The sequence below is a fragment of the Vicia villosa genome, linkage group LG4 (genome assembly GCF_029867415.1).
Source record: "Vicia villosa cultivar HV-30 ecotype Madison, WI linkage group LG4, Vvil1.0, whole genome shotgun sequence".
Taxonomy (NCBI): Eukaryota; Viridiplantae; Streptophyta; class Magnoliopsida; order Fabales; family Fabaceae; genus Vicia; species Vicia villosa.
In genome coordinates this window covers 53,661,553-53,733,641 of record NC_081183.1, presented here as the reverse complement: position 1 = coordinate 53,733,641, position 72,089 = coordinate 53,661,553, and the positions used below count along the sequence as shown (strand labels likewise).

The 72,089-nt window shown below is 38.4% G+C and overlaps 3 protein-coding genes across 3 annotated transcripts; 1 reads left to right on the top strand and 2 right to left on the bottom strand.

Moving 5' to 3' along the window:
• Positions 1-27,909: 27,909 nt before the first annotated feature.
• On the bottom strand, positions 27,910-29,234 carry LOC131597214 (uncharacterized). The gene is made up of 2 exons (XM_058869924.1): positions 28,980-29,234; positions 27,910-28,260 (listed from the first exon to the last, which is right to left on the bottom strand). Exons 1-2 carry the CDS (start codon positions 29,232-29,234, stop codon positions 27,910-27,912), a joined length of 606 nt encoding a protein of 201 aa, XP_058725907.1.
• Positions 29,235-29,426: 192 nt separating this feature from the next.
• Positions 29,427-29,876, bottom strand: LOC131597213 (uncharacterized). Its single transcript, XM_058869923.1, has one exon. It carries the CDS (start codon positions 29,874-29,876, stop codon positions 29,427-29,429), a length of 450 nt encoding a protein of 149 aa, XP_058725906.1.
• A 928-nt stretch (positions 29,877-30,804) lies between these two features.
• LOC131597212 (uncharacterized) lies at positions 30,805-32,733 on the top strand. The gene has a single exon (XM_058869922.1). It carries the CDS (start codon positions 30,805-30,807, stop codon positions 32,731-32,733), a length of 1,929 nt encoding a protein of 642 aa, XP_058725905.1.
• Positions 32,734-72,089: the final 39,356 nt, after the last annotated feature.

The window sequence follows — 72,089 nt, the reverse complement described above, 5'->3', positions numbered from 1 at the left end:
AACACTGTATGTGATTGAGAACAAATCTGCTGAGGATATTCGTCCACCTGAAAAAATCAAGTTAGTGACATGCAATGTTATGATGCATGTAATGTATATGTTGAGATTCTCAAACTAAATGAGAAACGTGCATGTTATGTATGCGTTTGTCATGAAACATTATATGCTATGTATGAATATGCGTATGATGTATGATTTATGCAATTTAGAGCGTATCAAACTTCTGGTTGGGAAAATAAATCCCTGCTTGCTATTTTGGAAACGAAGGTGTTGTGATTGTTGATGATTTTTGTTCAAGTATACTCGGCTGGGGAAATTCCTCACGGACCAGAGTACTCTGTTGAGGGATATTTGACTACCGCTTGAGGATGAAGGTAATTTGAAAGTTCTGATTTTGACGCCCTTTGAATGGGAATGAGAAAGATGCATAATCCTCCGATGCACTATTTGACCAAGCCTTGGTGTGGAGGATCACACTTTCTGGGGATAGTGATCTTGAACAGCCCTGCTGGGGAATAAGATTTCTCGAATCACTTTGTTGGAGAGAAAAATCTCATTGAGGAATTTGCTGAGAAATGCATCTCTGTTGGGGAGCTTTTCTTCTGATGCTGGTTTTGGGATGATGTCCAGATGATTGGGACATTACCTGAATGCTATTCCTGTTTTTCTTATAAACATCAGTCATATTCAAATGCATATGTTCATTCAAAATTATCATTGGGACGTTTACGTATTCAAAAACAGAAAAAAGTGAAAACATTGATTTTGAGCATGAGCTGCATTGATTTTGAAAGAGAGCCATAATAGGCAGATTAGTACAAGGAGACAAAAATCCTAGTAGTAGGAAATTGTCATAAAGCTTTGAGAAGTACTTATAAAGAGAAATAGCAATGTGAAAACAATCCAGTCAAGTTTCAACTCTGCTATTGCCAATCTGTCTTCGAGTATCTCATCCCTCACTTGTTGGAAGAAAATGATTGGACTGATTGGTGCTTTTGATGTGTTGAACTTTGAAGGTGAGTAGGTAGCTAAACGGGACATAGTCTTACGCTTTATTCCCTAACTTTTGCCTAGGCTGCCTTTTCAGGTTTTCAGCCTACCGGGATAATATTTATTTTTTAGTCTCTAATTTTTGCCTGGATCGCCCTTTCAGGTTTTTAATCCACCGAGACGCTCATTTTTGCCTAAATCGCCCTTTCAGGTTTTCAACTTAGCGAGCTTTTCTTTAAGCGAAATACTTTTTGACTATGTCCGCATTTACAGGGTGTGGGAAATCCTCGTCATCCATAGTGGTAAGCAACATGGCTCCGCCGGAGAATACTTTCTTGATTACAAACGGTCCCTCATAAGTGGGAGTCCACTTGCCCCTGGGGTCACCTTGTGGTAAGATGATGCGTTTGACAACCAAATCATCGGTTTGATATGCCTGACTTTTGACTTTCTTGTTGAAGGCTTTGATCATACGCTTCTGGTACAACTGACCATGACAAATAGCCGCAAGCCTCTTCTCATCAACCAAATTTATCTGGTCCAACCGAGTCTAAATCCAATCGTCTTCGTCTAGATCGGCTTCTTTCATAATCCTTAGGGAAGGAATCTGAATTTCAATTGGAAGAACTGCCTCCATACCATAGACTAAGGAGAATGGAGTTGCCCCTGTTGAAGTACGCGCTGATGTGCGATAACCATGAAGAGCAAAAGGTAACATCTCATGCCAGTCTTTGTAGGTTACTGTTATCTTTTGTATGATTTTCTTAATGTTCTTGTTGGCAGCTTCCACGGCGCCATTCATCTTTGGTCGATATGGAGAGGAATTATGATGTTTGATTTGGAACTGTGTGCAGAGTTCAGTAATCATTCTGTTGTTTAAATTTGTGCCATTGTCTGTGATGATCCTTTCAGGGATGCCATGCCGACAAATGAGATTGTGCTTGATAAATCGGGCCACCACGTTCTTGGTGACAGAAGTAAATGAAGCTGCTTCTACCCATTTGGTGAAGTAATCGATAGCGACCAGGATAAAACGATGTCCGTTGGAGGCAGTAGGCTTGATTTCTCCAATCATATCAATACCCCACATTGAAAAAGGCCAAGGGGCCGTCAGGACGTTTAATGGGACTGGAGGTACATGTACTTTGTCGGCATATATCTGGCATTTGTGACAAGTTCTGGAGTGATGATGGCAGTCTGTCTCCATGGTAGACCAATAATAACCTGCTCTTAAGATCTTTTTATCCATTGTATGTCCACTTGAATGAGTACCAAAAGCACCATCATGTATGTCTTCCATAATCTGTTCCGCTTCCGTCTTGTTCACACAACGAAGCAAATTCGAGTCATGGTTGCGTTTGTACAGGATTCCATTACTTAGAAAGAATTTGGCAGCAAATCTTCTTAGAAACTTTCTATCGTTAATGGATGCCCCTTCAGGGTATTCTTGGACTTCGAGATATCTTTTTACTTCATGGAACCATGGTTTTTCTTCCATTCCTTCGGTATCAATCTCATTGTAATAGGCTGGTTCATCCTATCTGTAAATGGGGATCATTGGCGCCTCATTGTCCCACCTGACTTTGAACATAGATGACATGGTAGCTAGAGCATCCGCTAGTTGATTTTCTTCGCGCGGGATGTGTTCAAAAGTGATTTCTTCAAAGTAAGGAATCAAACTCAGCACATATTCTTTGTATGAAATTAGATTCGGGTGCTTTGTGTCCCATTCCTCTTTGACTTGATAAATTACAAGCGCCGAGTCTCCGTAGACCTCCAGGAACTTGATTCTTAGATCAATTGCAGCTTTGAGACCCAGAATACATGCTTCATACTCGGCTATATTGTTAGTGCAGTTGAAGCATAATCTGGAAGTGAATGGTGTATGTCCTCCTGTAGGAGAAATGATCACAGCTCCGATGCCATTGCCAAGTGCATTAGAAGCTCCATCAAAAACCATAGTCCATCGGGATCCTGGCTCGGGTCCTTCCTCCGGTCCTGGTTGTTTGTAGTCAGTAACTAGCATAATGTCTTCATCTGGGAAGTCAAAGTTCAACGCTTGATAATCATCCACTGCTTGATGAGCCAGATGATCAGCTACCACACTCCCTTTGATCGCTTTTTGCGAAGTGTACTGGATGTCATACTCTGTTAAGATCATTTGCTATCTTGCTATTCTTCCAGAGAGAGCAGGTTTTTCGAACACATGTTAGAACAAGATTTGTTCTTATCAATTATCTTAGTTTTGATGATAACAATAATATGAATTTTGCTTAAGATAATATGGTACTCTAATCCAATGCAATTTCCCTTTCAGGAAATATATAAAGAGTACGCATAATTCAGCGCTCAGAAGCTTTGTCTCAAATGGTTCAGCATGCAACATCAGAACATGGTCTGGCAAGACATCAGAAGATGGTCAAAGCAGAATCAGAACATGGGTCTATGGAAGCATCAGAAGAACATGAGATCAGAAGCACTGAAGATCAGAAGATGGTATCACGCTCAGAAGCACTTCAAGGTCAGAAGATCAGAAGATGCTATGCACCAAGCTGTTTGACTCTGATGATATTCAAACGTCGTATTCACAAACATCAGATCAGAAGGAAGTACAGGTGGCAGACTACGCTGACTGACAAAAGGAACGTTAAAAGCTACTAAAGGCTACGTCAGTAGACACAGCGTGAACAAGGCTCGAGGTAGTTGACAAAAGCGTATAACATTAAATGCAAAGCTGTACGGAACACGCAAAGCATTAAATGCACTCAACGGTCATCTTCTCAACGCCTATAAATATGAAGTTCTGATGAGAAGCAAGGTTAACGATTCTGCACCAAAACAACTTATATCAAACTTGCTGAAACGCTGTTCAAATCTAAACTCAGAATCTTCATCTTCATCAAAGCTCACTACATTGCTGTTGTAATATATTAGTGAGATTAAGCTTAAACGATTAAGAGAAATATCACAGTTGTGATTATCGCTTTTAAGAAGCATTTGTAAACTCTTAGAATTGATTACATTAAGTTGTAAGGAACTAGAGTGATCGTGTGATCAGTATACTCTAGGAAGTCTTAGCAGTTGGCTGAGCAGTTTGTAACTAGAGTGATCGTGTTGATCAGAATACTCTAGGGAAGTCTTAGGAGTGAACTAAGCCTAGAGTGATCGTGTTGATCAGTAGACTCTAGAAAAGTCTTAGAGGGTATCTAAGCAGTTGTTCCTGGAGTGATCAGTGTGTGATCAGAAGACTCTGGAAGACTTAGTTGCGGACTAAGTGGAAAACCATTGTAATCCGTGCGATTAGTGGATTAAATCCTCAGTTGAGGTAAATCATCTCTGCGGGGGTGGACTGGAGTAGCTTCGTTAACAGTGAACCAGGATAAAAATAATTGTGCAATTTATTTTTATCGTCCAAGATTTAAAGTCACACTTATTCAATCCCCCCCCTTTCTAAGTGTTTTTCTATCCTTCAATTGGCATCAGAGCGCCGGTTCTAAGGTGCAAGCACTTAACCGTGTTTAGAAAAGATTCAGGAAGAGAAAAACGCTTCAGTAAAAGATGGTTGATGAAAGTGAAAAGTCTACACCTACACCTGCATCTACATCTGGCTCTGCTGAGCAATACAACGGTAACAATGGTTATACTAGACCGCCGGTATTTGATGGTGAAAACTTTGAATACTGGAAAGATAAACTGGAAAGTTACTTTCTGGGTCTAGATGGTGATCTATGGGATCTTCTGATGGATGGTTACAAACATCCAGTAAATGCCAGTGGCGCAAAGCTGTCAAGGCAAGAAATGAATGATGATCAAAAGAAGCTTTTCAGGAATCATCATAAATGCAGAACTGTTTTGCTGAATGCTATCTCTCATGCTGAGTATGAGAAGATATCTAACAGGGAAACGGCCTATGACATATATGAGTCCTTGAAAATGACTCATGAAGGAAATGCTCAAGTCAAGGAGACTAAAGCTCTAGCCTTAATCCAGAAGTATGAAGCCTTCAAGATGGAGGATGATGAAGACATTGAAAAGATGTTTTCAAGATTTCAAACTCTTACTGCTGGATTGAGAGTTCTTGATAAGGGATACACCAAGGCGGATCACGTAAAGAAGATCATCAGAAGCTTACCCAGAAGATGGGGTCCTATGGTGACTGCATTCAAGATTGCAAAGAATCTGAATGAAGTTTCTCTGGAAGAGCTTATCAGCGCCTTGAGAAGTCATGAAATAGAGCTGGACGCAAATGAGCCTCAAAAGAAAGGTAAGTCTATTGCATTAAAATCTAATATCAAGAAATGCACTAACGCTTTTCAGGCCAGAGAAGAAGATCCTGAAGAATCAGAATCTGAAGAAGAAGATGAACTGCCCCTGATCTCCAGAAGGCTAAATCAACTCTGGAAGACCAAGCAAAGGAAGTTCAGAGGCTTCAGAAGTTCAAGGAAATTTGAACGTGGAGAATCTTCTGATGAAAGAAGATTTGACAAGAAGAAGGTCATGTGCTATGAATGCAATGAGCCTGGACACTACAAGAATGAATGTCCAAATCTTCAGAAGGAAAGTCCCAAGAAAAAGTTTCATAAGAAGAAAGGTCTTATGGCAACCTGGGATGAGTCAGAAGATGATTCAGAAGATGAGCAGGCCAACTGTGCGCTGATGGCGACAGAAGATGACGGATCAGAATCTACATCAGAATCAGATTCTGAAGAGGTATTTTCTGAACTTACTAGAGATGAGTTAGTTTCCGGTCTAACTGAACTTCTGGAACTCAAGTCTCAGATTAGTCTCAAATACAAAAAGCTGAAAAAGCAATTTGAATTTGAAACAAAGAAGCTTGAGTTGGAGAATTCTGAATTAAAAGAAAAACTTTTAAAATTATCCAATAATGTCGGATCTCCTTCTGATTCAGAAAAATCCACTCCTAGTCTAAACCATATTCTGAAAGAATATGATTTAAGTTTCAGGAAGTTCTTATCTAGAAGTATTGGCAGAAGTCAGCTAGCTTCTATGATATATGCCGTATCTGGAAACAAAAGAGTTGGCATTGGTTATGAGGGTAAAATCCCATACAAACTTGAACCTGTTGATGAGATGAAAATCACATACAAGCCATTGTATGATCAGTTCAAGTATGGCCACTCTCATGATATTAGGCACACTTCACATGCACAAAGTTTTCACATAACACACACCAAGAAGCATGTAACACAACCTAGGAAATATCATGAAACTCATATTAAAAATTATCATGCTGTTCCTCCTATTGCTTATAATGTCAAACCCAAGTTCAATCAGAACTTGAGAAAATCTAACAAGAAAGGACCCAAGAAGATGTGGGTACCAAAGAAAAAGATTATTTCTTTTGCAGATTCTCTTGATAACAAAGAAGACAACATTCAACATGACATGACACCTGGACTCAAGTTGCTCTCAACACTTGAAGGGAAGAAAGATTGTCTTCCAAGTTCTGGTTCTTAAATCTGTTGAAGAAACTATGTTTGTAGGAATTCAGAAAAGAAGCTTATTAGTCTTGGAACCATCTATGATGTTTGCCTCTAAGGCTTTAATGGTTCTTTCTTGAATATTCTGAATGCTCTAAATGCTACAGAATATACAACATTGAAACATTGATTGTGGACAAATCAATAAACATCTGTTTTGATGATAAACTTGTTTCTGATGAAACAAAGAGCTTAAGAATTTCTGCAGATACAGTTTTATCTTATCAGAAGCTGCAGAACAAAGAAGTAAACCTCCAGAAGCTGTGTACATCAGAAGTAATGGATCAGAAGATCATTCAGACTTATATCAGCACACTTCAGAAGGAGTATTTCCAGAAGAGAAATTAGATCAATTCAGAAGCAGTAATCAGAATTTGAAGGCGTAAAATCTCTCTGATATTTACAGCTGTCATCTATTATCTGATGATGAACACGTATCTGTACGGTTTGTACAAAGCGTGCAATTGAAAAGACGCCGACCTAGGTAACTGTATTAAATCATTTCATTTACTGTGTTCTCTCTCCTAATGTCATTTCTCATTAAATGCATAATGATTTCTTTTTAAATCTTTTAAATAACCCGCTTCATCTTCATTCCCACTTTTTCTCTCTTTCTCTCTCTTTTGTGCATTCACCTCGTTGCATCTCTCTTCAAACCCTAGTTCTTGATTTGATCTCAAAGCATTATCATAATGAATCCATCTTCTCGTTCATCAATCTCTAAAGATAGTATCACTTCCACACAGAACCGTTTAAGCAAAAATGATGCTCCGTTGAAAACATGCTTAATACCCACGAAAGAACTGGAAGTTCTATGTGAATCGGCTGTGGACGTCAACAACCTTAAAGCAAATGGCTTTCAGTGTGATGCAAGAATCTTTGAGCAAGGATGGTCTAAATATCTTGATAGATTGGTTGGTCCAATTTATCCTGAACTTGTAAAGGAGTTTTGGGTACATGCAACAGTTACCCCAACTGCCATCATTTCATTCGTGCTAGGGCATGAAGTGACTATCACTGAGAAACTCATCAGAAAGCTGTACAATCTTGATGATGAAGAAGGTTGGTCTGAGTTTCAACCCCATACAGTTGACTGGACTTTAGTTGAAAAACAAATCTCTACGGTTGTTGGAACTGATTCTCATTTTACGGGCAACTTAAAGCCTTTTTATAAAGTATGGGCTGAGATTATTCTGGGTTCTCTTCACCATAGAAAAAAGATGCGCTGCTCCTCCTACATCAGTCCAACTCACAAGTATACTCTTTTCTGCATTGGCAAAAAGATAGAGATCAACATCTCTCATATTCTATTTGAGAATCTGAAAACCTCTATCTTTGATTCAAGAGAAGATGAAAGGGCGAAGTACCCTCATATTCCAAGAACAAACATTCCTTTCGGAAGGATGATTTCAGACATTCTGATTGAAAGCAAAGTGGTGGACTCCATCAAAAATTGTAATGCCTCGCATTTTCTTGGAGTAACTCAAGGTCCCATCTTCAATGGTGTTGATCTGTTTGGACTGGAAGTCATTAAGAATGTACCTGTTATGTGCACAAGCTTTCCGGACATTCTGTCAAGAAGAATTGCTGTTGAAGGATTCATATCTTTGTATCATAAAGAACTTGATCAAGTTGTCAAGTTTTACTTGGAAGATTGTGTGAGGAAGCAATCAGACGTTGATCCTGCATGGATCCGTGGCAGAGTACTTCCATCCAAAGATGATATTCTGAAGAAGGATAAAAAGGATCGTCAGGCAAGGCTAAAAAGAAAGGCACAAGAAGATGAGGCTGAGAGAGCCAAGAAGTTGAGGGTCACCTATGATCCTGACAAGGTGGACTCTAAAGAACGAAGAGATAAAAGGATCAGAGATTCCTTTCGCAGAACCAGATCTTCTTCTTCTTCTTCTGTACAAATCTCCAGAAATGTCTTTACTCCACCTCCTTCTGTCCCTAAACCATCTTTCCAATCACCTCCATCTGAACCAAAAGTAAACTTCACTCTACCAAATCCTTCTCCATCATCCTCCTCCTCTCCCATTCTAAACCCCACACCTTTAAGTATTCTTCCCCCAACTCCTTCTGACAAATCTCTCTCACCAATTCCCTTTACAAACACTCCATCCTCGTCTCAATCCATCATTTCTGATATTCCATCCTCATCAATCATTCTCTCAGATATCCCTTCTTCCTCATCCACCGTACTTCCAACTTCTATATCTCATCCCTTACCTATCGAAAATTCCGAACCTTACTGTCTTCTCTATCCTGACTACAAATTCACCTTCAATCCGCCTGAACCTGAACCCTATACCTACCTGGAACTTTTCAGACTTGAGGTGATTAGCAGTCTAGACCTTCTGAAGGATGCATTCCTAAATGGTCTGGATGATGTTTCTACAAGAAATCTCTGGAGAAGATTTCGCAAGGATTTTCAAGTAGAAGCAATAGCAGTACAGAAAAGACTAGTGGCTGCTGCCCCTGGTTACCCTGGTTACCTTCTGGAGGGAGATAATGGTATATACTACCATCCTCTCAGAAATTGTGTTGCTGCTAAGGAGAAGCCCTTTGTGGATGAAATGGAACAGTTGAGACTGGCTGCTGCAATGGAAGCAAACCCATGCAGGGACATGGTTATCTGGATTCCTGAGTATCCTGTTCTGCTAGGAGACTTCAAGACTCTCTTTGACTATCTGAGGGAAAACCCGTCTGAGAAAGATCCAAACTTGGTCATTCCAGAAGTTGTTGACCCACCAGAAGTTGAAGGTCCCTCTGCTCCCAGGAATTTAGCTGCCATTCTTCAGGCACTAGAGAATGGAGACTCTGAAATTCCTGCTGCAGAGTATGGAGATGCTTCTATGCAAGAAGCAGATGTTGAAGATCATGTTGCTGAATCAGACCCTGTTGAGGATATCCCAGCAAATGATACTTCTATGGAAGCTGCAGATCAAGTTGTCATTCCTGTGGATCAAAGCTGTGAAGCTTCTTCTGATGAACCTTCTCGTCTTTCAAAAACGCTGGAAGAAATTCAGAGGAGACAGGATGAGCAAAGCTCACGCAATGACAAGTATGATGCTTTCATTGAGAGGCAAGAAGGACACAACAACGAGATGAAAGAGATGCTGGCCAAGATCTTGTCAAGACTAGGGCCATCTTAGATTGAGTCTATGCTGTTTCTTTCTTTTCTTTGCATCTGTTTTGTTTCTATGCATCTGATCTTTTCATTTTGTACTTCTGTACCCAATGGTTGAACCTTAGTGACATCATCTTCTTCCTCCATGTGTTCTGTTTTATGCATCTGAATCTTTTGAAATATTTCTTTTTGATGTTATGACAAAAAGGGGGAGAAATACTGTGATAAATGATTTGATTTAATCAGTTGCATTCACTAACAAGAACTGCAAGTTCTATATGGTTTAAGTGTTTTGCAGGTACAGAGAAGTGAAGTGAATCTTCAGAAGCAAACACTAGAAGCAAAACCATAAGAAGCGTTATTCTGTAAAAGGAATAAGCTCTTGGAAACTGAAGCAAGCTGAGTGCTGTCAAGCTTCAGAGATCAGAAGCAAGAAAGAAGAATGAATCAGAAGCACTGATAATAGAATTTGAATATCATTGTCTATCCTGTTCTGACAAAATTCTATTTGCTCTGATACATATAATGTTATGGCTCTGATACATTATTTGCTCTGATACATTATTTCAGCCTATATGGCTCTGATACATATAATGTGTTCAAACACACATTTTATGTTCTAACTCGTTCATGCTGACTTTTGTCGTTTAGTTTTTGTTCTGTAACATTTCAGGATGTAGAGATGCTCTGATGATGCTCTGGCACATTCAACAATGTTCTGATACAAATCTAGCATGAAGTGATGTTGGTAGACATTCAAAGTTCTGAAGCTATCCGAGGGAAGCAGAAATCAGAAGATGTGAATGTTCTAAAAGATCCAGAAAACTCAAGTTCTGAAGCTGTCCTGAATGGAAGCAGAAATCAGAAGCTGTGAATGTTCAGAAGATCAAAGAAATTCAAGTTCTGAAGCTGTCCTGAATGGAAGCAGAAGTCAGAAGCTGTGAATGTTCTGAAGATCAAAGAAATTCAAGTTCTGAAGCTGTCCACGATGGAAGCAGGAATCAGAAGCTGTGAGTGTTCTAAGGATCTAAAGAAATTCAAGTTCTGAAGCTGTCCAATGGAAGCAGAAGTCAGAAGCTATGAATTCTCTGAAGGCAGAAGCTTATATGATCGTGTCTACCGAAATAATCAGGGAAGTCTTTTATTAAAGTTCTTCGAGTATTTATTTCAGGGGGAGATTATTTATCTCAGGGGGAGATTGTTAATCTCAGGGGGAGACATATTCATATGCTTATGCTATAGCTGTGTAATTTGTCTTTTGCCGTCTACTCTTTCTGATCGCAAATTCATATCATTTATATATGTTTTTGTCATCATCAAAAAGGGGGAGATTGTTAGAACAAGATTTGTTCTTATCAATTATCTTAGTTTTGATGATAACAATAATATGAATTTTGCTTAAGATAATATGGTACTCTAATCCAATGCAATTTCCCTTTCAGGAAATATATAAAGAGTACGCATAATTCAGCGCTCAGAAGCTTTGTCTCAAATGGTTCAGCATGCAACATCAGAACATGGTCTGGCAAGACATCAGAAGATGGTCAAAGCAGAATCAGAACATGGGTCTATGGAAGAATCAGAAGAACATGAGATCAGAAGCACTGAAGATCAGAAGATGGTATCACGCTCAGAAGCACTTCAAGGTCAGAAGATCAGAAGATGCTATGCACCAAGCTGTTTGACTCTGATGATATTCAAACGTCGTATTCACAAACATCAGATCAGAAGGAAGTACAGGTGGCAGACTACGCTGACTGACAAAAGGAACGTTAAAAGCTACTAAAGGCTACGTCAGTAGACACAGCGTGAACAAGGCTCGAGGTAGTTGACAAAAGCGTATAACATTAAATGCAAAGCTGTACGGAACACGCAAAGCATTAAATGCACTCAACGGTCATCTTCTCAACGCCTATAAATATGAAGTTCTGATGAGAAGCAAGGTTAACGATTCTGCACCAAAACAACTTATATCAAACTTGCTGAAACGCTGTTCAAATCTAAACTCAGAATCTTCATCTTCATCAAAGCTCACTACATTGCTGTTGTAATATATTAGTGAGATTAAGCTTAAACGATTAAGAGAAATATCACAGTTGTGATTATCGCTTTTAAGAAGCATTTGTAAACTCTTAGAATTGATTACATTAAGTTGTAAGGAACTAGAGTGATCGTGTGATCAGTATACTCTAGGAAGTCTTAGCAGTTGGCTGAGCAGTTTGTAACTAGAGTGATCGTGTTGATCAGAATACTCTAGGGAAGTCTTAGGAGTGAACTAAGCCTAGAGTGATCGTGTTGATCAGTAGACTCTAGAAAAGTCTTAGAGGGTATCTAAGCAGTTGTTCCTGGAGTGATCAGTGTGTGATCAGAAGACTCTGGAAGACTTAGTTGCGGACTAAGTGGAAAACCATTGTAATCTGTGCGATTAGTGGATTAAATCCTCAGTTGAGGTAAATCATCTCTGCGGGGGTGGACTGGAGTAGCTTCGTTAACAGTGAACCAGGATAAAAATAATTGTGCAATTTATTTTTATCGTCCAAGATTTAAAGTCACACTTATTCAATCCCCCCCCTTTCTAAGTGTTTTTCTATCCTTCAACACATACTTGATAGGATCCATTTTGGAGATCAGGAAAGTGGTATGGTTTAGCATATACTATCTTAGTCGACGAGCCGCCCATGCTAAGGCACAGCAAGTTTTCTCGAGCAGTGAGTATCTTATTTCATAATCGGTAAACTTTTTACTAAGATAGTAGATTGCATGCTCCTTTCGGCCAGACTCGTCATGTTGCCCCAGTACACACCCCATTGAATCTTCTAACACTGTTAGGTACATTATCAGAGGTCTTCCTTCCACTGGTGGTAACAAGATTGATGGTTTTTGAAGATATTCTTTGATCTTATCAAAGGCTAACTGGCATTTGTCGTTCCATCTTTCCACTTGATCTTTCTTCAACAGTTTGAAGATCGGCACACAAGTAGTAGTCATATGGGCAATAAATCTGGCTATGTAATTCAGACGTCCCAAGAATCCTCTGACTTGTTTCTCGGTACGGGGTATAGGCATTTCTTGAATGGCTTTGACCTTGGCGGGATCAACTTCAATACCTTTGCTGCTGACGATGAAACCTAAGAGTTTACCGGATCTTACTCCAAAGGTACACTTGTTCGGATTCAGTCGCAATTTGTACTTCTTGAGTCTGTCAAACAGCTTGTGCAGATGACCCAGATGTTCTTCTTCGGTGTTGGACTTTGCAATCATATCATCGACATAAACCTCTATTTCTTGATGAATCATATCATGGAACAGAGCTACCATTGCACGCTGATATGTTGCTCCTGCATTCTTTAAACCAAAGGGCATTACTTTGTAACAAAAGGTTCCCCGGGGTGTTGTGAAGGTTGTTTTTTCCATGTCTTCGGGCGCCATCTTGATTTGATTGTACCCTGAGAATCTATCCATAAAGGAGAATACCTTGCATTGTGCAGTATTGTCAACCAGTACATCGATGTGAGGTAAAGGGAAATCATCTTTGGGGCTTGCCCGATTCAGATCTCTGTAGTCTACACACATTCTGACTTTCCCGTCTTTTTTAGGCACAGGCACTATGTTAGCTATCCATGGAGGATAACTCACAACTTTTAGAAAGCCAGCATTGAATTGCTTCTCAACCTCGTCTTTGATCTTCTTGGACATATTGAGCCTACTCCTCCGCAGTTTCTGCTTAACTGGAGTGCTACCTTCTTTGATTGGCAGGCGATGAACCACAATATCCGTGTCAAGGCCAGGCATATCTTCATAGGACCATGCGAATATCTCAACATAGTCTTGTAACATTTGAATCAGTCTTTGCTTGACACTGTCTTCTAGATCAGCCCCTATCTTGACTTCTTTCTTTTCTTCGTCACTGCCCAAGTTGATAACCTCAATTGGTTCTTCATGCGGTTGTATAGTCTTTTCCTCTTGTTCTAACAGCCTTGCAAGTTCCCTTGGTACTTCACAATCTTCCTCACTTTCGTCCTCAGTTTGGTAGATCGGATTTTCAAAGTCATGACTGGCAATAGCAGAATCGTTATCAACATGATCCAGAGTGAATGTGAATCTGCATTTATTATGTGGGTGTGTGTAAGAAGAACACATAGCTATTTGAAAATGAATAAAGTAAAGAAAGAAAAAGGATCACAAAATTTGAATATGCAAACGTCCCATGATTTATTGAATGAACATGATCATGATATGACAAACCCTGATAAAAAGGACCAGTGTGCTTCGGGCAAGGCACCTGGCTTTTAAGTTCATGGTTCGATAGTACAGGAACCATTTTTATCTTTGAACATATAAACAACGAAAACAGGAAATTGCATTTACTCCTGATCAAAGGAGATCACATCCTCAGCTTCCCAGTTGTTCAATCCATTGTTGTGAGTAGGGAATACCCAGCTGCTCCAGTTGCAGCTGTCTTCTTCGTCTTCCACAGCATTGACTTCTTTGGTGGGGAAATGAGCTGTTGATCCTTCAGGATGAGCAAGATACTCTGCTGGATACGAGAGCCCAGGCTGAGATACCTCTGTTGGCTGAGCGAGATACCCGATAAGATCGTCCCATCCAGTTGGAATGATGTCTTTGAGGGAGACTTGTGCATTCTGGGGAGCAGTGTACTGCATCAAGAAATCATTCTCATTATTTGGTGTTTCCCAGACTTCTTCAGGAGCGTCAGGGCTTGTGAACGTCATATTGTCTTCGAAATGGTTGTCCCATCCAGTTGGGGTGATGTCTTCAATAGAGATCTGCGAGCTCAGGGGAGCAGAATACTTCACCATAAAGTCATACTTGCCACTTGGTTCTCCTAGTGTATCCCAGACTTCTTTTGGACTAGGTGGACTTTGGTATTGCTCAGTGATGGAACTTGTGAAACTTTTGCAATCTTCAAACTGATCACCCCATCCAGTTGGGACGATGTCTTCAATGGCAATAAAAGAACTCTGAGGTGCAGTGTATTTTACTAGAAAATCATACCCGTCGCTTGGTTCTCCCAAAGTATCCCAAACTTCCATGGAAACAGGTGGAACTTCATTTGGATATTGCTGAATAATATGGTTCAAGATCACTCCATCGTCTTCAATAGCATTCACTCCTTGGCTGATGAAATGTGACATTAATCCTCCAGAACGAGGACTTTGATCGTTCTTTTGAGTTCCATTAGCATAGCCCAGACCTAGCTTATCGGGCTTGTAAGGTACATCGAGGAGCTGTCCCCATACTGTGCAACCACCTTCTTCGATCACAACTTTGGCGTCTTTGAGAGAAGCCATAGTTGGAGTTATTTTTGTAGCAGGAGTAGCAGAAATATGTTTGGCAGTAGAGACATCTGGAGGGACCACCTCAAAAGATTGGCAGGGAGTTTCGATGAATTCTCCATCCATCTCAACATACTTGGAGTTACTCAGGTGGCTAACCACATATTCTTCTTCGCCATAAACTGTGACGACCTTGCCTTTTACCGGATATTTTAACTTCTGATGCAGGGTAGAAGTTACAGCATTTGCCTCATGTATCCATGGGCGTCCTAGTAAACAGGAATATGCTGGGTGAATTTCCATTACGTAAAAGGTAGAATCAAAGATCTGAGAGCCCACTCTGATTGGGAGCTTCACTTTTCCGTACACTGTTCTTGTTGACCCATCGAAGGCTCTTACCACAACATCGCTTGGTTGCAACACAACTCCTTCGAAGTCAAGTTTTTCCAGTACTGCTTTTGGTAACACGTTCAAAGAGGAACCGTTATCTACCAGCACATGAGACAGAGTGGTGCCGTTACATTCAATAGAGATGTGCAGGGCTTTATTGTGATTTTTCCCAGCAGGGGTTAAATCAACATCAGAGAAACCGAGACCATTATTCACTGTTAGATTGGCAACACAATTTTCGAATTGATCGACTGAAATCTCCTGTGGTACATGGGCAGCTTTCAGGAACTTCATCAGGGCCTTGGCATGAGCTTCTGAATATTTTGGCAGAGACATCATTGAGATTTTTTAAGCAGTGTGCCCCAGTTGTTCGACAATATTGTAATCACTTTTGCAGATGATTTTCAATATTTCCTCCATTTCTTGCTTCGACGGATCTTCAACAGTGACTTCCACCGGTACTTGAATTGGTTCAACTAGTGGCTCTTTGCCTCGAGCATTGATATCTTGATTAGGAACTGGGACCTGGACTGGATTAGTAGCAACATTTGGAGAAATTTCTGGTGAAAAGATCCTTCCACTTCTCGTAATCTTACTAATACCCACAATATTATCAATAGTTGGAGTAGTAAAATTCATGGCCTCTTCAGTCAAGGTGTCTTGCTTAACTCCATGGACATAAACATTAGTGTCATAACTCCACGGGACAGCTTTGTCTAAGGAGTATGGAAATGGAGCCGGACTGGTGATGATTACAGATGCCACTCTGGGTGTAGCAGAAATTTTGAAAGGGGTTTTGGTAGGGATTTTCAATGGTATGTTAGAAACCACTGAGACGTCCTCTATTCTCATCCCATTTGCAAAAACTTCGCATAAATCGTCAATAGAAGGGAGCCTCTCAAATATAATGACACGACGATCCATCCACTTTTGAATTTCTATTTTCAAATTCTCACAACCATTGGGTAGGTGTGCACAATAAAAGCAATCAGGGTCACAACCTGGAAAGAAACCAGCTCGTATTAGCTTTCTTTTGACTTCAAGGAGCGGAGTTGACAATTCTCTCACATCATAGATGTAAACAGTGTCTATGATAGCATTAATGGTCTTGTCGTGCTTTGGCATAGGTGCAGTGATGACATTTGGAGTCTCTGGAGGATCGAACTCAATTTCCCCAGCATCTATCATGTCTTGTATTTTATTTTTCAGGGCCCAACAGTGATCTGCGTCATGCCCTGGACAGTTAGAATGGTATGCATATGTGGCATCGGGGCGATAACTCGGAGAGGAAGTGTTGACATTCTTCGGAGGGTCTTTCAATGTGATCAGATTTGCCTTTAACAAGTGCTGCAATGCTTGAGAGATTGGCATATTGATTCTGGTGAAATTTCTCCTTGGTGCATCTGGTCGACGCGTATACTTTGGCGGTTGATCTTTTTGAGGTGCAGATGCGGAGATCAGAACAGCCCCCACAGATTGGTGATGCTCACTTTTGCGACCTTTCTGACTGTGCATTGTATTGACTTCATTTCTTCCACTGATGGGCCTTTTTGTAGTACCAGAGGAGGAGCCTATTTGAATTTTTCCATTTTGAATACCGCTTTCGACACGCTCTCCAGTTAATATCAGGTTAGTGAAACCTGATGATGAGCTTCCCAGTAAATGACTGTAGAAAGGGCCAGTTAAAGTGTCCATGAACATGTCGACCAACTCGCGATCAGATAAGGGTGGTTGAACCCTTCCCTCTAGATCTCTCCACTTTTGTGCATACCCTTTGAAACTTTCTTTTGGTGCCATAGACATGCCCCGTAGTTGAGTACGGGTTGGTGCAAGGTCAGCGTTGTATTGATACTGTTTGTAGAAAGCAGCAGCCAAATCTTCCCAGGTGTGAACTTTTGTACTTTCCAGCTGGTAGTACCACTCGAGTTGTGTACCCGACAGACTTTCTTGGAAGAAATGAATCCATAATTTGTTATCTGCTGTATGAGGTAGTATCATCCTCACATAGGATCTCAGATGTAGTTTTGGGCAAGAAACTCCATCATACTTTGCAAAGACAAGAACTTTGAACTTTGGAGGAATAACAATATCTGAGACGAGTCCAAGATCTTTGAAGTCTAAACCAGGTATTTTTTGTATCTCCATAGCTTTCATGCGTTCTTCCAACTGCTGGTATTTGTCATCACCCTGTTCGTCTTCGGAATGATAATCTTCTTCGTTAGAAGAGAGGGAGGGTTTGGCAGAACCCTGGTTGCTGTGATTGTCTTCTCGATCACCTTCACTGACTATTTCAGGGATCGGTGCCTTTTTGGACCTCTTGACTGGGATTTTGACCTTTCTTGTCAGGTGACTTAAGCCTTCAAATCCTTTGGGCTTCTTTTTCTTCTTGATTATCAAGGCTTTCAGTTCTTGTTGCCCCTTTGCTAGCTCCAGAATTGCCATCTGAACTTGGGCGTTCTGTGCTTCGAGATTCTTGACGCTTGTTTCGGAATCCATCTCTTCTAACTGAAATAAACAGCGAGGAGATGAGACACCTGTTATGTGAACCTGTTATGCAATGTTTATGAATGAAATGCATATGCAATGTTTTCAAGGATCTTAGAATTTAGATTTGTTAAAACAAAAGAGAAACAAACATTTATTAGTCAAACAATTTATTTCTTTTTCTTTTTTCTTTTTTTTCTTTTCTTTTCTCTTTTTTTTTATTTGCCTCTTTCGGGCTTACAAGATAAAATAAAGAAAATAAAGGATTTTTCAAGCCTCCCATGGACGCTTTCTCTTTGCACCTAGGAACTTGTTAATCTGCTGTTCTTCCTGGAGTTGTCTGGTGAGCTCCAACACTTTCCTCTCATAATCTTGACAATATGCTTTGAAGGTATCTCTTTCTTCTCTTAGTTGAACCCAAGATTTCTGCAGCTCTTCCAGGTCAGTTGGCATGTCCGGATGTAGAATAACTCGAGGTTCACTCCCTCCGACTTCTGGCTCAATAGTCACAGGTAGAATAGCGAGATATGGCATGATGAGCTTCTGAGCACGAGCCCGCACCCATTTGAGGTAAGGCTCCATTGGAATAGAGTTCCATTGTCCTAAATTTTTGCTTTCTACTTTGTAGACACTGCCCCACGCATGTATAAACCTTCGTCGATATCTTTGGGAATCATCCTCGTAGTCGAACACAATGCCACGGATAATCATGTCATGAGGACCGTTTCTTCGTGCATATCCAAATTAGCGCAAAGCTAAAGAGGGGTTGTAAGTGATGCCTCCCTTGATGCCAAGGAGTGGCACATTAGGGTACTCTCCACAATGGTCAATGATAGTGATGTCTCTTTGAAAGAAGTTGTTCCACCAGATATCTGAATGAGACAAAGACATAATCCTGCGAGACCATTGCATCCTTTGTTTGTTTCTCAACACTGATCGGGGAAGGTGTAATGTAAACCATCTAGCCAGTAGTGGTACACAACACATAAGAGTTCCTCGTTTTTTCATGGTACGAGTGTGTAAAGAATGTAGTATGTCTCCCAGCAAAGTAGGTACCAGATTACGGGTTAAGAAAATGTTGATAATGTGTACACTTATGAACTGGTCGGGATTAGGGAATAAAACCAACCCATAAATCAAAAGAGCCACAACTTCTTCAAAAGCTAGGTAACTTCTGTTTTTTAGTAGTAATCGAGCCTTTTCCATTAAGAACTTAGCAAGCAAACCCTTGACTCCACTCTTTGTTTCCCAATTGGACTCGATTTCTGATTTTCGCAAATGTAAGGCAGCAGCAATGATTTCAGGTTTTGGAATTTTTTCTAAACCAGTGAAAGGTAATTGATCTCGAACAGGTAATCCAATTAGTTCAGAAAACTCTTCCAAAGTGGGTACTAACTGGTAATCAGGAAATGTAAAACAATGATGTTCAGGATCAAAGAATTGGAACAGAACCCGTATCATGTCTTCTTCAAATTTTGAGGTAACCAAATGAAGTAGGTGACCGTGCTTTTCGGTGAATTGAGCATTTCTGGGAAATTCTGATATTAAGTCCTTAAGTTCAGATGGTACTGTTGAAATGTTGATCCGGATATAATCTCTGGTAGCGGGAGCCATTACCTGCAACAACAGAACAAAGTAAACTCTCCGATCCTTGAAATGATTAGTGAGAAAATGATATGTTTATGATGCTTATGATGTCATGATGTCAAACATGTGGCACACACAAACAAATCAAACAATAGCCTTAGGTTTAAAGGCTTGCATGAAGTTTGATAGTGATACCCTCCCCACTGAAGTTGAGTTGGTTAAAACCTGTCTTAAAATAGTATTCGAGTTCTATGATCCTTGGAGACAACATCTTAATACGGCGCTCGGACGACCGATCAAAATATTCCTCGAGGATAACTAACTTCAATCAATTTCAAAGCTAGTCACTTAATAGGCCACAAGTCAAGTTCAACTAAAGGTTCTAGGGCAAATTAGTGTTTAATGACATTTCGGAAGCCTAACATACTCCTTGATCGTTTTCAAGGGATATCAGTATAAACCAAAGTGTCGCACTAACGGTGACCACCAGATCAACCGTATCGGTACATGCCGTACAGTTTCCTTAGTCTATTGTCACATACTTAAGGTATCTCGAGATTCGGGTTAGAATCTTTCACACAAGCAAATACCCAAACAAACCTTTGAAAAATAGAACAATCAAGACAAGCAATTGAAAACATTGAAGTGATCTAAACTCTAAGGTAATCCCTTTTGAAAAAATTTTGTTTTTGAATATCCCCAGTAGAGTCGCCAGTTCTGTCGCCCTCGGTTTTTTCTATCTCTCGTGTGAGAGATACGAACTGACTCTTCTTTTGCTTTTGAGTTTTGAAAATCAGAGAATCGCCACCGACTTTTATTTTATCCAATTAAGGAAAGGTTTATAAAAGAAACAGAAAAAGACCTTTAAGAGATAATGGGTTCGGGGGTAGGTTATACAAAGGGAAGGTATTAGCATCCCTTTGTATCCATGGTTATCCATGGGCTCTTAATTGCTTAGCTCACTTGTTTTGAATCATTTGTCTTGCCTTAAAATGCTTGTATGTGGTTTTAAAATACCTTTGTAAATTGGCTTTGTAATGATCCTTGTGCGGATGTATACAAAGTGTTTTATCTTTCGAAAGATGTTTTGAAAAAAGAGCTTTAATTTCGTAATGATCCTTGTTTGGATATATACAAAATGTTGTCTTTTTTTTGAAAGTTTTGTTTTGAAAAACAATGATATATGAGACATTTGTTTGTTTTGATTTGAGCAAGCAATTAGGAGATCTACCCTAAGTTTATAAGGTCCTTTCCTATTTCTTTTAGAAAATTCTCCTTTACCGGATGTAAACAAAAGTTTGAATTTGTATTTGAAACAGTAGAATTTGATTTTGAAAAGAGTAACAGAGGGATTACCCTAAGAGGTGCAAGTGTGATTGTGTTTTGATTCATATATTTCTATCTTTGAAGTTAGTGACCTAACGCTTCAGTTATTATCTTTGACATACACGCAGTTTTATATGTACAGAAATTTAAAGTGCGGGAATGTAAAATGCGGAAAGTAAATCTACGCTATTACATCGATTGTGCGGGAAATGTAAACTACGCTATTTACATGATTTTGACAACCTATACACTTATCTATGAATTTAAATTGCAATAAGATAAAAGGAAGTATTTTTAGATTTTTTGTATGGTTGATTTTAATTAAAATTAATGCATAATTAATTTAATTAAAATGAGAAAAAGGTAGAAATAAAATTTAAACCTAAAAATTAAGTCTAAAATATGTTCATATTGCTTATTAATTAATTTTAAAATAAAACTAATTTTTTTGGATTTTTTGAAGTTGTTTTGAAAATTTATTAAGCTAATTAACAACTCAACTACACGGGCTCCTTCGTATTGTGAGCATGTCGATAAACTTTTTCCTGACTCACCGACTCCTAAATCTCAAAAGTCTCAAAAAAATTTAAACAAAGGAGCTCGCATAAGCAAACCGCCTCCGACACCTATTCCACTAAAAATCCCATTCATCGAAGAGATGCCTATTTCACCGAAAATTCCATTCATCAAAGAGATGTCGGTTTTTATGCACCCTTACATCGAGCGGATCGTAGATGTTGCGGGGGATGGTTACTGCGGTTGTCGAGTCGTCTCGGTGTTGCTTGGTAATGTATAGGGTAGCCATACGCTTGTCCGTCATCAACTCATCCAAGATTTGAAGACGCATAAATACTCGTACACGCGTTTATATGGAGAGGAAGCTAAATTTGAAGTAATTAACGAAACTCTTATTCCTTGGATGGGCGCTTACGCACATGTGTCAAAATTGATGAAATTCCCGGAAATGGGACATCTTATTGCATACGCCTTGATATGGTGTGCATTGACTTGACGCGTTATGGTTTTTCAAAAACCTTTTTCCCACTTTGCACCGCCTACAAATTCAAGGGATCGTATCATGTGTATTGGTTGGCTTTCAAAAGTGAGTCACTTTATGCAAGTTTACTTGAAACCGGGATGCCCTATACCACCTACATCACAGGAATGAATGCTTCATCATACCGTAGATGCCAAACGTGGCCGGATGTTTTTGTTGATAGGATGCACGAATTTGAAAGATTAAACAACATTAAAAAAGAATCGAAAAAGGAAAAGTCAAAATTGGAACTACCAATAGATTTAGCTGGTGACAGTTTGTTTGACGGCAGAGGGAAGGTTATGAAGCTCGAGTATCAGTCACTTTCATTTGACGATGGAGGGAACGCCATTTACAGCAACTTTGAGCTCAAGAACCGAGCGGGTGTTTTGGCGTGGCGAACGTATGAAGGTTTCAAAAAGAAAATTGCACTCGAGTTCGTAGCAACTGCCCAAAGAACGGTCGAGCAAATCTTAGAGATGTGCAAACGTCCACCGGGCTATTGATATGTAATATTTAATTTTTTATTGGAATTATCGATGTAATGTCGACCGATTTTAATCAATGAATGTTGTTTTTCTCATTACAAATGTTGTTTTTCTGGTTTATTGGTTGTGGGTTTATTCCGTAGATATACATACGGAAATGTTCCGCAGATGCAGCTATGGAACGTATCTACGCAAATGTTAAAAAAAGGTGCTTCCGGAGATGCATCTACGGAAGCAGAGAGACATTTTTGGAAGCACACATAGTGGATAAGAGATCCAAGGGGTGGGATAAGAGTTTCTCCAATGTTTTTATTCGCATCAATTTATTTGATAAATAATTAAGATTTTTAAAGTTTTTCAGAAAAAGAAAAACAAAATATGGTGTGTAGATTAAAAAAAAATTGTATGGTTTATATAGGAAGTTTGAAAGCTTCATGCATAAGGAAGATTTGTATAAGTGTGTCGCCCTCGGTTTTTTCTATCTCTCGTGTGAGAGATACAAACTGACTCTTATTTTGCTTTTGAGTTTTGAAAATCAGAGAGTCGCCACCGACTTTTATTTTATCCAATTAAGGAAAGGTTTATAAAAGAAACAGAAAAAGACCTTTAAGAGATTTTGGGTTCGGGGGTAGGTTATACAAAGGGAAGGTATTAGCATCCCTTTGTATCCATGGTTATCCATGGGCTCTTAATTGCTTAGCTCACTTGTTTTGAATCATTTGTCTTGCCTTAAAATGCTTGTATGTGGTTTTAAAATACCTTTGTAAATTGGCTTTGTAATGATCCTTGTGCGGATGTATACAAAGTGTTTTATCTTTCGAAAGATGTTTTGAAAAAATAGCTTTAATTTCGTAATGATCCTTGTTTGGATATATACAAAATGTTGTCTTTTTTTTGAAAGTTTTGTTTTGAAAAACAATGATATATGAGACATTTGTTTGTTTTGATTTGAGCAAGCAATTAGGAGATCTACCCTAAGTTTATAAGGTCCTTTCCTATTTCTTTTAGAAAATTCTCCTTTACCGGATGTAAACAAAAGTTTGAATTTGTATTTGAAACAGTAGAATTTGATTTTGAAAAGAGTAACAGAGGGATTACCCTAAGAGGTGCAAGTGTGATTGTGTTTTGATTCAGATATTTTTATCTTTGAAGTTAGTGACCTAACGCTTCAGTTATTATCTTTGACATACACGCAGTTTTATATGTACAGAAATTTAAAGTGCGGGAATGTAAAATGCGGAAAGTAAATCTACGCTATTACATCGATTGTGCGGGAAATGTAAACTACGCTATTTACATGATTTTGACAACCTATACACTTATCTATGAATTTAAATTGCAATAAGATAAAAGGAAGTATTTTTGGATTTTTTGTATGGTTGATTTTAATTAAAATTAATGCATAATTAATTTAATTAAAATGAGAAAAAGGTAGAAATAAAATTTAAACCTAAAAATTAAGTCTAAAATATGTTCATATTTCTTATTAATTAATTTTAAAATAAAACTAATTTTTTTGGATTTTTTGAAGTTGTTTTGAAAATTTATTAAGCTAATTAACATATAATTATATAAACAATTATACAAATAACTAAAACTTAAACAGAAAAATATTCTAAATATGTACAAAATTAGTCTATAATATATAAACTAAATTTAATAAAGAGAACAAATTTTTTTCTGATTTTTTTTGATAGGTTGAAATAATTAAAAAACAAATATATAAATATATACTAATTAATTAAACAAAATATTTTAATTATTAAAAAAATAAAATATTTTTGTGTCAAAAATTAATAGATTATTTTATAAACCTAAAAATATTTTTATTATATTTTTTTTATTTTTAAAACTATTTTTTATAATTTTAGAAGTTAAATCAAATAAAAATAGAAAATAAAATAAAGCTGTGATCCTGTGTGGTTACTTTGAAGGTATATGGTATGGTTGTGTGTTTTGATGCGTTGGATGTGTTGTCAGATCAATTCAGTGGCTTAGATTATAGGACACATGATGCACATGGATAGAGGTGTATCATTGGATCACTCAGAATTTAAAATTCTAACGTGGGACCCATGTTTGATGACTGGCGAATGGAATGGAGAGAAATTGCCACGCGTGCTGGTCAAAAGGTCTCCTCCACTATTCATCATCTTCTTCCTTGGTACCTGCGGAATTTCCTGCAAACTTACCTGCGGATTTTCCTGCGGATTTTTCCTTCAAATCTTCAATCTTTTGAACGACCTACAAAATGAAAATAAAAAAGAACAAGGGCCACCCAGATCACCTAATTGGACCCTTCTAAGCATGATAGCATTGTTAGTTTTGCCATTTGGAGCTTGCATCATGGAGAACGAAAGCTTCACATGTTTGAAGCTCAAAAATGGTGGAGCTTCAAAACCACGTTAAAGCTTGCATGTAATCACTCAAATCTACTCTATATCATGCCATGAGTCCATTCAAGTGGTTAGTTTTCATTATAACCAAGCATGCATAATAAAACAAAAGTTACATATGTATGTTCATGGAAAACATTATGCATGAGTTATGACTCTCATGGGACTATATTAAGAGTTTATTCTTACTCTATACCACTTTAGAAGATGATTGAAAGTGTTTGTTTGTATTGATAATGGCTGGAAATGTGAAAACGAAAATTACAAAGTTTTGGTGTTTTTTGAGAATTTTTTGGTTTTTCTTTGCTATGCTCTTGCTATAATTTCGTGGTTCTTTTGTTGTTGATGTATCCTACTTCATTTATAAGCAATGAAGTGCTTAAAATTGAAGGAAATAAGCATTGATTGCTTTGTTGAACTTTTGATTTTTTTATATTAAAAATCTTTGAATTTTTGACCATGGCTTGATCTTCTTGGTCTCTATTGCTCTAGGCCTGCTTTGTACTTCCCTTTGTTGCAGAAAATAAGCTATCTTGATGACTCAAACAAGAGACAAAGCTTTGGATAATGATCTTGCACCATTTCTTTTTCAATTTAACTTTAAATGTAATAAAATTAAACCAAAAAAGAAATAAAAATGTTATGGGACTTAGGTTGGTAGTGGGAGGCCCTTAACATTGTTAGAATCATGTTTGGATCATGAAAACTTGTCCCCTTTTGGAAAAAAAACATTTTTGATCAATGTTGGTTTCATGCATTTTCCCAAAATATAGCCAACTTCAACAAGGCATAAATCCCTCAATTTTTATCATATGAAGGAGTTCTTGTACTTTTTAGAAACCTCAAGACGTCCTCTACAAGCTACTTTGGAAACTTTTTTTCATTTGGAGAAGTTATCTTGATGTTATGGCCTTTGACAAAAAACCACTTTTTGTTGACTTTGAAAATGACCTGTAATGTCTAAGCTCATATTTTCCAAATGGTGAATCCAATGACCATGGGATCAATTGCATTTGAAAGATAATTGAATTTCCTTCAAAACAAGCTTTGGTTGGAATTTTTTGAATGAACGAGGAGAGAGTTATGGCCGGTCAAAGTTCAGTTGACTTTTTAGGAGAAAACCCTAATTTTGAAACTTAGGGTTTTGTTGATTTTTGATCTTTCCTTGATGAATTATGATCATCCAATGATCAAATGATGAATCTTTTGACAAAATATGGAGGCTGACAAAAAAAATTCATTTTTGACTGTCTGTTGACTTTTCGGTCAAACTGGTCGTCTGTTGACTGTTTGAGCTGCTGACTGTGCGTCTGAGCGAATTGAAGTTTGAAAATTTGTATGGTGGTACTTAGAGATATATGGAGGTCCATGAAATCCATTTGAGGTCTCAAAAAACTTGTTCTCCTGAAAAAACAAAAACCCTAGTTAGGGACTGTTCGTGTAGGAGACAGTTAAGCGTACCTGATTTTTGTGCAGTGCTGAGTCTCTGCTGATCATGTGATTATCAGAAGACTTCTAGAACAAAAATCTTGGAATTTTGAAATGCAAAAGATTGATTTGATTGATGGTACAAAACACGGAGAATTGCATCGTCAGCGGGTTTGACTGTCAACTGACTGTTCAGGCATTAACGTAGCAGTTAAAGTGAAAATTCAACAGTTAAAGTTAATTTTTCTTTTTTGTTTTTTTGTTGTATTAATGGTGAAAATTTATTTACATGAGTTGTTAGAAAAACACATACATAATAAATAAATAAAATATACCGTACGCGAACAAAATTACCAATAATAACCTTGAAAAATATTTAATGCACAGAAAAATAAATATTTAACTAGCAGAAAACACACAAAATATTATCTGGATAATTAAACTACAGTACGACAAATAGTACGACATTTAATACTGACAGTACAAATATTACATAATATAATGAACAGTACGACAAATAAACGGTACATTATTTGAAAGCAAAAGATACGACAAACTTTAAAAATGACGATTAAAAACCCATGCTATAAATAGCAACATATAGATGATCGGGAGTGTAAACAACCCAGGTCCGCATTTCTCAGGACTATGCAGACAGAAAAAGGACATGATTACCACCACGACGGTGATGACCATAAGAAAACACGTATCCATCCACTTCGCCATTTTTGTCGGGGAAGAAGAGAAAATAAATATGAGGTAGAAATTTGAGAGATGAGTTGAAATTTGATGTGAGAATTTATGAAAAAAAATGAGAGGTATTTATAGAGTGAAAAGAAGGATAGAGACGTTGGGGAATGAAGTGATTCCGTACAAAAAGGAAAATTTGAGTGGTAGTAGGATTTGAAAGAAAGTGTATGGTAGGATTTGAAAAAGAGAGATGTATAGAATAAAGTTAGGATTTGATTTTGAAAGAAAGAGATTTGAAAAGAAAGGAAAAGATTTTGAAAATAATAGAATATAGTACAAAAATTAGTGGGAAACAAAAAACTAATAATAATTTACTCGTTACCAGTACAGTCTGAATCCCCGGACTTTGCGCCTGCAAAAAATTTAATTCTGTACCAATTGCGTCAGTACTATTTATCTGTAAATAAATCTCAAATAAACAGCGTGTGTGAAGTGATAAACAGTAATTGGCGTTTGTGTAAGAATAAATTCAACAGCGAGCCAAAATACCGTATAATAAAAATTCTAAAAACCGAGTATTCATAAAATCAGGATATTTATGAAATAAAATCCAAGATTATATGAAACTCCCAATTTTTAAACAGAAGTCTGTTGCCTTCTTTTTGAAAAAGATGCGGGCAAATTTTGGGGTATAACAAAGTGCATTGTCGACCATTGTTGTTTCTTCAAGAGATATATGTCTAGTTATATTATTTTGCTACTTTGTATTGATGTCATGTTAGTAACAGGTCCATATATGGATAAAATCATAAACTTGAAGGTGGAGTTATCAAAAGGATTTGACATGAAGGATTTGGGGACAGCAAAGAGGATTCTTGAAATGCAAATCACAAGAGATAAGCAAAGAGGAATTTTGCAGTTATCTCAAGAAGAGTACATCAACCATGTTTTGCAAAGATTCAACATTGGAAAGGCCAAGTCGGTAAGCACGCCATTAGCCAGTCATTTTAAACCTATCCAAGGACCGTTGGCAAAGATTCAACATGGTGTCCCATTGATTGTATATTGCACATTGGGAGTATGTCCTTCCAAAATATCGTTAAACACATTGGATTCGTTTAACACATTAATGTCATTGTTTGAACCAGCAATACCAAAAAAGCATGTCAAATCCATAAGTCTTGTGATGCCATTGCTTCAAGCATGATTGTGGGCTTACCATGATCACCTCGACAATATTGTCTTTTCCATGAAACAGGATAGTTTTTCCATTCCCAATGCATACAATCAATGGAACCCAACATACTTGGAAAGCCATGTGACTTTCCCATTTGTAAAAGATGTTCAAGATCAGTGTTATTAGGCTTTCTCAAATATTCAGCCCCAAATACAACATTCACGCCCTGAACGAATCTTTGTAAGCACTCAATTGAAGTGCTTTCATTGATTCGAACATATTCGTCTACAGAGTCAGCAAGAGACCCGTACGCCAACATACGAATAACAAATGTACATTTCTGCAATGGTGAAAGACCCATTTTACCAGTTGCATCGACCCTCATTTGGAAATATTCATCATGATTTCCAAGGGGACCTACAATTCGAAGAAATACATGCCTATGCATTCTGAACCTTCTTCGGAATTGAACATTTGTGTATACTGGATTTTCTGAGAAATAGTCATTGAATAATCGATTGTTCCCTTCTTCACGACCTCGATATACCGTTGTCCTTCTCTTTGGCCGAGAGGAACTTCGAGATTGACGTTCATTCTAAAGCTGTTGTTCTTCATCACTGTCGTCCATAAATTCTTCTTCAATCAACTCCCAAAATTCTTGATCGTAATTATCTGAATTGTCTGAATCCATTTTAGTGAGTAAGAATGAGAGAAAATTGAGAGAAAAATAAGATGAGAACGAGAAAACAATGACATAAGTGGTAGTATATATAATGGTTTGAATAACGACTAGTTTGAACAAAGGCTAGTTTGAATAACATAATATTTATTATAATTTAAAGTGATACTAATGACTATTTTACATAGGTTTTGATAAATTAAAGTGGTACTAATGATCATTTTACATATGTGTTGATAAATTAAAGTGGTACTAATGGCCATTTTACATAAGTGATACTAACTACATTCTATTTTTTTCATCTTATTACAATATTTTTCATGAATATCTCGTTGGCTATCGCTCATAGTAGAAGTGTCTTTCATCATGATTTGAATTACCTTGATTTTTATCTCGTCCTCCTTACATTGCGCTAGTCTTTCCATTGTTGTTGTTCTTTTATTCCTCACATCTTGCTTAGCAGTTGGAATTTCATTTTCCTTACCCTTCCTTTTTGCCACTTTTTGTCCTATTGGACGCTCCATTGGTGATGAAGAGTTAAACCCATAACTTGAAGGTGTATCTGGGTTCTCCGATGATGCCCCACTAGCAGAAGTCTTTGTTATTTTTGAAGAACTTCCAATCGATTCTCCCATCCATTTAGGTTCATATTTTAAGTCGCCATGTGTACTCAAGATTGAATGTTGTACCTTGATCCTGAGCAAAAAAAGCATGTGCAGCGGCCATGATATCATTTTCCGATATCCCACTTTTCTTTCCATTAACAGTTTGTTTGTAACACCCAACAAATTTTTGAACAAAGCCATTTATTCGATGCCATCAACATTTTAATTGTCCCCTTGACTTTTCCGCGATTGTCCACGATACTGGTTATAATTGGCAGCGACTCTTACCCAAAAACTCTCAGCCTTTTGATCAACTCCCACAATTGGATCCTTTGAAACATTGAGCCGGGAGCGGATAAGAAGTATATCCTCATCCCTTGTAAATTGCTCTCGAGATTTTTTTTTAACGACAACACTTTTTTCTGTTTCAGCACCAACTTGAGTAGAAAACGGTGGAAGTTGACAACCGAACATCGGTTCGTAACGAAAAAGTTTCATACTACTATAATTCATTTGAGGGCTAGGAAACATATTTGGATTGTTTGGTGACGGAAAAAATATGGTGGGGTTTATTGACACCGATGGAATTTGAGAATTTTGAGAATTAGGATTTTGATAATTTTGCATGTAATTGAACATAGCTTGTTGATAATGAAAATGATTAGGATCCATTTGACCTAAACAATTTTAAGTTGAAGTAAAAAGATGAAAATTTGGATGAAATTTTGAGAGAAAAACTTGAAATTTAAGAGAAAATGAAAGTGAAAGAAATATGGTGTTGGTAAATTTTTTCCTAAAAAATTATATTTATAATTGAAAAAATAAGTTGAAAAAAAAAAAAAAACTACCCGTTCAACAGCTAGTTTGAATTTTCTAATATAAAAAAAAAATGAAAGAACCATTGCATTGCATGTCTTTGTACCGTTGGCCAGCTGGAGCACTTTGAAAACATAAAGTTAGTTGTCACCTGAAAAACGCATGCGACGAACCTCCCGTTGGAGGTGGTCTTGGATATGTGAGGACTGACTACTCAGGCTTGAATCCAATAAAGTGAATAATATTATACAAGTATATTAAAAAAGAGACATGGCATATGCAGTAAGGAAACATTTTTTCCCTTATTGCTTTTTCATAATCTTGTTTTAATTGTCATACATCTGAAAAGTTATCAAGAAAAACATAACAATGAGAAATTATTCGCATAACAAGATTTTGTACTAAAAGAAACAAATGAAATCCTAGTTTAACAAAAGAAGTTACTTTCCCTAAGAATGAATGTGACATGCTTTCATAAAATAAAGAAACATTGGAGTTTGAGAAATCCAGTAAAGCAGTGTTATATTATATGGTATTAGGTATTAACCCCTTACTAAAGCAAGCATCCTAAAATGGTGAACGTGATTCAACAAAAATAGGACAAGTTAAGGATCATCAAACCAAAGCAGAACCTATAATTCATATATGTTTTAGTTTTTCTGACATTGCCTTATGTTTGTGGTCATGTCAAATGTGAAGAAGATCCTAAACTAATATAAATCATATAGAACCAATGTTTGTCTTGTGCAGCATTTGATAAAACTGAACAGAAAGACAAAAAAAAATGCACATAAGTTTCATCCCAGGACAACTACAAGACCTATGGGATCTTTGGGGTTTAGAAATACTAATGCTCTTGAGTTTCACAATTCAAGTCATCCTCACCGTATACGGCAGCCGAAGAAAGGACATCCCAGGTATGTGGATAAGGCTCACAGTTTGGTTTACCTATTTGCTCTCTTCTTTATTTGCTAAAATCATCATAGGCAAACTCACTGAAATACCCGAAAGTGATCCAGACGAGCGCAACATTAGACGCGAACTCAAGGCGTTGTTTGCGCCGCTACTCCTAGTCCAAATTGGAAATCCAGATGCCATAACTGCCTACTCAATTGAAGACAACAGATTGGGTTTGAGGCAGCTTCTTACACTTGTTTTACAAGTAGCTGTTGTGATTTGGATCATTGTAAAGAGCTGGACACATTCACACCTCTCTTATCTTTACCTTCCGTTACTCGTCTCCGGGCTCATAAAGTATGGAGAAGTTGTATGGACTCTCAAGTCAGCTCTTACTAAAACATCCGGCATAATAACAGTTCAAGAGATTGATGATCATGAAGCAAACATGCCTTCTTTGTTCAGATTCCTTCCGGATGATATTCCAAATATTGAATTGATCTTGAAGGCTTATTACCGCTTTATCTCGTTGAAGCCTCATCGCGAAAACTGGCTATATCAGCCACTCTACGATTCTCTACCGTGGATGTCTATCGATGATTATGAGCCGGAGGATATCTTTCAAATCACAGATGCAGAACTTAGCTTTATGTATGATGTGTTATACACGAAAGCCCCTATAATCTACACGAAAGCAGGTTTTATTCTTCGCGTTGTGAGCTTCTCCCATTTAGTTATGACATTGTGTGGATTTTCGATCTTATTCCAAGAAAATTTTTCGCGCCATTTGAAAGCCTGTTTTATAGCTGGTGTATTAGGGGGAGCTGTTGTTTTGGAGGCATACCAGATTGCGCAATTACCTTTCTCAGATTGGGCGATTGTTCAAATGATCAAGCACCAACACCTTCCATTCATGATCCCATGCCTAAGGTTTCTTGGACCGAGGGCAACCAATCGGAAAAGGTGGTCAAATACATTGGCACAGTTTAACTTGATGACATTTTGCATCCATCATGACAAGCCATTGAGGTGTGGAAGAATTCTTAAGTTCCGGGGGATGGACATGATGTTGAAGAAGAATAAGAATAGGACGCGTGTAGCGTTTCCGAAAGAATTGAAAGTTCTGATGGTTGAAGAAATGAGAGATATCGATAGAGAGAGAGGACTAAAGCCGTTCAATCATAGGGGAGATTGGTCACTCGGAAGATATGATTGTCTCCATGATTTGAAATGGAGTGTTCAAAGAGATTTCGATAAGAGCATTACTATATGGCACATTGCAACTGATATATGTTACTATTCTGATTCAGAAACTAGTGCACAGTATCAAAATGCTGCAAGTTACACCAAAATCCAAATGGCGAAATCATTGTCAGATTACATGATGTACCTTCTCGCGTTGCGTCCTCATATGCTTTCCATGACAACTAGTAACATAATCTTTCGACATGCCTGCGAGAAACTCAAGTCATTGTTGCTAGAACAAGAAGAATCTGTGAAAGATGAAAAAGAGGCTTGTAGGATTTTGAGAATGGAAAGAGTTCCGCATTACTCCAGATCGGAAAGGAGATCAGAAACTGTTGTGACATCAAAATGGCATGTACTAAGGGATGCTCAAAGACTGGCTAGGAATTTGATGGTTAGGGAGAATAGATGGAAAGTGATATGCAGTGTGTGGGTGGAGATGTTGTGCTATGCTGCAGCTAATTGCAATGTAGATTACCATTCAGAACAAATAAGGAGAGGTGGAGGGTTGATAACTCATGTTTGGATTCTGTTAGCACACAAGACAGATAAATATCATATCAGTGACTAGCTTTATAATTGGGTTGGGAGTTTCTATATTTAATGATCAATGACATGTATTATGTTATGTTAGGATTTTATTTTATCTATGCATAATTAATTTACATGTTTTTAAATAGGAGAAATAAAAAAATCTGAGGTAAGAATGGAACCACGTGAAATAAAGTAGGAACATGAGATAGGAAAGTCATGGCACGTGGTATCCAGAGACTGGTTTTTTATGTAGGGTGAATAATGCATATTATGAAGAATGATGTAGGCACTGGTTTTTTGTTTTGTTTTGTTTGCATTATATTATTACTCATTGTGTTGTTATGAAGTTTAGCTTTTGTATTTAGAATGATGACAAATTGGCATATCTTACCACTAAATTTTAGTGTGTTGGTTTAGATTGATTACTACTGAGTGTAGATTTTATGGAGTTTGTATGGCTTTTATGGCCACTTTATTTTTGGGTGGGAGCATCCTATCATTATTGTTTCATATTGGAACTAGAGTTGATCGGAAAGTATGAATTCAGAGTATGTTATGATGGTTTGGAGTTTCGGATGCGGTAGACAGAGACCGACCATCAAGTTTGTATGAGAGTGAAATGTGGAGTTGGAATGAGAAAAGATTTGGAGCACTTTCCTCTTTAAATAGGATAAATGATTGGCAACTACACGCGTGTAGAATAATGTGGAATGTGGTTAGCTGTTAGATTGATCTGAACGGCTGGCAGCACAGTCTCGGGAGGGATTGCTTGTTCGATAAGAGAAAAAAAAGTCTACCTGTTATGCACCAAATGCTTCGTTACGTCGTTATTGTGCCTTTTCCTCTTTGGGCCTTTGTAAATAACTCGAAACAGTTGGCCCCAAGCCCTGTTTTGGCTTTGGAGGGCGAGGGTTTGTGACATGTAACTTTACTCGACCATAGAATCCGTAGACACGGAAGTTCTAGATGGAACATTATCGCTCTTAGGAATAGGTGCATTCTAAGAATGAATGACATGTCTCCCCACACTAGTCAGTAATGATGTTCCTCTTTCTTTAGAGTACTCGAGTGCTTTTTGAACTGTTTTCGAGGAGATCTCAACCATTGGTAGTGTGGGGGTGATTGTATGATCCTCAATGATCGAGTAGGGTATAAAAAGATTTCGAAGCATCATTTTACTTTTTTCTGTTGTTCGACTTATAAAAGAGAGTATGCTTCTTTTATTATGAAGCGTTCTTGTTCAAGTGCTGAATCAAGTTCAGACAACTTCTTTCGTCGGCATTGGCCTTGCACGCTTGGTTGTTTCTTCCTTTGAGTTCCAAAGTTCAACATTCTCCTTTTGCTTTCGTTTTCCCTTTCTACGGATTCTAAGATAGTGAATTTTCGAGCTTTCTTGCTTGTTACATTGTATATGCATTCATTTTCTTTCACAACAGGGACCAAAGATATCGGGGATTGTTTTTGCTTTTATTCGCGAAGATGACTTTGACCAAGTTGTGACTGATGTGGGTCCTGCGACTGAATGGGGAATGTTTCCTCTAGATGAAGATTAGAGGATCTGTAGTCAACACAATCAGTGTGCAATCCCTTTTTATGAATGCCGATTATCTCTCATAGGCTATTGCCTTCCCTATTATGATTTCAATGTCAACTGATGAATTAACTAGCAAGTGCACTAATCTCGTCGAATTAATAAAATAACTTGTTTCCACAGGGATTGTAAATTTAACAAGGTAATAACAATACGATTTGAAATTAATAACAGGGGGTTCAATAATGATTTTGTTACGAAAACAAGATGATAATTTTTGTCAAAGTAAAGTCGATGATGAAAAGTGATTAGATCTTTATTTTGAATCCCCTAATTATACCTGTTGATGAACTATGCATTATATGAAGAATAATTATGCTATAATACTACGACGAATGAACAAGACCACTACACCTAATTCCTTGGTGTACAACTCACTAATTTACACAATAATTCTCAAATTCCTTAGACCAATTCAGAGTTAAATCAAGCATTTCTAAGTTCATTAATTCAAAAGTCACAACTTATAATTACCTATTCCTAGTTAATTACACCTATTCCTAGTTAATTACTAAGTTGAATAATTGTCCTAGTTCAGATCAGTAAACGTACAGTTAATAATCCCTACTCTCATGATATCAATTCGTACGCTCGTCAATACACAAAAAACAATAAACCCAAGGATAATTAAATAATAACTATAACATAAAAACCTTCAAATAATTTCAAACACTCATATGGTCCAACATAGTACAATTACGTTCATCTTAAAAGATCTAATCTAAAATAAGTTAGCTACTCATAGTGAAATTATTAATTACCATAATTTATAAGAAGTATTCATCAAAATCTATGGAGAATAAGCTCTCAAATAACTCCAATTCTCTCCAAAATCATGCTCTAAAAGCTCCTCGTCGTCACTTTCTATCTCAAATTCGGAACCCTAAAAAAAGTAGCAAAAACCTATAAATAGAAACTGGTGTGTGTCAGGAAAATGTATTATTGCGACCGCGTTGGAAAGCCTTGCAATCGCGATGTTACGCCTTCCCGCCCACGATGGGATCATCGTGACCATGAGAAAACAATGGATTTTTTTTTTTATTTTCTTCAAATTTCCACTAAGTCCCAACTTTATTCCTCTTGGTTATTTTTTCTCATTTATTCACATTTTGACAAGGCTTTTGCTTATAATTCCTGCGATTTTATCCGAAATTGCTCATAAATATTATGTAATGACTAAGTGTCATCATCAACATATTGAACCATTTGGTGAACGCCCCTTCACCATTACATTCGGCGAGCTATACCTTTTTTAAATTTTTCCAGCACTAGTGTAAGTATGAATGGGTAAGTTGATTGTGATGTTGTTCTTTAATCTTTTTAAAACTAAAAACAACCCAACTACGAGGAAGATCCTGGTTTTATCTCTTTGAGGAGAAATCATAGATATTTTGAGGCTTATTTCGATAGCATGAAACATTTCTAGGATTACTTTTACCTAGTTAATCCTCTTAATGAAGAAACACATGCAAATATCTTCCACTTAGAACCTAGTCCTTCACCTATAAGTATTAGACTCAAAGTATTATTTGACGAGGGTAAGATCATATCTCTACAAAGAGAGGGGAGTGGGCCTACTTCAAGTGGAGCTATACTTAATGTAACATCCCGATTTTATTAATATTTTTATTAATTATATTAGTAATTATATTATTTGGTGTTTTTAATAATTACTTATTTATTTAGTTATTATGTAATATAATAATTATTTAAGTATTTAATTATGAGTGTGTGTTTGTGTTATTTGGCTTAATTGAGTAATTAGAGAGATATTATGAAATTGACCTAAGTAGTAGAATTATAATATTAGAAATGGATTGGTGGATTAAGCCCAATTAACATAAGTGAGATAGTAAGAGGAAGTTAGAGTTTTAGAGGTTATTATTTTTCATTTGGGGGAAAAGATAGAAAGAAGAGAAAAGAGGCAAAAGAGAGAGAACAATGGTGGAAGAGAAAAGCTAGAGAAAACCCCATTTTTCGCAGCTATGTTTCAGCAGAGAGTCACCTTAGCAAAACGGACGTACCTCTCAATCCAACCGTTGGATCGTTGCGGTACTTGGACACAACGTTCCTGACTCATAGAGGTAAGTTCTGACTGGAGCGATTTTGATTTTGAGGGTTTTAAGTTCGTCTGATAAGCTGATTCCCGAACTGGTTTTTATGTGTGTCTCCAAATGATGTTGGAAAGGATTTCTTTTGGAGAAAAGCTTAGAGCTATGGTGAAAGATTTGAAATTTATCAGGGTAAGGGTGGGGATCTTTCCTGATAAAGGGTTGTATGATAGTATGTTATGTTTGGTAGATTCTATACTTGATATCCATATTCTTCTATGTGCAATTTTGGGTATTTATGGTTTGTTGGAATGTGATGATATAAATGTGATAAGTTGTGTGCAATTGATAATCTATGTGTATTAGATTGTTGTGTTTGTTGTGGGTAAACCATTGATAGTGAAATAATGAGTTTTTTGTAGAATTATAAATGTTGGGGTTTATGTTAGATTTTCATGAAATTGAACTCTAATCATGTTTTGATATGAGTTGATGATGATAAATGACATGTACAGTAGATGGTAGGAATTGGAAAATAATGAAATAGAAATATAATATTGAATTGAAATTAATATAGTGTGATTATTAATTGGTTTATTGATTAGTAGTTGAATTAATTTCAATTAGTCTATTTAATTAGAAAATACTTGGACTTGATAAATTATTCGGTTTGTCGGTAAATAACGGTATCTTGAGAATTTGACCGTAATCATGTTTTGGGATTTAGTAAATAACATAGGGATTATGGTATGATAGTAATTAGTGAATTTAACCGGAAATTAGATAACTGGTAGTGACGTAGGATATATCTGATTAATTAGAGAATATTAGGTGAATGATTTTGGTTAGTTGATAGTGGATTAGTGAGTTAATTAAACGACTAATTTATAGAGAATTATGAGACTAATGTGAATTGACTTAATGTGTTGATTCATTGTGATGTACCGAAACATGATGATGTTGTGATGATATTATTAATATGTGAGGTTATATGTTTGTTGTGATGTACCGAAACATTGATGATGTTGTGATGATTTTGTTTCTATGTGAAGATGAAAGATTAATTGTGACGTTGAATTACCTCTAATAATTGGTAATTATCAGTGATATAGGCGTATGCCTCGTGACGATGTGTGATTGTGATGAGTATGTTGTATATGTCTTGTTTGTCGAGTCACATTTCATATGCATACTCTGTGACAACCTGGATTGACAAATTAGTGACGAAGGCTTATGCCTTGTGCCTCTGAATTGGGAAATTGGTGACGGGGGGTGAAGCTCCGATTGGTACCTCATGCATATGCATTGTTTGAGTCGCATTCGAGTCGCATACCGAGTTGCATTCGAGTCATTGTTATGATGTGTGGATGCATAGTTTGTGAAGTTGAATTCATTTGATATGGATTGTTGATGTGTTGTAGATATGATGTACGTGAATGAAACATATATGATGAGAATTTGAATATATATATATATATATATATATATATATATATATATATATATATATATATATATATATATATATATATGTATTAATGATATATGTGTAAAAGTTGGAATATATAAACCATGTTGTTGTCGTGATGCGAATTGCTTATATTGAGAAGTGGTGAATTGTGTATGATCTTATCTTGCTATATCTATTATCATACTTTCTTTTATAATGTTTGATATCTCACCCCTTCCGCTGATGTTTCCCCTACCATGGGAAATGGACAGGTACTCAAGTATAGTTGTGGAAGTTTGTAGCTTCATCGTGTCCAGTTGGTGTGTCGCTCTGATACATAGCACTCGGGGGATTGTATATATTGTTGTTTCTATGTTGTTCATGTTTTAGTTGTTGAGTTCCAAATTGGATAGTGAGAAGTACTATGATGTTTGAAGTTGTTTCCGATTAAATAAGACGATTTGTTTATAAAGCCGAATGTTATGATTCCGCTGCATATTAAATTGAAGTTGGTTTGTCTAAGAGCTGTTATAAGTTGTTTTGTGCTTCTCTGACATTAAAGTGCTTTGTATCTGTTTATGAGTTGTTTATATGAAGTAAATGTGATATCCCAAATGCTTGCTGATAGTTTTTAAAATACTCTGATTTCTCGCATGATATTTTCGGGTAGAAGTTGGGGTGTTACATTAGTGGTATCAGAGCAGGTCGGTCCGTCCGACCAAGTTGTCGAGTCAGTTGAGTTATGTGACAATTGAATGCAGTCAGTGTTTTATCCCTTAGTACGCGACATGTGTGTGAAACACTTTCGGTACTTGTTTGTTTTGATGCAGCGATTAGTTTGAGCTAAGTGGGGGAGAAGTTGTGCTTCTCGGATATGTTTCTGTTGTAAGTTGTTGGTGCAATATACTTCTTAAGGAGACAGTGCAAGTAATGTAGAAGTTTGCTGGTTCCCGAACCCAAAGGTAGCATGGATTTGAGGTTTTGGTTGTTTAATAAGTCGGGGCGTCTTGGAATAAGGATAATTTTTATAAGACGGAACTTAGAAAGTTACTATGTTCAGCGTTATTGGTAGACTGTGAAGTTATCAGTTTGAGTAACCGTTGCGTAGGATGTTGACATAAGAATAATGATTAAGTGTAGGATTACGGTAGACCTTGTCAAGGGATCCTTGGCAAGAGATTGGAAAAGTTGTTGAAGTTGTTGGAATGTTCAAGTCGGAGTTAGAAATGCGAAGGGACGAGTATGATTCCAATAATAAAAAGTTTTGATAATTGTGTAAAGGAAATTTTGTTCTAATGTTATCACAAGGTGTGTGTTAGCATGTTCAGATGATTTTGGGAGTTATTGAAGTATGGTACTTTTGGCGATGTAAAGGATTCTATTGCAGTTGAGTAACGATGGTTTATGCTACCATTATGGTTGTCGGCTATCTATTGACAAATTGAGGAACTGATCACCCTTAATCTCTTGTTGATAGTAGACGAAATCGTATTGGATGTGATAGACTTGTCTTGTCAGCGTGATAGTATTAGAAGTGAATGAGTCTGTGCAAGATGGTGCGATGTTGTTTATGTTGTTGGTAAATTTGGATGTTCATGAGAAAAGAACGATTGAGGAATCGCTGATGGTTTACGAATTTGCAGAGGTATTTCCTAGAGATGTAAGTGATTTACTGCCGGAAAGAGAAGTTGAGTTTCGATTAATTTAGTTCCTGGAACTAGTCTTGTATTGATGGCTCCATATCGGATGTCAACTTCAGAGTTGAAAGAGTTAAAGAGTCAATTTGAGGATTTGCTTGAGAAAAGGTTTGTTTGTCCGAGTGTGTCGCCGTGAGGTGAATCTGTTTTTTTTTTGGGTTAAGAAGAAGGAAGGTTCTATGAGACTTTTCGTTGATGCAAAAAAAAAAAGGACAAGTTGTAGCTTATGATTCAAGGCAACTTAATATTTGTGAGAGGAACTATCTGACGTAAGAATTAGAGTTGGCCGCCGCTGTGTTTGTTTTGAAACTTTGGAGGAATTATTTGTTTGGATCAGGATTTGATGTGTATAGTGAACACAAGAGTTTGAAGTATTTGTTTGATTTGAAAGAGTTGAGTATGAGGCAAACAAGATGGTTGGAATTCTTGAAGGACTATGATTTTGGTTTGAATTACCATTCGAGAAAAGCGAATGTTGTAGCCGATGCATTGAGTAGGGAATCATTGCATATGTCTCTGTAGATGATTCGAGAATTTGAATTGTTGGAACAATGTCGAGATTGAGTTTGGTTGAGAAGCGACTACTTCGTGTGTTAAGCTTGGTAAGTTGAAGCTTACTTGCAGTATTCTTGATGAGATTAGAGAAGGTCAGAAATCGGATTTGAAATTGATTGACAAGATGACATTGATTAATCAAGGAAAAGGTGATGGTTTTCGGATCGACGAGAAAGGTGTCATGAGATGTCGTGATTGAGTTTGTATTCCTGATGTTTCGGATTTGAAAAGGAGGATATTGCGGAAATTGTGTATTCATGTTTGACTTGTCGGAAACCGTCTGGTTTGATGCAACCGTTATCCATTCCTGAGTGGAAGTGGGATAACATTTCTATGGATTTTGTTTTGGGTTTACCGAGTACATCGAGTAATCTTGAGGCAATTTGGGTCATTGTGGATAGATCGATGAAATCTGCATACTTTATTCCGATAAGAATGGATTATCCGATGGAGAAACTTGCAAAGTTGTATTTTGAGAAGATTGTCAGTTGGCATGGTATTCCGTCGAGTGTTGTTTCTGATAGAGATCCGAAGATTACTTCTAGATTTTGGAAAGGTTTGCAAAGTGCGTTGATTTTTAAGTTGTGTTTGAGTTCTGTTTATCATCCGCGAGTTGATGGTCAAACGGAGAAGACGATTCAGTAGCTTGGGGATCTTTTGAGAGCTTGTGTTTTGGAGCAAGGAAGTGCTTGAGATAGTTATTTACCGTCGATTGAGTTCACGTATGATAACAGTTTTCATTCTAGTATTAATATGGTTCCTTTTGAAGTTCTATATAGTCGGAGGTGTGGAACGCTTTTGTGTTGGTACAGAGCTAGAGAGCAGGTGTAGTTTTGGCGATGAGATGGTTGTGTCGATTGTATTTTCGAGGACGAAAATATTTTAAGTGGGGGAGAGTTGTAACATCCCGATTTTATTAATATTTTTACTAATTATATTAGTAATTATATTATTTGGTGTTTTTAATAATTACTTATTTATTTAGTTATTATGTAATATAATAATTATTTAAGTATTTAATTATGAGTGTGTGTTTGTGTTATTTGGCTTAATTGAGTAATTAAAGAGATATTATGAAATGGGCCTAAGTAGTAGAATTATAACTTAGAAATGGATTGGTGGATTAAGCCTAATTAACATAAGTGAGATAGTAAGAGGAAGTTAGGGTTTTAGAGGTTTCTATTTTTCATTTGGGAGAAAAGATAGAAAGAAGAGAAAAGAGGCAAAAGAGAGAGAACAATGGTGGAAGAGAAAAGCTAGAGAAAACCCCATTTTTCGCAGCTATGTTTCAGCAGAGATTCACCTTAGCAAAACGGACGTATCTCTCAATCCAATCGTTGGATCGTTGCGGTACTTGGACACAACGTTTCTGACTCATAGAGATAAGTTCTGACCGGAACGATTTTGATTTTGAGGGTTTTAAGTTCGTCTGATAAGCTGATTCCAGAACTAGTTTTTAGGTGTATCTCCAAAAGATGTTGGAAAGGATTTCTTTTGGAGAAAAGCTTAGAGCTATGGTGAAAGAGTTGAAATTTATCAAGGTAAGGGTGGGGTTTTTCATGATAAAGGGTTGTATGATAGTATGTTATGGTGGGTAGATTCTATACTTGATATCCATGTTCTTCTAAGTGCAATTTTGGGTATTTGATGGTTTGTTGGAATGTGATGATATAAATGTGATAAGTTGTGTGCAATTGATAATCTATGTGTATTAGATTGTTGTGTTTGTTGTGGGTAAACCATTGATAGTGAAATAATGAGTTTTGTTGTTGAATTATAAATGTTATGGTTTATGTTAGATTTTCATGAAATTGAACTCTAATCATGTTTTGATATGAATTGATGATGATAAATCACATGTACTGTAGATGCTAGGAATTGGAAAATAATGGAATAGAAATATAATATTGAATTGAAATTAATATAGTGTGATTATTAATTGGTTTATTGATTAGTAGTTGAATTAATTTCAATTAGTCTATTTAATTAGAAAATACTTGGACTTAGATAAATTATTTGGTTTGTCGGTAAATAACGGTATCTTGAGAATTTGACCGTAATCATGTTTTGGGATTTAGTAAATAACATAGGGATTATGGTATGACACTAAGTAGTGAATTTAATCAGAAATTAGATAACCGGTAGTGACGTAGGATATATCTGATTAATTAGAGAATATTAGGTGAATGATTTTGGTTAGTTGATAGTGGATTAGTGAGTTAATTAAACGACTAATTTATAGAGAATTATGAGACTAATGTGAATTGACTTAATGTGTTGATTTGTTGTGATGTACCGAAACATGATGATGTTGTGATGATATTGTTAATATGTGAGGTTATATGTTTGTTGTGATGTACCGAAACATTGATGATGTTGTGATGATTTTGTTTCTATGTGAAGATGAAAGATTAATTGTGACGTTGAATTACCTCTAATAATTGGTAATTATCAGTGATATATGCGTATGCCTCGTGACGATGAGTGATTGTGATGAGTATGTTTTTATATGTCTTGTTTATCGAGTCACATTTTATATGCATACTCTGTGACGGCCTGGATTGGCAAATTAGTGACGAAGGCTTATGCCTTGTGCCTCTGAATTGGGAAATTGGTCACGGGGGCTGAAGCTCCGATTGGTACCACATGCATATGAACAGTTTGAGTCGCATTCGAGTCACATATCGAGTTGCATTCGAGTCATTGTTATGATGCGTGGATGCATAGTTTCTGAAGTTGAATTCATTTGATATGGATTGTTGATGTGTTGTAGATATGATGTACGTGAATGAAACATATATGATGAGAATGTGAATATATATGTATTAATGATATATGTGTATAAGTTGGAATATATGAACCATGTTGTTGTCGTGATGCAAATTGCTTATATTGAGAAGTGGTGAATTGTGTATGATTTTATCTTGCTATATCTATTATCATACTTTCCTTTATAATGTTTGATATCTCACCCTTCCACTGATGTTTCCCCTACCATGGGAAATGAACATGTACTCAAATATAGTTGTGGAAGTTTGTAGCTTCATCGTGTCCAGTTGGTGTGTCGCTCTGATACGTAGCACTCGGGGGGTTGTCTATATTGTTGTTTCTATGTTGTTCATGTGTTAGTTGTTGAGTTCCAAATTGGATAGTGAGAAATACTATGATGTTTGAAGTTGTTTCTGATTAAATAAGACAGTTTGTTTATAAAGCCGAATGTTATGATTCCGCTGCATATTAAATTGAAGTTGGTTTGTTTTAGAGCTGTTATATGTTGTTTTGTGCTTTTCTGATATTAAAGTGCTGTGTATCTGTTTATGAGTTGTTTATATGAAGTAAATGTGATATCCCAAATGCTTGTTGATAGTTTTTAAAATACTCTGATTTTTCGCATGATATTTTCGGGTAGAATTTGGGGTGTTACAGTTAAAGATTCAATTGAAGGCCTTATATAAGGAGCTTGGCTACGCCGGTGTAGTTATCTCATCTGACAGGGCGTTAAGAAATAGGTGAAAAAGGTGCATTCAGACCCACTGTCTGGTAAGTGCCAAATCAAAGGAGGGAAGGAAGACAATCATTTGGTAAGTGTAACCAGGGCCTTCTCTTCCTTATTTCATCTTCTTGAACTTATCTAATGTATCATTTCCTGATTATGTAGATGCGATGAAAAGTGACGATGCTATAAGGTGATTAAGGAAGGAGATTCAGGTTGGTGGTCCTTTGGTAAGAATTATAAGATTTACGATGAGGGATCTTCTACACCAGATATGTCCACTGGGACGCCTTCTGGTACTGGTACTGAACAAATTGTTCATACTCCCCCTCATTTTTCTAGAAATTTGGTTCGATTTCCCCTTGGTCGGGTCATGGTAGATGAAGTCTTATCATCTCCAAGATAGAAAGAAAATGAAAGGTTGTTTCCATACCAGAGTTAGAAGAGATTCAGTTTGAGAGAAATCCTCATAAGCGTCCCCGACTTAGATCTGTACTAAGAGGAAAGACTTCTGTTCAATGGGAGTCAAACCTAATATTGTTATATCGTCCTGGTCCGAGGATGAATAAGAAGTTTCGGTTTTCAACTTTTGATGAAGATTATACTTATTTCTAGGGTCTCTCTGAGGAAGCTCGACAAAGGGAATTCATCAAATTGACTTACAATACTCGTTGGGCGTCAACTATTATGATGTTTCAGGCTGTTCGCTGGGGAGAGAAAATCTAAAGGAACGAGCTAACGAGCTTACATTTGAGAGGAATCGGTACATGTAGGAGATTTGAGGTGCTTACTATTTATTCCTAGCTATGGAGGCCTCTGTGAAGTCTTTTGAATGCCTCAACACTCTAGTTAAAAGGTAAAGTTGCTTGCCCCAGAAGTAACTAGAAAAATGAGGCTCTGGCTTTTTCCCATGCATATTTTTCTAAGGTGGAGACCACTCTAGAAGAATTAAACCGGTCCTTATATTCTTCCAAAAAAAAGATAGAGGAGTTGGAGAAGTCTTTGAAAGACTACCAGGAAGTCAGAAGAAAGTTGAGGACGAATTTTGTGCGATGCGTTAACAGAATCTTGATCTCTCTAAGAAGTTAGCTATAACTCGATACAATAAATTTTCTCAGTTGGCGAGGACGCTTTTTAGAGTGCCTTGAAACAAGTGAAATATTTTTATCCCACCATGTCGATGTCTTAAGATTGAGTTCCTCTTAATCTGCCTATTAAGGATGAGAATGTAGTCTTTTTGGGGGACTAGCGTGCCCATTTATTGACCGGCCTGCTTTTACCCGACAAGAGTGGATCTTTGGTGCTTTTCCTGTAATGTATACATATACTTCAGTTTATTACTTACTTGTATTTTACCTTATTTGTAGTGTTGTTTTCGGTCCCGGGTTCATTTCTCTAGGACTTAGTTTTTCCTCTAAGTTTGAGCTTAAAGTTTATTGGACGTCTTTGGGACCATACTGGCCAAGGTTCAGTACCCCTTTCCATGCCCACAGGTGAAAACCTAGTTTGAGGTTGACGTTTCAAAGAATCACCATGAACTTTGGAGTGATTGGCCACAAAGAGTGGAGGTAAGCTGGTTATTTGTTACTTTTGGCCTTGCTTTCTTTGTGTGTGTGTATTGGCATTTTGGAGTTTTGATTTCTTTAGTCACACACTTCTGGTGTTTGTGAAAATATCCCTGAATCTTTATGATAAGGCTTTTATATCTCTAGTTGTATCCTATACTCATCTTTCCCTTTCATAATCACAAAGGAAAAAGATATTTTAGTGGAAACTTATTCTTTCTTTAACCAAACAATCCTGATAAATTATAGTAATGTGTAATTTCTTTTTACAAAATAAAACTTTAAATAAATAGGTGGCTATGCCACTGATTTCTAGTCACAGCGAACGTGGTAGTTATTTTTGACTTTGTCTGAATCATCCATTTTTGCTTGTCTAGCTGAAAGGACATGCATTTCCTTAAGGAGGAGGTGAAGGATTCCTAGCAGCCGCATCAGTGACAACGACTTGCCGTTGGATGGTGGATTGAGTAGCTTTGGAAGCCTCCATAATCGAATAATCAGGAGGAGGATTCGAAGGAAAAGAGCTTAAAGTGTGATGGAATTGATCAAAAAATGCAGATATGTGCTTCGGTTGAAGGGGATCTGGATTTTTAACAGAGGAGATTCAATTGAATCAAGAGAAGTTTGATCATCGAAAATTGCGGGAGTCAGAAGTTGATTCCCACAGACAACCCAATTGTTCCATGTTTGAAGTAGAGTTGATCGAAAAGTATGAATTTAGAGCCTGTTACAGTGGTTTAGAGCTTCTGTTGCATTGGAGAGGGGTTCACTAGCAAGGTTAGCACTCCAACACTCAAGTTAGTATGAGAGTGAAATGTGGAGTTTGAATGGGAAAATATTTGAATACCCATGAAGTGGCCCACTTTCCTCTTTAAATAGGAGAAATGGTTTGCATCTACACTCGTGTAAGAAAATGTAAGATGTGGTCAGTCTTTAAATTGATTTAGATGGATGACAACATACTCTCGAAAGGGATTTCTTGTTCGATAGGAGAAAAAAGTCTACCTGTTTTGCACCAAATGCTTTGCTGCGTTGTTATTTGAACTTTGCCTCTTTGGGCCTTTGTGGGTGCCCCCGAACGAATATAATATGAATTTATTTGAGACATGCTTAGCATTTTATTTCTATTTTGCATGTCATATGTTTTATTTCTATATGATAAAAAGGTCTAAAGAGACGCCTTTCTTATAAGGTCCAACATACATTCATGTGGTCCAATCCAAGTATCACAACTTTAAGGTTAGGTGAAACCCTGCAACAAAATGGGTCACTTAGTCCCAAGTACGATGGATGATCTATAAGTGACGTGGTCAAGAAGGTAGGTACCCTAGAAATGTCTTGGACCAGAAAAGATGTGATCCAAAAGTGTCATGACCTAGAAGACAGACATACTAGAAGGTAGACGTTAGGCAGCTTGGAAGTGTTCCAACACACAAGACATGCATTCCAAATGGTAGAAGGCTCAGAAGACAAGTAAGCCCCAATTGGAGGCGACCCAAAAGTGTCTCAACCCATAAAGCAAGAAGGCCAGAAGGTAGGTAGCTCTAAAGAAAAGCATGTCGTAAGGTATGCAACCTATAAGTGTCTTGGCCAATAAGGAAAGTAGGCTAGGAGCCCAGAAGTCTCACGACTCAGAAGACAGAAAGACCAAAAGGCAAGTCGCCTAGAAATTTCCCGACCCAAAAGACAGGCACATGACCTAAGAATATCCAGAACATAAGACAACTAGTCTAGAAGACTTCCAGACCAAGAGATAGGATGTCTCAAAGTTAAACATGATTGGACCAAGGTACAAAATTTTGAGAATCAGGTCAACCCAATCTTACTACTCACTAAATACATCAATGACCTAAAAAATAAGTGCAAATTAATTCTTATTCCCTTTTATTCATATGTATTTATAGTTCCAAATATAATATATTTACCATGACTAATATTTAACATCGATCTAAAATAAATTTCTTCTTAATATCATTTCATAATTGAAAAATATTGACAATTAATCACAACAAATTCCTTCTATCTTTGAAATGTTTAAGGGAACATGATAAATCTTTTCTATTAAGGTATACACATCCTAATCAAAGCTCAATAAATCTTCGTAAGGCCGAAAACCTAGTGCATGAATAGTCCAAGACTCCTTCCGGTCTGTCGATGATATAAGGCCCCGGGTCCGATAGAACCAAGGCCTCCAGAGGCAAAACCTGTAACGCTCGGAAAAATAAGTATATGCTTAATTTGGACGTTTGTGACGTTTATTGGAATTTTACCATTTTTGAGTTGTGTCAGTCGGTAAATATTAATTATGTTAATATTTTACTTATTACTTTCCATGTGTGTAATTATTATGTTTTGGGTGTTAATTGGTTAGAATTAATGTTTAGTGACATTTGGGCCAAAATTAGAATTTATGAAAGTTGAGTGGGGGAAAATGAGAAGTAGAGAAATAGAAAGAGATATAGAGAGAAAAAGAGATATTTTGAGATAGAAAGAAAGAGAGATATTTTGGAGAGAAAGAAAGAAACTTGTGAAGAGAAGAGAAGAAGAGAGTTGTAGAATCCAAACCAAGCTAGAGCCAAGAATCCAACCAAGGTAAGGGGGATGAATATAGTTTATCTTGATTGTATGGTTCTTGTAGTTTTGTTTGTTTTGTTCTTGTTCTTGCTCTTTTCTAAGTTGACCAACAATGGTGGATTGTGAGTTTTGTGAGTTTAGGAGTTATAAACAAGATTTTGTGGTGTGTATGTGTAGTTTGATGATAGATATCTTCATTGATCATGTTTGTTTTCCATTTCCATGGCTTGATTGAGTTTTAAGAAAAAGTTAGGTTTTGAGAAAGATTAATGAATCAACCATGAAAGTTGGATGTTATGTTGTTTATATGGTATGTATGTGTTATATTGGTGTTATAATGATGTTTTGGAGTGGTTTTGGTGGGTATAAGGGGCTTGAGACAGTTCTGTTCGTGCTGGGATTTTTCTGGTTTTTCTCAGGTCCGCTAAGCGGCCTCAGGTTCGCTGAGCGGAGTTTTCGTTGGTCCGTTTCTGGAATTTCCGCTGAGCGGCCAACAGCATTTTCTGTTTTTCCAAAACTTTGAAACTTCGTAACTCTTGAACCGTAACTCCGATTTTGTCGTCGTTCGAAGCGTTGGAAAGCTAAAGCAATGAACTATATTATTACCTAATTAAATGATTCATAGGATGTAGTCTCCTATTATTTTTATTAGGATCAAGTGATGAATTGTGTAGTATGTTCAACTATCCAAACTTTGAAACCTTGTAACTTTTGATCCGTAACTCCGTTTTATACGCCGTTCAAAGCGTTAGAAAGCTAGTTGGATGTTCTATATGATAGTATAGGCTTGGTTATCTTGTGATTACTTGGTTTTAATTGTTGTTGATGAAAACACATAATTATTTATATGCGCAATATGATTGGTAAATAATCATAGTGCTTGGTTGCAATTGTTGTTGATGTGTGGATTAACATGAAATCATGTTCGTATGTGTTATGTATTAATGAATGTTCATTCTTGATATGTGACGATGTTTGGTTGTTTGTTGTTAACATGATGTGTGGCCTTAGGGCAAGTAATTGTTGTTATGAGAATGATGTATTATCATTGTTGAATTGTTGTTATTACAACTTGTTGATGATGTATTGATGAAGTTGTGGGCCGATGGCCAATATTAATTTGATGTGTATAAGTGTGTTATACGTTCATCTATGCCGACGTGGCCAGTATGTTTTGACGGTGAGTGTGTGCTGTGTGCTTAATAATGCCTGTGTGGTAATTATGGTGTGATGTAATTGATAACGATGTTATTAATTGGTGATGTATCCTTTTGGATAGAATATAAACAATGTAACGTGAGTGTATGATCGTGTTATATTGTTGATGATGTTGTTGTCGTGTAATAGAGTCATATATTTGCACAGCATAACATTTCAATACGTTAATGGCGGAATGCTGTTAACAGATGGCCCGCGGGCATGGTTACCAGTAAGGGCTTAATGCTCGGTAACGGAATGAGCCTGAGTGGCAAGAGGTCATCAGTGGGAGCTGCGTGCTCGATGATGACAGCCTGCGGGCTTCCTGAGTAGAATAAAGTCCCAGCATAATGCTCGGCAGGTGTATTTGTCATAATGACAAGGAGGAGTTTTACTCCGGATTTGGTACCACATGCATATGCATAGTCGAGTCTCATTTATCATCGTCAGTCTTTATAATTTATGTCGTCATTCATGTGTCACATTACTTATATATTGTTTGTGGTTAAATGAGTGGATTACTTTGTTGTATGATTCTTGATGATACTTGTTGGCATTACTATATTTATCATGCTTTCATTATGAATTATATTCTCACCCTTCTGCTGATTTGATGCTTGAGTGGCATCCTGCAGATTAGCCGCTTTGGGAGTCTTTTGGAAGAGGTAGTTCTCCAGTTGGTCTTGTCGGTCGCTCTGATATGTAACACTAGGTAGTCGGGAGTCTGTTGTTATTTATTTGTATACGACTCTTTTGAATATGTATATGTGATGACGTGCCATTGTGTATTGTAAACACTTTATTTTGGAAAACTCCTCTTTGATAGTGAGAGCTATACGTATATATATATATATATATGTTCATATCTTCCGTGTGTTATGTATCATGTTATTGGCAGGTGTGTATGCTTTTGGCATCGGTGATGTCCGTTTGTTTTCAAGGTGTTTGTTTGGTTACTTAGTGTAACATCCTAATTGCGTTGTATGAAATTTTAATACTCTGATATTTTCTTGCCTAAATGCTTTGGGTAGAATTGGGGTGTTACATTAGTGGTATCAGAGCCTGGTTTGTCTGTCCGGCCAGTGTTGTCTAATGTTGTTTAATTCCTCAGTATGTGATAAGTGTGTGGAGCATTGTCAGTACTTGTTGTGCCTCTAGTCGGTTGTGTGCAGGAGTGGTTTGAAGCTTAGTGGGGGAGAACATATGCTTCTCGGATATGTTCCAGTTGCAAGATGTTAGTATGCTACTGAGGGCAGCAGTACTAGTATTGTTGGAATTTGTTGTTTTCTGAAGTGAAGGCGACTTGGACTTAAGACTTCGGTTGTTAATCGAGTTGGAGTGTCTCGGAGTAGATTTTGGTTATTTCTAAGGAATGGAATATAGAGAGTTGTGATGCTCTAACGCTACTGATGGACTATGAAGTTGTTGTTTGAGTAGCCTTGTGTGAGGTGTCGTTGTTGGATCAATGATTAAGGAAATTATTGTGGTAGACTTTGTTGTAGGAGTTATTGACGTTGTTGGAAACGTTTTGGAACTCGAGTAAGAATTAGGAGTATGAAGAGATAAGTAGGATCTCAGGAATTTTGTTTTGAGATATTGTTAGAAGTGTTTTGGTACGTAGCTACCGGACGTCGGTGTTAGCTGGTTCAGATGATCTTGAGAGGTTTGTGAATTATGGAATCATAGTGCTTCTGTGCTATGAGCAAAAGTTGGAAAAGAATATTATTAATGTTGGTACTGATAGTTTATACTCTACTATGATTGTCGACTACCTATTGACAAATTGAGGACTTGATCACCCTTAATCTCTTGTTGATAGTAGACAGGATCGTATTGGACGTGATAGGCTTATCTGGCTAGTTTGATAATATTGGAAGTGAATGAGTCGGTGCAAGGTGGTACGATGTTGTTTATGTTGTCGACGACTTAAGGATTTTCTTGAGAAGAGGTTTGTTCGTTCGAGTGTGTTGCCGTAGGGTGCACGTGTTTTGTTGGTTAAGAAGGAAGGTTCTATGAGGCTTTGTGTCGATTTTAGACAATTGAGAAAAGTGACAATTAAGGAAAAGTATTCACTTTCGAGGATTGATATTTTGACGGATCAAGTTGGTTGGAGCTTGTTTGTTTTGCAAGTTTGATTTGAGGTATGGGTGTCATCAGTGTGAAGATAATCATGCTAAGTATTTGAGAATTATTTTGTCCGTGTTGGGAAGAAGAAGTTGTTTGCTAAGTTTCCTTATGAGAGTTTTTGGTTGAGTGAAGTGATTGTTCAAGGGTTTAAGAGGAGGTTGACTATCATTCCTATTTTGATTTTGCCGGATCTGTTAGAACTGTTTGTGGTGTTTTGGGATGTTTCTTTGTTGGGTTTGCAAGAAGTTCTAATGCAGAAAGGGGTAAGTGGTGGTTTATGCTTTTATGCAAGTTAAGATTTTTGAAAGGATTTATCTGTCACAAGATTTAGAGTTGGAAGTTGTTATTTCTGTTTGGGAAATTTGAAGGCACTAATTATTCAGATCGAGATTTGTGTGTGTAAGTGACTACAAGAGTTTGAAGTATTCGTTTGATCAGAACGAGTTGAATATGAGAAACCATTGCATACGTCTATGTTGATGATTTGAGTATTGTGATATTTGAAACAGTTGTGAGATTTGAGTTGGGTTTGTAAAGAGACTTCTTCAGGCGTTGAGCTTTATATGTGAAAGCTTACTTATGGTATTCTTGATGAGATTAGACAAGGTCAGAACTCGGATTTGAATGGGTTGATAAGATGACATTTATTAGTCAAAGATAAATATGGTGATCTTCGGATTGATAAGAACAATGTCATGGGATGTCATGATCAAGTTTGTATTCCTAATGTTCGGATTTGAAAAGAGGACTTTGGATGAGGTGTGTCGTAGTGATTTGAGTATTCATCCTGATGCTACTAAGATGTATCAAGATTTGAGAAGGTCATTTTTAGTGGCAAGGTAATGAAGAAGGATATGAAGGGATTTGTTTATTTGTGTTTGACTTGTCAGGAGTCGTCTAGTTTGATGTAACTGTTATCCATTCCTGAGTAGAAGTGGAATAGCATTTCTATGGATTTTGTTTCTGGTTTGCCGAGGACGTCGAGTAATTGTGAGGCGATTTGGGTCATTATGGATATATTGACGAAATCTGCTTACGTTATTTCGATAAGAATGGATTAGCCGATGGAAGTACTGGCGAGTGGTATGTTGATAAAATTGTTTGTTGGTTTGTTTGTTTGCATGGTGTTTCGAAAGGTATTGTTCAGATTGAGATCCGAGGTTTATTTCGGAAATTTTGAGAAGGTTCGCAAAGTACTTTGGGTACGAAGTTGCGTTTGAGTTTAGCGTATCATCCTCAAACGGATGGTCAGACTAAGAGGACGGTTTGGTCACTTAAGGATCTATGAGGGCTTGTGTTGTGAAACAAGGATGTGTTTGGATTAGCTTTTTGCCTTTGATTGGATAATACAAAGACTTTTGTCTGGTGTGCGAGCTGACACAGTAGATTAAGAGGTTGAGTATGTTAAGAGAGAACATGAGTTTCTGGTGAATGCTAGAAAGAGCTGGAAGATGGTTATGAAATTGGTAAATTTGTTTGTTGTGGGAAATCAGAGTGTGCATCGGAAGCGTGAGATGACGCGGTTCGTATGTGTATGAATTGTTAGAGTTCAAATTTTGGACAATGGACGTGGTAGGAATGAAAAGACCACCAGATGTTTTGGTTACATGTTTGACTGCTATGTCTTGGCATGGTTTTTTGGATGTTGTGCGACCGGGATGTTGTCTGTGTCTTGATTATTTCTTGTGTTTTGGTGTTAGTCGATGAGTGCATTGTATGGGCATTGCATCTCGTTGTCGTTGTTGTGTTTTAGTTGTTTTGCTTTTAGCGAGAGTGATTCGTTGTTGGTGCTGATTGTGTCGTTGCTTTCGTGGCTTGATAGTTGGTTAGTCGGAGGCGAGAGCGTATCCAAGTTCGTTTGTGTTTGGGATATTTCCGAGGACGGAAATCTTCTAAGTGGGGGAGAGTTGTAACGCTCGGAAAAATAAGTATATGCTTAATTTGGACGTTTGTGACGTTTATTGGAATTTTACCGTTTTTGAGTTGTGTCAGTCGGTAAATATTAATTATGTTAATATTTTACTTATTACTTTCCATGTGTGTAATTATTATGTTTTGGGTGTTAATTGGTTAGAATTAATGTTTAGTGACATTTGGGCCAAAATTAGAATTTATGAAAGTTGAGTGGGGGAAAATGAGAAGTAGAGAAATAGAAAGAGATATAGAGAGAAAAAGAGATATTTTGAGATAGAAAGAAAGAGAGATATTTTGGAGAGAAAGAAAGAAACTTGTGAAGAGAAGAGAAGAAGAGAGTTGTAGAATCCAAACCAAGCTAGAGCCAAGAATCCAACCAAGGTAAGGGGGATGAATATAGTTTATCTTGATTGTATGGTTCTTGTAGTTTTGTTTGTTTTGTTCTTGTTCTTGCTCTTTTCTAAGTTGACCAACAATGGTGGATTGTGAGTTTTGTGAGTTTAGGAGTTATAAACAAGATTTTGTGGTGTGTATGTGTAGTTTGATGATAGATATCTTCATTGATCATGTTTGTTTTCCATTTCCATGGCTTGATTGAGTTTTAAGAAAAAGTTAGGTTTTGAGAAAGATTAATGAATCAACCATGAAAGTTGGATGTTATGTTGTTTATATGGTATGTATGTGTTATATTGGTGTTATAATGATGTTTTGGAGTGGTTTTGGTGGGTATAAGGGGCTTGAGACAGTTCTGTTCGTGCTGGGATTTTTCTGGTTTTTCTCAGGTCCGCTAAGCGGCCTCAGGTTCGCTGAGCGGAGTTTTCGTTGGTCCGTTTCTGGAATTTCCGCTGAGCGGCCAACAGCATTTTCTGTTTTTCCAAAACTTTGAAACTTCGTAACTCTTGAACCGTAACTCCGATTTTGTCGTCGTTCGAAGCGTTGGAAAGCTAAAGCAATGAACTATATTATTACCTAATTAAATGATTCATAGGATGTAGTCTCCTATTATTTTTATTAGGATCAAGTGATGAATTGTGTAGTATGTTCAACTATCCAAACTTTGAAACCTTGTAACTTTTGATCCGTAACTCCGTTTTATACGCCGTTCAAAGCGTTAGAAAGCTAGTTGGATGTTCTATATGATAGTATAGGCTTGGTTATCTTGTGATTACTTGGTTTTAATTGTTGTTGATGAAAACACATAATTATTTATATGCGCAATATGATTGGTAAATAATCATAGTGCTTGGTTGCAATTGTTGTTGATGTGTGGATTAACATGAAATCATGTTCGTATGTGTTATGTATTAATGAATGTTCATTCTTGATATGTGACGATGTTTGGTTGTTTGTTGTTAACATGATGTGTGGCCTTAGGGCAAGTAATTGTTGTTATGAGAATGATGTATTATCATTGTTGAATTGTTGTTATTACAACTTGTTGATGATGTATTGATGAAGTTGTGGGCCGATGGCCAATATTAATTTGATGTGTATAAGTGTGTTATACGTTCATCTATGCCGACGTGGCCAGTATGTTTTGACGGTGAGTGTGTGCTGTGTGCTTAATAATGCCTGTGTGGTAATTATGGTGTGATGTAATTGATAACGATGTTATTAATTGGTGATGTATCCTTTTGGATAGAATATAAACAATGTAACGTGAGTGTATGATCGTGTTATATTGTTGATGATGTTGTTGTCGTGTAATAGAGTCATATATTTGCACAGCATAACATTTCAATACGTTAATGGCGGAATGCTGTTAACAGATGGCCCGCGGGCATGGTTACCAGTAAGGGCTTAATGCTCGGTAACGGAATGAGCCTGAGTGGCAAGAGGTCATCAGTGGGAGCTGCGTGCTCGATGATGACAGCCTGCGGGCTTCCTGAGTAGAATAAAGTCCCAGCATAATGCTCGGCAGGTGTATTTGTCATAATGACAAGGAGGAGTTTTACTCCGGATTTGGTACCACATGCATATGCATAGTCGAGTCTCATTTATCATCGTCAGTCTTTATAATTTATGTCGTCATTCATGTGTCACATTACTTATATATTGTTTGTGGTTAAATGAGTGGATTACTTTGTTGTATGATTCTTGATGATACTTGTTGGCATTACTATATTTATCATGCTTTCATTATGAATTATATTCTCACCCTTCTGCTGATTTGATGCTTGAGTGGCATCCTGCAGATTAGCCGCTTTGGGAGTCTTTTGGAAGAGGTAGTTCTCCAGTTGGTCTTGTCGGTCGCTCTGATATGTAACACTAGGTAGTCGGGAGTCTGTTGTTATTTATTTGTATACGACTCTTTTGAATATGTATATGTGATGACGTGCCATTGTGTATTGTAAACACTTTATTTTGGAAAACTCCTCTTTGATAGTGAGAGCTATACGTATATATATATATATATGTTCATATCTTCCGTGTGTTATGTATCATGTTATTGGCAGGTGTGTATGCTTTTGGCATCGGTGATGTCCGTTTGTTTTCAAGGTGTTTGTTTGGTTACTTAGTGTAACATCCTAATTGCGTTGTATGAAATTTTAATACTCTGATATTTTCTTGCCTAAATGCTTTGGGTAGAATTGGGGTGTTACATTAGTGGTATCAGAGCCTGGTTTGTCTGTCCGGCCAGTGTTGTCTAATGTTGTTTAATTCCTCAGTATGTGATAAGTGTGTGGAGCATTGTCAGTACTTGTTGTGCCTCTAGTCGGTTGTGTGCAGGAGTGGTTTGAAGCTTAGTGGGGGAGAACATATGCTTCTCGGATATGTTCCAGTTGCAAGATGTTAGTATGCTACTGAGGGCAGCAGTACTAGTATTGTTGGAATTTGTTGTTTTCTGAAGTGAAGGCGACTTGGACTTAAGACTTCGGTTGTTAATCGAGTTGGAGTGTCTCGGAGTAGATTTTGGTTATTTCTAAGGAATGGAATATAGAGAGTTGTGATGCTCTAACGCTACTGATGGACTATGAAGTTGTTGTTTGAGTAGCCTTGTGTGAGGTGTCGTTGTTGGATCAATGATTAAGGAAATTATTGTGGTAGACTTTGTTGTAGGAGTTATTGACGTTGTTGGAAACGTTTTGGAACTCGAGTAAGAATTAGGAGTATGAAGAGATAAGTAGGATCTCAGGAATTTTGTTTTGAGATATTGTTAGAAGTGTTTTGGTACGTAGCTACCGGACGTCGGTGTTAGCTAGTTCAGATGATCTTGAGAGGTTTGTGAATTATGGAATCATAGTGCTTCTGTGCTATGAGCAAAAGTTGGAAAAGAATATTATTAATGTTGGTACTGATAGTTTATACTCTACTATGATTGTCGACTACCTATTGACAAATTGAGGACTTGATCACCCTTAATCTCTTGTTGATAGTAGACAGGATCGTATTGGACGTGATAGGCTTATCTGGCTAGTTTGATAATATTGGAAGTGAATGAGTCGGTGCAAGGTGGTACGATGTTGTTTATGTTGTCGACGACTTAAGGATTTTCTTGAGAAGAGGTTTGTTCGTTCGAGTGTGTTGCCGTAGGGTGCACGTGTTTTGTTGGTTAAGAAGGAAGGTTCTATGAGGCTTTGTGTCGATTTTAGACAATTGAGAAAAGTGACAATTAAGGAAAAGTATTCACTTTCGAGGATTGATATTTTGACGGATCAAGTTGGTTGGAGCTTGTTTGTTTTGCAAGTTTGATTTGAGGTATGGGTGTCATCAGTGTGAAGATAATCATGCTAAGTATTTGAGAATTATTTTGTCCGTGTTGGGAAGAAGAAGTTGTTTGCTAAGTTTCCTTATGAGAGTTTTTGGTTGAGTGAAGTGATTGTTCAAGGGTTTAAGAGGAGGTTGACTATCATTCCTATTTTGATTTTGCCGGATCTGTTAGAACTGTTTGTGGTGTTTTGGGATGTTTCTTTGTTGGGTTTGCAAGAAGTTCTAATGCAGAAAGGGGTAAGTGGTGGTTTATGCTTTTATGCAAGTTAAGATTTTTGAAAGGATTTATCTGTCACAAGATTTAGAGTTGGAAGTTGTTATTTCTGTTTGGGAAATTTGAAGGCACTAATTATTCAGATCGAGATTTGTGTGTGTAAGTGACTACAAGAGTTTGAAGTATTCGTTTGATCAGAACGAGTTGAATATGAGAAACCATTGCATACGTCTATGTTGATGATTTGAGTATTGTGATATTTGAAACAGTTGTGAGATTTGAGTTGGGTTTGTAAAGAGACTTCTTCAGGCGTTGAGCTTTATATGTGAAAGCTTACTTATGGTATTCTTGATGAGATTAGACAAGGTCAGAACTCGGATTTGAATGGGTTGATAAGATGACATTTATTAGTCAAAGATAAATATGGTGATCTTCGGATTGATAAGAACAATGTCATGGGATGTCATGATCAAGTTTGTATTCCTAATGTTCGGATTTGAAAAGAGGACTTTGGATGAGGTGTGTCGTAGTGATTTGAGTATTCATCCTGATGCTACTAAGATGTATCAAGATTTGAGAAGGTCATTTTTAGTGGCAAGGTAATGAAGAAGGATATGAAGGGATTTGTTTATTTGTGTTTGACTTGTCAGGAGTCGTCTAGTTTGATGTAACTGTTATCCATTCCTGAGTAGAAGTGGAATAGCATTTCTATGGATTTTGTTTCTGGTTTGCCGAGGACGTCGAGTAATTGTGAGGCGATTTGGGTCATTATGGATATATTGACGAAATCTGCTTACGTTATTTCGATAAGAATGGATTAGCCGATGGAAGTACTGGCGAGTGGTATGTTGATAAAATTGTTTGTTGGTTTGTTTGTTTGCATGGTGTTTCGAAAGGTATTGTTCAGATTGAGATCCGAGGTTTATTTCGGAAATTTTGAGAAGGTTCGCAAAGTACTTTGGGTACGAAGTTGCGTTTGAGTTTAGCGTATCATCCTCAAACGGATGGTCAGACTAAGAGGACGGTTTGGTCACTTAAGGATCTATGAGGGCTTGTGTTGTGAAACAAGGATGTGTTTGGATTAGCTTTTTGCCTTTGATTGGATAATACAAAGACTTTTGTCTGGTGTGCGAGCTGACACAGTAGATTAAGAGGTTGAGTATGTTAAGAGAGAACATGAGTTTCTGGTGAATGCTAGAAAGAGCTGGAAGATGGTTATGAAATTGGTAAATTTGTTTGTTGTGGGAAATCAGAGTGTGCATCGGAAGCGTGAGATGACGCGGTTCGTATGTGTATGAATTGTTAGAGTTCAAATTTTGGACAATGGACGTGGTAGGAATGAAAAGACCACCAGATGTTTTGGTTACATGTTTGACTGCTATGTCTTGGCATGGTTTTTTGGATGTTGTGCGACCGGGATGTTGTCTGTGTCTTGATTATTTCTTGTGTTTTGGTGTTAGTCGATGAGTGCATTGTATGGGCATTGCATCTCGTTGTCGTTGTTGTGTTTTAGTTGTTTTGCTTTTAGCGAGAGTGATTCGTTGTTGGTGCTGATTGTGTCGTTGCTTTCGTGGCTTGATAGTTGGTTAGTCGGAGGCGAGAGCGTATCCAAGTTCGTTTGTGTTTGGGATATTTCCGAGGACGGAAATCTTCTAAGTGGGGGAGAGTTGTAACGCTCGGAAAAATAAGTATATGCTTAATTTGGACGTTTGTGACGTTTATTGGAATTTTACCGTTTTTGAGTTGTGTCAGTCGGTAAATATTAATTATGTTAATATTTTACTTATTACTTTCCATGTGTGTAATTATTATGTTTTGGGTGTTAATTGGTTAGAATTAATGTTTAGTGACATTTGGGCCAAAATTAGAATTTATGAAAGTTGAGTGGGGGAAAATGAGAAGTAGAGAAATAGAAAGAGATATAGAGAGAAAAAGAGATATTTTGAGATAGAAAGAAAGAGAGATATTTTGGAGAGAAAGAAAGAAACTTGTGAAGAGAAGAGAAGAAGAGAGTTGTAGAATCCAAACCAAGCTAGAGCCAAGAATCCAACCAAGGTAAGGGGGATGAATATAGTTTATCTTGATTGTATGGTTCTTGTAGTTTTGTTTGTTTTGTTCTTGTTCTTGCTCTTTTCTAAGTTGACCAACAATGGTGGATTGTGAGTTTTGTGAGTTTAGGAGTTATAAACAAGATTTTGTGGTGTGTATGTGTAGTTTGATGATAGATATCTTCATTGATCATGTTTGTTTTCCATTTCCATGGCTTGATTGAGTTTTAAGAAAAAGTTAGGTTTTGAGAAAGATTAATGAATCAACCATGAAAGTTGGATGTTATGTTGTTTATATGGTATGTATGTGTTGTATTGGTGTTATAATGATGTTTTGGAGTGGTTTTGGTGGGTATAAGGGGCTTGAGACAGTTCTGTTCGTGCTGGGATTTTTCTGGTTTTTCTCAGGTCCGCTAAGCGGCCTCAGGTTCGCTGAGCGGAGTTTTCGTTGGTCCGTTTCTGGAATTTCCGCTGAGCGGCCAACAACATTTTCTGTTTTTCCAAAACTTTGAAACTTCGTAACTCTTGAACCGTAACTCCGATTTTGTCGCCGTTCGAAGCGTTGGAAAGCTAAAGCAATGAACTATATTATTACCTAATTAAATGATTCATAGGATGTATTCTCCTATTATTTTTATTAGGATCAAGTGATGAATTGTGTAGTATGTTCAACTATCCAAACTTTGAAACCTTGTAACTTTTGATCCGTAACTCCGTTTTATACGCCCGTTCGAAGCGTTAGAAAGCTAGTTGGATGTTCTATATGATAGTATAGGCTTGGTTATCTTGTGATTACTTGGTTTTAATTGTTGTTGATGAAAACACATAATTATTTATATGCGCAATATGATTGGTAAATAATCATAGTGCTTGGTTGCAATTGTTGTTGATGTGTGGATTAACATGAAATCATGTTCGTATGTGTTATGTATTAATGAATGTTCATTCTTGATATGTGATGATGTTTGGTTGTTTGTTGTTAACATGATGTGTGGCCTTAGGGCAAGTAATTGTTGTTATGAGAATGATGTATTATCATTGTTGAATTGTTGTTATTACAACTTGTTGATGATGTATTGATGAAGTTGTGGGCCGATGGCCAATATTAATTTGATTTGTATAAGTGTGTTATACGTTCATCTATGCCGACGTGGCCAGTATGTTTTGACGGTGAGTGTGTGCTGTGTGCTTAATAATGCCTGTGTGGTAATTATGGTGTGATGTAATTGATAATGATGTTATTAATTGGTGATGTATCCTTTTGGATAGAATATAAACGATGTAACGTGAGTGTATGATCGTATTATATTGTTGATGATGTTGTTGTCGTGTAATAGAGTCATATATTTGCACAGCATAACATTTCAATACGTTAATGGCGGAATGCTGTTAACAGATGGCCTGCGGGCATGGTTACCAGTAGGGGCTTAATGCTCGGTAACGGAATGAGCCTGAGTGGCAAGAGGTCATCAGTGGGAGCTGCGTGCTCGATGACGACAGCCTGCGGGCTTCCTGAGTGGAATAAAGTCCCAGCATAATGCTCGGCAGGTGTATTTGTCATAATGACAAGGAGGAGTTTTACTCCGGATTTGGTACCACATGCATATGCATAGTCGAGTCTCATTCATCATCGTCAGTCTTTATAATTTATGTCGTCATTCATGTGTCACATTACTTATATATTGTTTGTGGTTAAATGAGTGGATTACTTTGTTGTATGATTCTTGATGATACTTGTTGGCATTACTATATTTATCATGCTTTCATTATGAATTATATTCTCACCCTTCTGCTGATTTGATGCTTGAGTGGCATCCTGCAGATTAGCCGCTTTGGGAGTCTTTTGGAAGAGGTAGTTCTCCAGTTGGTCTTGTCGGTCGCTCTGATATGTAACACTGGGTAGTCGGGAGTCTGTTGTTATTTATTTGTATATGACTCTTTTGAATATGTATATGTGATGACGTGCCATTGTGTATTGTAAACACTTTATTTTAGAAAACTCCTCTTTGATAGTGAGAGCTATACGTATATATATATATGTTCATATCTTCCGTGTGTTATGTATCATGTTATTGGCAGGTGTGTATGCTTTTGGCATCGGTGATGTCCGTTTGTTTTCAAGGTGTTTGTTTGGTTACTTAGTGTAACATCCTAATTGTGTTGTATGAAATTTTAATACTCTGATATTTTCTTGCCTAAATACTTTGGGTAGAATTGGGGTGTTACAAAATCTACTACAACTTCTTATGAAGAAGACATCGTCTCCTATTGCATAAAGCTTACAATGATTAAGTATGATGAATTATACATTATAGTCGATTCCATCAAAGAACTGAACCAAAATGAAAAATACATTTCAAAATCATGGAAACTCCAAGGTGATAAACATATCCCCACCTTCATACATAATGTTTTATATACCGGAAAACCTCTAATTTCTTTGATTCAAATCACTAAGGAGTTTATGACTTCTTGTATATGCATTATTCCATATTGTACTATCAAATATTTTACAAGAAAAATGAAAATAACAATAGCCTCAATGACAGCTGAGTCAGCTCCCTCTTTTAGCCTTTTGGTTGGGACAAGAAGGGACCAGATAACCCATAAAACTAAGATCCCTCATTAAACTTTCAAGTTCCAATGAGGAGGATCTTAAGTTTTTTATTCCAAAAATAGAATAAAACACTCCAGCTTTGTTGAATCATCTTACAAACTTTATGAAGTACTAACACTTGATGTCGCTACCTTTCATTTTGTTCATTGTCACAAGAAATGATGAAAATCCAATTTATCAAGGTCCTTATGAAAAGACAATTGAGCCACATGATTCACCACAATGGATTAATGTCTAACAAAGTAAACTGGTCAAAAACATCTTGGGAAATGTAGCTCCTTCTTAACTTATAAACTGATAGACTGACAGTTTTATTTGTAATAAGTATATTTTTATTATCAAGAACAGCAAATCGAAACTCCAGCCAAGGTCATATGTCTGGTCGAGTAAGAGTCACGACACTCATCTTATGTATGTTGGACCTCCTTCCAAGCTCATACACTTAGTTGAGTGAAAGTCACATCCCTCAGCTTTGAAAAACTAGACATAGGTTGAAGTTGCATTACTTTTGCCTCCTAAGGGTTTATGTACTTTAGCTTTTGGTTTTGTTTATACCTTTATTGAGTCTCCTCACACAATTGCGCATCTTAGGGTTGAGTTTTTAAATCCATTTTTACACATGCATAAATCAAAATGTTTGATTATGGTATAAGAAATATGCTTCTAAGTTAATTTATTGAAGTATTGGATCAAGAATCAATTTTGAGAATGTTTCAAGTCATGACAATGTTAGAATCTAAAAAACACATTACATTTTGCAAAAATTGAGAATCTAGAAGTGTGATTTAAATCACACACTTCCAGGACTCGAATCATGGTTACAAAATGTCTAGGAATTATTTTTCATATTGCCATGTTTCGAATCACCACATCTATGGCTCGAATCACATAAGCTTAATTCAAATCATAGACTACCTAATTCGAATAAGACAAAACTACATTTCTTTAGATTTGGCTATGAAAGTTTGATTCGAATCACAAATTTACATGACTAGAACCATGTTACTCGGCTCCCCTTTTCAAGGCGTGGATTTAGGTAATGCATGAGCTGGCCGCTTACCGGGCACGAGGCTCTCTCGTGGTCGGTTGTCTTAGGTGTTTGCTCGGAACGGGCTGAGGGATGCTGCCACGCGCGTGTCCAAGGTGCCTTGGGTCGAAGGCTGGACTGGCCCAATAAGGGTGATTGGGCTGGTCCAGAACAAGAGCCCCCCAAGTCGTTGCTTCTGCTTGTGGGAGCGAAGACTTAGAGGAATTTTGATCCGGAGGATCTTCAGGGGACATGTGCCCTGTGTACCCGAGGAGGGTTGGCCTAAAGCTTCCGGGGAGAAGAAGGGTCAGGCCGGGAGCTAGGAGGCGTGTTGCTTCAGAAAATTCAGTTGGGGGACGTGTTGCATTTAATGCGAAATGATGGCTACCCTACTCGTAGGCTACTAGGGTTAATGATGGCCATACCGTTTCCCAGAGCTCCATGTGCGGCACACGTGACGTCTTCAATAGCCTATAAATATCAGGGTTCGCCATTTTCCCCAAACTTTTCAAATTCTTCTTCTTCGTTCTCTTCCTCCGTCGTCGACCGTGAGCTTCGCCGTGGTGTTCTTCTTCCAATTCTTCGTTCCTTCCATCAGAATCTTACTCGTAAGTTCGTTTTTACCTTTGTTTTTAGCTTTTCATGCTTTGATTGCTTTTATAAACCGTTTGCATGTGGTTAGGGTAGACTTTTAGGAACAATTTTGATGAAGGTTTAGGATGAAGCTGGTGGTAGACGGCGGAGATAGATGATTTCTCCGTCGTTGACGGCTGCATATGGTTGAATCCTTCGCCTAGAACCACCTTCTGGTTCGTTGATTGTTGTTTGGAGTTTTGGTTATGCGTAAATGTGTCTTTAGTATTTCTCTTAGGAAAATAGGTCGGTGTGACGTAGCATGGGTTTTTGCTTTTTTCTTGGGTGCGAGTCCTCTTCTGCTTGGACTCTGTTTTCCTGAAGAAGGACAAGGTCGTGGGCCATTTGGTCCCCGGACCATTGGTGCGCCCTTTCACTCTGAACGGTGGTGGAAGGGTGGATTTGATTTAACTGTCAAATTCATTGTTCTCACCTGTGTTTCTGGTGAATATGGCCGAAGCAGGGCGTCCGTCAGCATTGGGCTCGTCGTCCTCTACTCCCCCAGCCCAGCAGGAGGTGCCTCTGTCGGCCTGGGTGCTTCAAGAAGCGCTCGAAATTGAAAGTTACTTTGTGGAGGATGATTCGCACATTTTCACAAAGATTGGGGGTTACGTGGATCCTGCTGGGGATACCTCCAGGAACGGGTGGTCGGTTCTCATCCCGGCTGAGGAGGACCGCATCTGTGACGTGTACACCCCTGATTTGATCCCAATGTACGAGGTGGTCTTTCGGGAGATGGGATTCCGTGTGCCCTTTACCGAGTTCCAGATGGTCGTTTTCAACCACCTAGAGGTGGCCCCTGGACAGCTTCATCCTAATTCGATCGCTTTCATCTGGGCGTTCGAGCTGGTCTATTCTCACTTGAAAATAGCGGCGACGATCCCTTTGTTCTTCTACATATTTTGCGCCCAACGCACGGTGAGGGAAGGTCGTTTCGGATGGGTGTCCTTGAAGCAATCTAAGAAGATTTTTAAGTCTTACTCGGATTCTCTGAAAAATTTTAAGCCTCGTTTCTTTCTCATCCGTCCCTAGTGTCGGGAAGCTCGCGACAGTGTTTTTGCCCGGGTGCCGACCATAGATATCCATGATCGTCCGGTGCTTAACGACATTGGAGAGCTTGTCACTTCTTGTAGGCACAGGTTCAGATTTTTCTGGTCACGGGACCATTTTGAGTACGGGACCGACCAGTATATTACCAAGCTTTCAGATTTGGATGAGGATGCTCGGGCAGATTATGCCATTCTCTAGAAGTTCGTGCAGGGCCTTCCCTCGGTCGCTAAAGTGGATCGGTCGGGGAAACCTGTTGTCGACGAGGACGGGGAGGTTGTCAGAGAATCGGGTGTGATTAGTATAAAGGAACTTCTAGCCAGCGGGACTGATGAGGGTGCATTTGCCTATCTGGATATCTGCCCCTCCCCATTTCTTTTGTTTCGTTATTTTAACTTGTCATTATTGTAGTTGTTGTAATTTTTGGTAGTGATATTATGACGGGCTGATTCTCATGTTTTTCGTGTATTTTTCTTTGCAGAGTCAATGGATCGGGCGCGTCATGATCAGATGCTCAGATAGGCGAGCAAGGCCAAAGGGATTGTCAAGAAGAGTGCTGGTACTAGGTTGGCTGCTGTGCAGAGGTCTCCGGCGACAGACTCGGGTGCTTCCTCTTCCTCCCCAACTGCTGTTGGTTCACCGTTACGGGCTTCTGACCCGGGTGAATCCCTGAGGCTGGTCACGATGCTTCCTTATCCTCTTCGTCAGCAGCCGGATCTGGACACGCTGGTTCATCACAAGCGGCAGAGGGTTGAGGCCGTGGATCTGACCCGAGAGGAAGTTAGCGATATCTTTACCATCCCTTCATGCTTCCTCCAACCCCGGTTCTTTGAGGGAGGGCCTTCTCTGACCATTCCTCGTGCTAAGTCTCTCCACATCGAAGGTTTGGAGCCCTCTGTTCGTCAAAGGTTTCTGTTGCAAGATGCTTCGGCTGTGGTCCGGGTTCTCGAGCTGGCTACCCTATATGCTCGTTCGGCGCCCTTATCCGCGGAAGCGGCGAGACTGCTCGAGGAGGATGTTAAGGTGAAGGGAGCGGGACCAGATGCTGAAGGAGCAGGGTGAGGAGCTGGTGACCGTGAAGGCTCGGTTGAGTGCAAAGGAGGATGCTCTGGCGGACGTGCAGGGCCAGTATACTTTGCTCTCTCGGACTCTATATGTAGCGATGCTGTCTTCCTCGGTGAAGGAGGCTTCTCTTTGTCGATCTCAGGCTCCTTCCGAGGATGAGACGGAGGAAGAGAAAGCTCTCTTGACCCGGGCGGATTTGATTCAGTACATCAGAGTCTTGGGGGGCGATTGTGTCGCTGCTGCCGAGGATACCTACAATTCCACTGTGGCCCAACTTAAGTTGAAGAATCCTGGGGTGGAATTGGTGACCGAGGGGACCGGGCTATATCACCGCGTGGAGTGGGACCAGATCGTCTCTCCGAACTTAGGAGATGAGCCAGTGACTCAGGAGGCCGAGGAAGTCCAAATGGAAGAAGGTGTATGAAGGTTTTTATGGGTTTAAGTATTTGGCCTGCGAGCCTTTGTTTTGTAACGCTACTCCGGGGGGTATGCCCCCCGTTTTGATTTTGTAAGCACATTACCAGCTCGGTCTTTATGGTCGTAGTTGGGCACATTTCCGGGCTTTTTTCCCATTTTAATTAAGAAGTACTTTGTTTTTAACGTTCTTATTTGTCGTGCCAGTTTCTTGGAGTTTGTGTGCATGCGTTTTGACTCCTTGGACGGCGTGTCGCTTGCTTCCAACGTCTTTGTCCTTTAATGGCTTTTTCCGTTTCCCAAGCGTTTCTATCCCCTTTCTTCTTCTATAAAAGGAGGTCTCATGGACCTTTCTTTCTTCATTTTTACGCAGGAATGGGTGGCGCTAAGGGAGGAAAAGTTTCTTCAACCTCATGTTCTCGCGGAATGAAGGAGGTGAAGGAGAAGAAGAAGGTTTCAACCAGATCTGCTTCTCGTCCCCAGGGGGCCCGAGGTTCGGACGCGCAGGCTCAGTCTTCAGGTGTGAGAGTCGTGGTCAATGCTGATGATTCTGAGACTGAGTGGGACGAGGATTGGTATTAGTATCTCCATTCGGAGGAGTTCGCCTGTCGGGCAGAATAACGTTTTTCTTTTATTTGATGTGTACTTTGTAATTCTCATGGATGATGAATAAAGTATCGTTGCTGTGCTTTTCGCGTGTATATTTGTTTTTGTTAAATTGGAAGATTTGCTCGACTATAGTGTATTGATCTCCAAGTGTGTGGAACTATGGTCGATTACTAGGGACATGTGCCTAGCGAGGGTGAGTCTCGGGTCTCGTTGTGCTGAGCTCCGAGCCTCATGGCGTGAACGGTCCCCTCGCGAGTGGGGCGTTCTTCCGTCATGGTACTTGTTTACGACGAGAGTGCTCGGTATTCTTGACCCAGAAGGACAAGGAGTCTGCTCGATTAAGAGAGTGGACTTTTGTCTTTTTGTTTCATTTCTTTAGGTGCTCAGCGTGTACCCGGGCCGCACCTGTGTTTTAGCTATAATATTGCTTGAGTTTTTCGGTGTTCCAAGGTCGAGCGAGTTCTTCTCCTTGTAAGTTCTCTAAGTAATATGCCCCTTTTTCGGTCTTCACTCAGACACGATAGGGGCCCTCCCAGTTTGCGGCCAGTTTGCCCTCTCGGGAGTCCTTGTGGTTTCTTTTGAGTACTAGGCTGTCTACCTCGAATTCTCGTTTAATGATCTTTGCGTCGTGTCTTAGGGCGATTTTTTGTTTGAGTGAAGCTTCACGCATAGCGGCTCCTGTTCGAATTTCTTCGACCAGGTCGAGCTCTTCTCTAATCGCCTCGAGGTTGCCTTCCGTCTCGAGGGGTTCCTCGGTGCGCCTAGTGGGCACATGTACTTCGACGGGGATCACGGCTTCCGTCCCGTATGTAAGTCGAAAAGGAGTCTCCCCGGTTGTGGAATGGGGGGTGGTGCGGTAGGCCCAGAGGACGCTGTGTAGCTCCTCGACCCATCCCTTTTTGATTTTGTCCAGTCTTCTTTTGATGCCCCTCAGAATTACTCTGTTAGCGGCCTCGGCTTGCCCGTTCGTCTGTGGGTGTTCGACCGACGTGAAGTGCTGCTTAGTTCCTAACTTCGTCAGGAACTCCTGGAAGCGCCCGTCGGTAAACTGGGTGCCGTTGTCAGTGATGATAGCCAGGGGTATTCCGAACCGGGCAAGGATGTTCCTTTTGTAGAAATGTAGCACGTTCAGAGACGTGATTTTGGCCAATGGTTCAGCTTCGATCCATTTGGTGAAGTAGTTGACCGCGACTATGAGGTATTTATTCTAATTGCTTCCGGTCACGAATGGGCCGAGGAGGTCCATGCCCCACCACGCGAACGGCCAGGGGGTGACAAAGACTTGAGTTTGTTGAGGGGTGCAAGGTGCATGTCCCCAAAGCGTTGGCACTTGTCGCATTTCTTTACGTATTCTTTAGCGTCGTGCTGCATGGAGGGCCAATAGTATCCAGCTCGGAGTGATTTCTTGGCGAGGGATCTTCCCTCTAGGTGTTGGGAGTTGATTCCTTCGTGTATTTCTTGGAGTGTGTGGGGGACGGTGCCCTTGTCAACACATTTAAAGAGGGGTATGGAGAACCCTCGTCGGTAGAGTCGATCCTCGACAAGGACGTACGAGCAGGCTCTTCTTCTAATTATGGAGGCTTCCTTAGGGTCTCTTGGTAGGAGATCGTTCGTGAGATAGTTGTACACGGGGGTTATCCAGCAAGAAGCGTCTCCGATCGCGCTGACGAGCGTTAGCCCGGCCGGAGGTTCGGTGCTGGGTCTGGGCAGTATTTCCTGGATCACAGACATATGTCCCCCTTTCTTCCTTGTGCTGGCGAGCTTCGACAAAACGTCTGCCCGGGCGTTATGCTCCCTCGAGATGTGTCTTACTATGGCGCTCTTGAACTGGGCCATTTTCTCGCACACAAGGCTCAGGTATTCAACAAGATGGTCATTTTTGACTTGGTATTCTCCCGAGATGTGTGAAGCTACCAATTAGGAGTCGGTGATTACTTCGTTCTCCTCGGCTTCCAAATCGTTAGCGAGACGTAGCCTTGCGAGCAGTGCTTCGTATTCTTCTTGGTTGTTGGAGGTTGGGAAAGAGAGTGATAGCGATACTTCTATCAGTGTTTCCTCTCTGTTTTCTAGAATGATGCCTGCTCCGCTTCCGAACGAGCTGGAAGCCCCATCTACGTATAAGGTCCACTTCCGAGCGCTGCATGTCGTCGTGTCTAGGAAGGACATCTCGGCTACGAAGTCTGCTAGGACCTGTGCTTTTAGTGCCTTCCTCCCCTCGTACTTTATGTCGAACTCCGAGAGTTCCAGGGACCAGCGGAGTATTCTTCCGGCCATGTCGGGGTGACCTAAGAGCTGTTTTATGGGCTGTTCGGTGCGCACGACCACAGTGTGTGCCAAGAAGTAGTGCCTTAGTCTCCTGGATGCTGTGATTAGTGCGAGGGAGACTTTCTCGATCTGATGGTACCTAATTTCTGTGCCCTGGAGCGCTTTGCTCGTAAAATAAATGGGTCTTTGGCCTTCCGGTGTCTCTCTGATGAGAGCGGCGCTGACCGCCTCGGTAGCAACGGCCAGATAGAGATAGAGGATTTCCCTGGATTCGGGCCTCGAGAGTACGGGCGGGCGTGAGAGGGCTTGTTGTTAGACGCTGGCCTAAGGATCTAGAGGGGGGGTGAATAGATCTCTCAGAGTTTTTCGGAATTATTTCGAACTAAAGCTAAAGCGGTTCTGAATCGACTTGCGTCTATTCCGGACCGATATTGCAAGGGTTGTATATGTGATAAAACCACAAAATAATTGAGATTAACAATGAAATGATATGTTATCGAATCAATATGTTTCACTACAGAAAATCGATTAACTTCTAATTTGATAAACTTTGATTTGCAATGCAAGAATAATGAAAGAAGCAAAAGCACAAACACTTGGTGATAATGATCAAATTGATGGTGATTCAATGTGTGATGAATTGTGATGTTTATACAAGTTCTTAATTCACAATTTTAACACTCGAATCGTTGATCAATTTGCAATTATAACCAAATATGAACAGAACGTAAATGAAAAGATAAAAGCGACAAGAACACGATATTTGTTTAGGCAGTTCGTCGATCGTCCTCGCTACGACTACGTCTGCCCCCAATTCCAAACTGAAATTGGGAAATCTTCCATTAATGTTGAAAGCAGTTTATACAAAGAAGATAACAAAGCGATAAACAATAAACCAAATTTGTCGATCCTTTGAATCTTCTTCCCCCTTAATCTTGAGCCAGATCAAGGTCTTCCAAGAGCTTCACTTTGATCCCTTTCTGCAGTGTCTTGAATTGCTTGAACACTTGTTCTTCAATCTTCACACTCAGCTGGATCCTTGATGAAGCCTCTTGATAAAAACCCCCAAAATTCACCAATCTTGGAGGACAAAACCCTCCGATTTTATTCACCAAAAACCCCACAAATCTTCACCCACTAGAAATCTTCAATTCCGTTCCATGGACGTTATCGATCTTGAACGCAAACCCTCAACGCAAAAATGATTGTGTGTAGTTGTGTTGGAGTTTTGTCGATGATCGAAGATGAGAAGCCTTTGTGTATCTTTCAGTTGTTGGTGTTGAAAACTGTAATAATGAACCTTAGATAATATATATGAGAGCTGATCAGTTGGAGCATAGCAGATCAGCAATTTTGGCACCTTTGATCAAATAGGTTGACCTCTTTTAGTGCTTAGGTCGACCTAACAGAGCTGAATTAACTTTGGATGAAATTCTTCCCATTTAGGTCGACTTGTTGAAGGCTTAGGTCGACCAGAATCCTGTTGAGATACGTTTTGGGGACTTTTCTTTAGTTTAGGTCGACCTAGTTGTTGTGTGGGTCGACCTAACAGTAGGATGTGTAAATTTCACCAATTTAGGTCGATCTGGGTTGTGAGTAGGTCGACCTGTTTGTTGTTTTTCTGAATCCTTCTTGTTTTACTTGTATTGAGTCGACCTAGATACAGAGCAGGTCGACCTGCTTTGTCTTGAGTGGCCAATAATTGCTTTTCCTTGAGTTCTTCTGCTTGTTCCTTGTTGCTTGTTTGCTTGTGGAGTTTGCCATGGATCAAAAACACCTTTGTGAGTGTGGTATTGTATTCACATACTCCCCCTTTTTGATGATGACAAACAGGTAGTAAAAGCTTCGGCATCAAGTAGTGAGAGCTCCCCCGGACTTGTATGCGTAAGCTTAAGCTCCTTCATACTGAGCTCCCCCGTACTCTCAGCACCTATCTCCCCCTTTGACAACATCAAAAGAAATACGAGTAACGAGATAAAATAGATATAACGCTAACATGCATAGTATAATAGATATAGCATAAGATCCAAACACATTTAAAAGTACACGTGAACATACATAATATTCCAAGTAATTAATGGGAAAACTAGACTAAGTCCTAGAACATGAAGCAATTGACCATAATAATAAAGAGATGAAATGCAATGAGATGATGTTATGATAGATAATGCATCCTAACGCCTGCCCCTTCTTCCTCTTCCTCTTTGAAATGTATTGGGACGATCTTCTTCAACTTGTTCCAACAGATCAAGCACAGAGATGTTGAGAGTATTGAAGCTTTGGCTTAGATTGGCATGACAGTTCAATGCAGTCTACTCAAAATGATTCTGCCTTAGGGTCGAGTTGGATGCAAAAGTCTCAAAGTCGCTTTTGTGGTCTTGAACCAAGTTGTATAGAGATTGATATTGTCGTTGTTGTTCGTCATAGCGATCTTGTTGAAGCTGTTGCATTTGTTGGAATTGGAGCTGTTGTGTGTCGAAGTGCTGTTATTGTAGGAGTTGCATATTCTCTAACATGGAAATGATGTTGGTTTGATCTGGCGGAGGAGGAGCTGCGTATCCCCAAGGGATTTCCTCTTCTTGAGGAGGAACATATCTCCAATTTGCATCCGCATCTTGTGGAACATCTTCCATAGGGTGATCATCATCATTTGCGATGTCTTGATCATTTCCTTCTTCTTCATTACCTGCAAGATTTCCAAATTCCGTGGGATCGTCATAGTTGTATATAATCTTGCCGGTTCCCTTTTGAATGAGATAGAAGGTTTTCCTATTTGGATCCCAATGGTATCCCATGAGGGTTAAAGTTGTTTGTGAGAAGTCTTGAGACTGTTGCATACGGATGTAGGGCAAATGATCAAGTCTCATGCCGAAATGGTTGACGATTGTTTGAATTATTGAACCATAACACAGGGCTGTAGTTTTCTGTTGTACCGCATGAAACTTGGCAGCTAGAAAGTGAGGCCGATGCACATGCGTTCTGTTTTGCAGGAGATACATGAGCACAACTTCATTGCGTTCAATTCTTGGGTACCCTCCTGCTCTTGGTCGAATGACTCTTGAGATGACCCAATTTAGGAGCCTAGGATCTCGCTTTAGGTGACCAGCTGTTATTGCTTCGTTTGGTTTGTCAAAGACGGAAGGGTCTTTGAGAATAGATTTCATGTAGGCCACATGGTCATAGTTTCCCGGTACGTCACCGTCTTCCATACAGAATTCATCTCCTACAATTTTGAGACCAAAGATGCTTATCCAAGCCCGTTTGTCAACAACATGCGACCTAGAGCCCATTTTAAATCGGAAATTGCAACCGTCCCCTTTTTCAAATCCTGCATAAAAAGCCCTAACAGTATTTTCACAGTACGGAGTGTCACATTGCACCAATGGATGAATGTTTTGGTGTTCAATCAGATTAGCAACATCGGGAATATGCATACGTTTGACAACATGTGGGTTATAGATATATTGTCGAACAATTTTTCTTTTCATATGCCACTTCTCAAAATTTTCTCTACAGTCAGGATGAACAA

Coding starts and splice junctions, on each gene's coding strand:
- LOC131597214 (XM_058869924.1), bottom strand. CDS start 29,234: ATGGGAGAATCGATTGGAAGTTCTTCAAAAATAACAAAGACTTCTGCT. Junction 28,261..28,979: donor AGGACGAGATAAAAATCAAG/GTAATTCAAATC, acceptor TCACCATTGCAG/AAATGTACATTTGTTATTCG.
- LOC131597213 (XM_058869923.1), bottom strand. CDS start 29,876: ATGGATCCTAATCATTTTCATTATCAACAAGCTATGTTCAATTACATG.
- LOC131597212 (XM_058869922.1), top strand. CDS start 30,805: ATGCACATAAGTTTCATCCCAGGACAACTACAAGACCTATGGGATCTT.